Below are 71,595 nucleotides of genomic sequence, written 5' to 3'. Positions count from 1 at the left end.
CTCAAACCTTCTAAAATTCCTATCACTTTCTTCAAGGTTTCTCAGCTGCCCAGAACCTTAAACTACTCAAATTTGAAAACCCAATTCTTCAAATCTCAAATTTCTACTCAGTTTCCACAAATTTCATCCATCCACAGAGGTCAAGTCAATGAACAATATAACACAATATCCTTGAAAGGGTACTCAATCTTAAGCCTATACTTTCATGGGTAGTGTTTGAATCCAACCAAAATTTTAAAGTAAGGAACACAAACCTGAATCTGTCCACTCTTGCATGGATTACCGTGAAGAAGATGAACCCCACTTGCTGAAATTTGGATCTAGAGAAAGAGAGAGAGAGAGCTAGCAGAGTTGATTGGATCTAGAGAGAGAGAGTGAGACGGTTGAGTGAATCTGTCCACTCTTGCATGGATTACTGTGAAGAAGATGAACCCCACTTGCTGAAACTTGGATCTAGAGAGAGAGAGAGAGAGAGCTAGCAGAGTTGATTGGATCTAGAGAGAGAGGAAGTGAGACAGTTGAGTGAATCTGAAGTTGAACTGGTTTCTGGTGGAACACCAAACAGTGAATGTTTTTCTCAAGTTTTTGGCTTTTCGTGATTATTTTTTTATGCAAGAACTTGAAGATATTTCTTTCTCTCTTTCTAGAAATAACGGTCAACTCCTTTAAACAAACGATTGAACTCCAAACGTCCCCTAAATTTTTTAATTTTTTAATTTTTTTGACAAAACGATAGCAATTTTAAATGGAATATTATTTTACATTTGTTACAAAAATTGCTACTGGCATGTTATTATAGTTGTAAAATGATATTGTGCTTTTTTTATGACGGCATGTTAACTGACTAACGTTATCGCTCGACTAAAAAAAATTGTTACAAAAATCTATTATCTCTCTCTTTCCATTTTCACACTACCATTTAAATTTGTTAAAAATGCATCTTCTATAATTCTATTGTTATTTTCTAAATAAACTCATAGTTGCTATTCAAAATTCTAATTAAGATATTAATATTAGTGCACGGACTATAACAAAAATGGTTTATACCAAAAGAGTAAAATGACAGCTTGCTATCAAAAATTATTTATACCAAAATTACAAGTTTAGGAAGATTGTAGAATTAAATCTAAAAAACACTACAAGTGGTGGACTGCCTTTGTCGTTAATCTTAAAAACACTACGTTCTGAGTTCAAACCCGTAGTTTATAGCAAAATTATTATTGTTTTACATTTTTTTAAGTGATGAAAAATGATTAGGAAAAATAAAATAAAAGATTAGCGCGTGTGTGGCTCAAAACAAATTTTGAGTCGCGTGGATTGTTAGTTGAGAAAAAGTGCAAGTAAGATTGCAAGAGAAGCAAAAGTCACCATCCCTGGATTTATTCATCTACCTTGTTATTTTGCTAAATTCTTCTTCTCGTGTTGGAAAAGTTTATTGAGTTGCCTTTCTATTGGGTTAGTTTGTTCTGTTGTTTTAGATTGTATTCAATAAGTAACTAGATTGTATTGTTTAAGATTGTCACCAAACTAATCTATTTTTTCGTTCAACATACTGCTAAATCCAATCCAATCCAATCTTTGACAGCAATTCTAGAGATTTTTAGACAATAACTGAATAATTCCCACAAATCAGGGAATCATTCACTACCAAAAAATTTCAATTACTAATTTAAAATTAAATTCAACAAAATAATGTTTTGAAAGCATACTTGCTCAATAATCTAATTACATGAAAGACATCTTTTATCCCACTTTCATAACTAAGACAAGTGCTTCGCTACTCACTTCTTCATCTCTTGGTACTCTGCCACCGGAGCTTCGTCTCCTTCGTTCTGTGAGCCTCCAGACGATGAGCCACCACCGCCTCCAGAACCCTTCGACATATGCTCACCAATCTTTGACACAGCTTTGTTTGCAATGTCAAGCTTCGACTTAATCTCATCAGCATTGTCCCCTCCAATTGCCGTCCTCAAGTCAGCAACTGCATCCTCGATTTCTTTAGCGATTTCGCTCGGAACTTTGTCATGGTATTCGCTCAAACTCTTCTCAATGCTGTAGATGCTGGTGTCCGCACTGTTTTTTATATCAACGAGAGCTTTCCTCTGCTGATCCTTTTGAGCATGCAGCTCGGCATCCTTGATCATTCTCTGAATTTCCTCCTCCGTAGGCCCTGCGCTTGAGCGGATGGTAACCTGTTGCTCCTTACCAGTGGCCTTGTCCCTTGCAGAAACAGTTACTATACCGTTGGCATCAATGTCAAATGTAACTTCAATCTGAGGCATTCCCCTCGGTGCTGGAGGGATGCCTTGAAGGTCAAACTCTCCAAGAAGCTTGTTGTCAGCAGCCATTTCTCTCTCCCCTTGTAGCACCTTGATACCGACGTGAGTTTGGTTGTCAGCAGCTGTCGAAAATACCTGCACAATTCCATAACAAAAGGTAGGATAAGATGCAAACAGTTCAGCAACACGCACAGTTAAGTAATCAATGTAAGTTTAAACATTTTCTTGAGGACTGACCTGACTCTTCTTTGTTGGAATTGTAGTGTTTCTAGCAATCAGCTTGGCGAATATACCACCCAATGTTTCGATACCAAGTGATAGAGGAGTAACATCGAGAAGAAGCAACTCCTTAACATCACCGCGAAGAATACCACCTTGGATGGCAGCTCCCAAAGCAACTGCCTCATCTGGATTGACTCCTTTGCTTGGGCTCTTTCCAAATATTTCTGCAACTACCTCTTGCACTTTAGGAACACGAGTCATTCCTCCAACAAGAAGGACCTCATCCACATCCTTAATAGACGTGTTGGCATCCCTCAAACAATTCTTGCACGGTACCTTTGTCCTCTCAATCAGGTGATTAACCAGGCTTTCAAACTTTGATCGGGTCAGCGTGATGTTCAGATGCTTAGCGCCCGAAGCATCAGCTGTGATGAACGGAAGGTTTATCTCAGTTTGAGATGAAGATGAAAGTTCAATCTTAGCTTTCTCGGCTGCCTCCCGAAGCCTCTGCAAGGCAAGCCTATCCTCTGTAAGTTCAATACCCTCAGTTCTCTTGAATTCACTCACTAAGAAGTCCAGCAAAGCATTGTCAAAATCCTCTCCCCCCAAGAATGTGTCACCATTTGTTGCTTTCACCTACATAAGAGAGAATTCTTACTAGGTCTTCCAAAATAAAGGACAAGAAGACAGGATCTAACAGTATAGCAAACTGTGCATACCTCAAAAACACCATTGGATATCTCCAGAATGGATACGTCAAATGTCCCACCACCAAGATCAAATACAGCAATTAGGCCTTCCTTGCTGGTCATACCATAGGAAAGAGCAGCAGCAGTTGGCTCATTTATGATTCTCTCTACGGTTAGCCCTGCAATTCTTCCAGCATCCTTTGTGGCCTGTCTCTGGGCATCATTGAAATAAGCTGGGACCGTGATCACAGCTCTAGAAACAGACTTTCCAAGGTAAGCCTCAGCAGTTTCTTTCATCTTTGTCAGAACAAAAGCTCCAATCTGGCCTGGAGCATACTGCTGTCCATTGACTTCAACCCATGCTTCTCCATTTGGAGCTTTAACAATCTTGTATGGAACCATCTTCATTTCCTTTTGTGTTTGGGCATCGTTAAAGTGTCTCCCAATCAGACGCTTGGTTCCAGAAACTGTGTTCGTTGGGTTCGTCACAGCCTGACGTTTTGCTGGAGTACCAACAAGAAGTTCTCCTTTCTGGTTCATGGCAACTACTGATGGTGTGGTCCGAGCTCCTTCAGAGTTCTCGATAACTTTGGGATTCTGTGATAATCCACAATTAATCATCAAATACAAAAACACACAACCAAAAGAATACTTAAACAAAGAATTCAACCATCACAAATATGAGAACATAATGAAGGGTTACCTTGCCCTCCATCACAGCAACACATGAGTTGGTTGTGCCCAAATCGATCCCAATTATATCGTTGCCAGCAGGTCTAGAACTGTTTCAAGCATAACATGTTATTAATAAGCTAAATCGACTAGGAAAAAATCCAAATTAAAAACCGAAAGAAAATCTGCTATAGTAAAACTAAAAATCGTCCAAAATTCCAAATTACCTGAAAGGTCTTGCTAAGCTTGCCCACTTCTGGCTCAAAGGTGATGGCTTGGCAATGCTAGTAAACTTTTGCACCGAAAAAGAAAACAAACAAACAAAAAAACAGATAATTAAGCTTCTTAATGCAATTGTTCAATTCATATTGCATTATCCTATAAAACTTCAAATCAATGAATTCCACAATGTAAAAAACACGAACCCCAAAATACTATCTTTTTTCTTTAGAACCTAACAATAACTAGCAACTTATGAAAACCCATTCATCAAAGTAGCACATATTTGTCAAAATGTAGTGTCAAGATACAATTAAGGTGAAGATCATACTAGTCTCTCGGCATGCGCTGACACACACGTAAAACCAAAACCACATCTTGAGCAACTGATCTTATTAACCAAACATTTTCAAACTATACAATAATTTGTACAAAACAAAAGGAAGAATTCCATCAAATGTTCAATTAAATAATAATTAAAAACCACTATTTTCAAACAGCCCTCTTTCACTGCCAAAATATCAATCATATCAGACAACAGTATGAATTCAGAAAAAGACAGAAAATCAAATATCTACCAAAAATTTAAGAGCTCATAGCTATCAAACAACCCGAAACAAAAACCAATTTACAATTACATAACCACAAGCGACAGAGAGAGATGAAATACATAGATATTCATCGTCCCAGAAAACGAAGGAAAAACCAAAAGATTGAAAATTTAATGAGAATGTGCGACTTACGGAACGGTAGGCGGAGAGGGAGGCCGACGCGACGTCGCGGCGCCGGAAGTTACGGAGCAAAGCAACGGCGGCCATGGCTCTGCTTCGAGCAGCAACAGAGAAACAATGAGAGAGAGGGAGGGAGAGAGAGAGAGAGAGAGAGAGAGAGAGAGAGAGAGAACGAGAAGAACAGAAGGTTTGCAGTGAGTGTTGGGATTGAGTAGGGTTTAGGGTTTTGCGGTATTTATGAGGCGGAGAGCTGGGCAGGGCCGGAAGGACGACGGCCCAAGAAAACTCGCCTTTCTTGCTGCGAAAGTTAATTGACTTGACGGAAAAGAAATTTAATTAATTAAATATTTTCTATTGGTAATCAGTATTCTGATGTAGTGGTAATTCTCTTCACTTGTAAGTTAGAGGTTTTAAGATGTAGTGGTAATTCTCTTCACTTGTAAGTTAGAGGTTTTAAGTTTGATTCTTGTCTAAGGCAAGTCTGAACCACATTATTGCTAGTCCATTGTGAAGCTAAGTCTACCTCCTAACGCTATTTCTTTACTAAAATTCACCAACTTTACATAGTTTTAGAGCTCGTTTGGATATGTTTTTAAAATGATTGAAAGCGTTTTTTGTGGAAATATTTTTAGAAACAATCCTTAGTAAAAATGTTAGTAAATCCTGCAAAAGCACTTAAAATGCTTCCTGGAAAAAGCACATAACTAGTGCTTCTTGTAGAAAGCACTGCTTTTGGAACCCCAAAACTTTTTCTATAAAAACGCTTTCAGTCATTTTAAAAGCACATTCAAACGAGCTCTTAAACTTTTAAGGAAGGCTCATTTTTCATGTATTCAACAAAAACAACTGAAGATTTTTGAAGATTTTCAATTACGAATTATGTAACCTTTAGATTCACTTTGACGACTACTAAATATTATGAGTAGCCAAACACAAATTGGAGCCCTGGCTTTTTCCCCCCCTGCTTATAAAAAAAGTTATGCAGTCCCAAACTAGTACTTAGTAACTTTCCTTTTATGGTTTATTACTCTTATCTCTCCGTCTTCTTCGTTAATTTCGTCGACCAAATCATAAAACTCATCCACAGAATGCCTAAACTAGTATTCGAACTTTTGCATTCTGCCGCAAAATCCAAAGTTTTAATTTGTTCCACTTTTCCCACTATTTGCGTCTAAACCAGGAAACGTTTCTTAAATTCAAATAATTGTATAATATCTTTATAAAATCGAACTTCTCTTCAATACTAAATGTGATATGAGTTTCCAACACTGAAAGGAAGCAACAACTAAAATCTTGGGTCTTTCGCTTTGTTTTGAGTTGGGTTGTGAAAAGCGTGGTGCGCTAGAGAGACAGAGACAGGTAAGGCCTCCTACGTCACTTCAGTTCCCAAACAAAACACTTTCTTTACATTTTTCTTTTGTCCTTCTATGTAATTTTGCAGTAACATAAACTTTTCTTTAAAACTTTCATTAAAAAGTAGGTCGGATGATAAGACAATAGGGTGGACATAATAGCACTCTAAAATGAGGGTGACTGTAGAAGTTATAGAACAACACAAGAATTTGGAAGGAAGGAGAGAGAAGAGAATACAAAACTATGAGGATTTTTATCACATAAAGTTCTTAAAATTAATCAAACTTTTCACTTTTCTGTCATTTATAAACAATTATTCAAAATAAGGGATGATAATTAGTCGAGGTGGTAGTGGGCAGTGGTGGATCCAGGATTCTAACATCGAGTAGTCCTAATCAAGGAACGTTAAGCGCTAGTCCAACAGCGAGCTGGGCTCCTATGCGCCTAGACAAGGTCTAGGCAAAGGCCTAGATGGATTTAATGAAACTTACCATGTGTCATACAAGTAATTGCCTATTTACACTTACAAAAAAACTATATTTGTATTGAGAATTTGGGATTATTATTTTAATTAGGTTTATTATCCAACATATAACATACAAAAATATCACAATTATTGCTTTAGTATTTTAGCAAATTTGATGGTATGAGATTATCCACATTGTACTTCCGGTACGTCAATTCCCAGAAATCCCATATAATAAATAATCTACCTTTTTATTGTCTTCGATGAATTCTGCCTCTTGGATTTTGATCATTTTATTATTTTATAATTTTTAAAATCTTGGATTGTTTTTTTTATCATTTCTTCAAATGAGTTTGCTTTCTTTGCTTTGATTTGTATGTAAAGTCAAAGGGATTGGTGAAAAAAAAATTTGTATGTATTGGGGATTTCAGGTCAATGAGAAAAGAAGAGTTTAAATATCATAACCCCACTTCAACTAATATCGAGGCCCTCTGTGATAAAACTCCACACTTGACGGATTGTGCAGGTGGTAATTACCATGTTGGGGACAATATCGATATTGTTGGAAGTGAGTTGTATGGCATGTTTCTCTCATAATTCTACATGGTACCAGAGCAGGTTTTGACCTGACTCTTCTTGAAAAACCCTAAACACCGTACATGCCCTAGCCTTCAAAACTCTAGTTCTTCAAATCTTGAACCCAGAAATCAAATCTTGTAGCCTTTGGAAGCAACAAAGCTACATTCGGCAAACATGTCAGTGCAATGGCAAAAGAAAAAGCTGGCGCCATAACCCCTATGCAACCCGTGGCTCTTCAGGGTGAGTCTACCAATATCAATGCCATTCCATTCGGGTTTCAATTGAGCAACTCGAACTTCAAGGTTTGGTCCAAGATGATGGAGGTTCACGCTTCAGGTCTCAGGAAGCAAGGCTACCTAACGGGTAAAATCCCGGCTATTGATGCAGATGATCTAGGATATGTAAAGTGGTCAACTGAAGATGCCATCGTCCATGGGTGGTTGCTCAAAACCATGGAACCACAACTACTTGGCCTCTTTATAGACTTGCCCACGGCCAAAGATATGTGGGAAAGTGTCACCCAGATGTTCTATAATAGTTCTGATGAGTCACAATATTATGAACTCTGGTGCAAGGCTACACAGACGAGACAAAACAAACTCCAGTCATTCTATATTTCACCGAACTAAAGGGTGTTTGGCAGGACTTAGACAAGAGACGTCATCTCCGTATGATGTGTAGAGCGAACCTAAAAACTCGGAAAGAAGAAGTTGCAAATGACAGGGTGTACGACTTTCTCGCTAGATTAGATAACGGTTTTGACCAAGTTCGAAGTGAGATTCTAAGGATGAAACATATCCTTGGAATCGAATAATGCTTCAGTTTGGTACGACAAGAATCCCAGAGGAAGGCCACTATGATGGGAACAAAGACTACGATGGTAGTACCCCCTATGGCTATGGCAACCAAGGCGTCTAGTTCACGTCCACAGTCTAATGGAATCACTTGACCATCTCGTACCCAGGACGATATTGATAAAGATAAACTTCATTGCAATAACTGTAATGGAACATGCCATACTGAGGAGACCTATTTTGAAATCCATGGCTACCCAAATTAGTACTGGGAAAGAAAGAAGGAATTAAAGGCTTGGGGAACTAAAAGGACAAGTCAAGCCCGTGTAGCAGCTACTGGACCAGGAGCAGCGTCCAATGTACAAGAGGGCCAAACTGGGCTCAAAGCCCAACTTGAAAATTCTGTAAGATCCGAGGAACTGCTGCTGTTGCAGGGATCAGCACCGGCCCACTTCGTCCAACCCAATCACAACAGCCCAAGCTGCAAGGTCCACTTCGGAAGCATCGTCAACAGGAGATGAAACCAGCCCACTTCTATCTTTAATCAGTCAAATTTCAATGCGTGACAACTCAGAAGATTCAGGTAAAATCGGTATTTTTTAATAACATCCACCAAAAAAGATATTGGTTGGATAATTGACTCTAGAGCTTCGAGTCATATGACTTATGATGCATCATTATTCGATCACATGACTTCACCGTCTAAAGAAGAGGTCATTACTGCCAAAGGTGATGTTGCTCCTGTGACAGAAGCGGGTTCTATTTCCCTTACTCCATCTTTGTCCATTCACAACGCACTACTTGTTCCGTCTTTATCCAACCACCTAATTTCTGTTGGTCAAGTTACTGAGTAATTAGATTGTGTTGTGCTAATGTTTCCTACTTTTTGCCTATTTCAGGATATCCAGACTTGAGCGATAATAAGGCATGGTACTAAGAGGAGAAGGTTATATTATGTGGATAATGTATCGGCAAGTCGAGTAAATCAAGTACGCATCAGTCACTCAAACAAGAATAAGACAATCTGGTTATGGCATCGATGATTAGGGCATGCATCTTTTGGTTATTTGAAAAAATTGCTTCCGTCTTTATTTTATGGTGTTTCAGACTCTGATTTCTAGTGTAATGATTGCATTCTTGCAAAAAGTCATCGTACTTCTTATAACTTGAGTTTCAATAAAAGAACATTTCCTTTTGAGTTAGTTCGTTCTGATGTGTGGGGGCTTTCTCCAGTAGCTACTAATTATGGGATTCGTTGGTTTGTTATTTTTGTGGATAACTGCACCAGAATGACATGGCTTTATACTATGAAACATAAAAGTGATGTTGTTAAAAAATTTCACCAATTTTACAGCATGCTTAAAAATCAATATTATCTTCCCCTCAAGGTTCTCAAGTCTGACAATGGTGGGGAATATCTTAATACAGAACTTTCTTAATATTTTCAGGAGAAAGGCATTCTTCATAAGACTACTTGTCCACAAACCCCACAACAAAATGGGGTTGCAGAACGCAAAAATAGACACATTTTGGAAACCACTCGAGCACTCCTTATTGGTGCCCACGCTCCTCATTCCTATTGGGCAGATGTCGTCAGATACTTTGTTTATCTCATAAACCACATGCCCTCTCGAGTGTATAATTTTTGCACTCCTATGGAAGTTTTTGCCGACCATGTAACGTTACCATCTTCACTTCATTTGCAACCACGTATCTTTGGCAATGTGGCCTATATGCACCTACACAAAAATCAGCACAGTAAGTTGGATCCATGTGCAGTTCGATGTAATTTTCTAGGATTTAATGGTTAGCAAAAGGGGTACCGGTGTTATCACCCATCTACCAAGCATATGTACGTCACCATGAATGTTACATTTTCCAAGCATGAGATGTTTTTTCTTACTGACCACACCTACTATAATTTTCAGGGGGAGATGAGCATAGAAGATTATAGTTGGATTGATCTTCCAACTGAACAGATGGCCACCGTGAGCTTAAAATCTACGGTGGCGGAATCTGCCAGCCACATATGATTAGCCGAAACCCAATAGTGGGTTTGAGTGATTGTCGTGAGCCTAGCAACATGAGTCATCGAGAGCCCAGCAACATCAGTGAGCCTAATCTGGGCTTGCTAAGTTTAAATGATCAGGCAGGTGGGCCTGAAAGTCTAAGAGCCGAGGGCGCTACTAAGCCCAGCATGCTATATAAGCCCAATGCAAGTAATAGATCAAACTGCAGCGAGCTGCACCCTTCGACTTAAATTTTGGACAACCCAAACACTTCAAGAAATAACCCTTCTTTAGTTGTACCCGTTCAGGTCCCCGAGGATATCCGTGAGGTAAGTTTGTCCCAATCTGATGTAGCTCATAATTTGACTAACATTGAAAGTACTTATGTATTGCCTTCTAGACAAAATCGTGGGAAACCTTCTGATAGGTATTCTCCGAATGGAAAAGTGAGATATGCAATTGCAAAGTATGTTTCTACACATCAACTATCTCCCAAGTACCAAGCATTTGTGAATACAATGGATGGAATCAAAATTCCAACTAAAGTGGAAGAAGCTTTACAGGATCCTCGATGGACATAAGCAATGGAGGTTGAAATGAAAGCCTTACAAAAAAAAAAAAAAAGGAACTGGGAGCGTGGAGTCACTACCCCAAGGAAAAAAACCAGTAAGGTGCAAATGAGTGTTCACCATCAAACACAAGGCAGATGGAACCATTGACAGATACAAGGCAAGATTGGTTGTTGAGGGGTACACACAAACTTTCGGAGTAGATTATCAGGAAACATTTGCTCCAGTAGAAAAGATAAACATTATACAGGTTCTTTTGTCTTTAGTTGCTAATTTTGATTGGCTGTTGAAACAATTTGAAATAAAAAATGCTTTTCTACACGGAGACCTGGAAGAAAAAGTATACATGGAGCTTCCACCTGGGTATAAAGTGCAGAATAGAACAGGTAAGGTGTGTAGACTACGAAAGGCTCTTTATGGACTCAAACAATCGCCGAGGGCCTAGTTTAGAAGATTCACTAATGCGATGAAGGAATATGGTTATCAACAAAGAAATGCATATCACACTTTGTTAATCAAACACATGGGTGAAAAGATTACCTTGTTAATAATATATGTGGATGATATGGTAGTCACAGGTGATGATACATAAGAGATGGAGTGACTACAAGTGTATCTCTCTACGGAGTTTGAGGTGAAAGATTTAGGAGGTTTGAAGTGCTTCTTGGGAATTGAAGTTGTTCTTTCCCGTGATTGTATTTACTTATCTCAGTGGAAGTATGTTCTGGATCTTTTGTCTGAGACAGCGATGTTGGCATGTAAATCGACAAAAACACTTATAGTTCAAAATCATCATTTGGCGATATACCCGAACCAGATCCTAGCAAACAGGGAAGATACCAAAGGTTAGTAGGAAGGTTGATTTACTTGTCTCTTACGAGACCAGATATTGCATTTGCTGTTATTGTAGTAAGCCAATTTATGCATTCTCCTAGTGAGGATCACATGGCTGCAGTAATGCGAATATTGAGTTATTTGAAAAGTGCTCCTGGAAAGGGATTGATTTTCAAGAAACATGGGCATTTGGAAGTCAAAGGGTACACTGATGCTGATTGGGCTGGGAATATTACTGATAGATGCTCTACATCAGGGTACTTTACATTTGTTGGAGGAAATCTTGTGACTTGGAGGAGTGATAGGAGCATCATTATTGCATCTTAGTTTAGCTTGTCTTGTGCATTTAAAGTGTTTTTCCTTAGTAAAGTAGTCTTTTAAGCTAGTTTTATGTATTTTCAGGATTTAAGGGCAAAATATGCAAAAGGATGCATTTTGGAGCATTTTGGAGCAAAATTGGGCTTAGAATGGATAGCATATGCTTGGAACAAAAGGAATGGACGAAATTGAAAGCATTCACTCTTCATAATTCACTCACATGCTCTCCCATCATCATTCCACACCTCCATTGCAGCCACCAACCAACCTAGCTGTCACCCACATGCTTGAAGGAAGGAACTCAAACAAACGCTACAACCTTGTGAGACTTGAGCCTAAACGTTATTTGGAGAGTTAAAATCTGTACATTATTGTTTTCTAAAAGTCGTTGCATGATCTCATTATTCTTTGCTTGGTTACTACTTAGAAGGCGTTTCATCATATAGTTCCAAAGCTAGAACTCATGCCCATTTCATTCAAAGCATATTATTGATTTGCATAACACATATTCAAGAAGAAGTTGTGTAGTGACCACCACCAAAGTCAAATTGTCGTGTATCCTACTTCATTTTATGTTTAAGTTAACCCCATTGAGCCTTGTTAAGCTTACATTCTTTGTTAACTCACACTATCCTCATCTAGCCTAGATTAGGACTTTCCATGCCCTTATTCTTGAAGCATAGCAAAGCATGATTTGAATTGAACTCCCTTTGATTAATGTTTGGCAGAACCCAAGTGTGGGGGAAATATTTCTCATGTGAATTAGTGTGCCATAGGCACGGGTGGAAAAGAAAAAGAAAAAAAAAAAAATTTCGTGGAAAAAGAAAAAAGAAAAGAAAAGGTTGTGAAAAGAAAGAAAAAAGAGTATGAAATAAATGAAAATAAGTTCACATGTTTGTGGTAGTTGAAGAAAGGGTCCAAAATGTTGAATAGGCCCTGAGTGTTGCTTAGATCTTCCCTTTGTGTTAAAAGTTGATTTCTGTTTTTAAAGTGAGTTCTAAGTCTCAATTTCATTACTTCGCTTGCTATTGCTTTAAGAACCTTTGTTTTCCTTTATCCTTCCATTGTTAACCAATACCCCAAGCCCCATTACAACCCTTGACTTCTATTTTGAGTGTTGTGCATTTCAATTTGTGGAGTTTGAAGTTGGTATGAGCATATAGTGTCACTGGTTCTCGCATCTAAGTCGTAGCATTCCATTCATGAGATCATATCTAAACATGCTTATTAACTCCAGAAATTGCTTTCTTTGTGATATATATATGTGAGTGCTCGTTTTCATTAATCTTTTCACATATAACTAGATTAAGGTGTGTAGTTAGAAAATCTGAGTGAAAATTGAGTGCATATCTTGTAAGGAATTGAGCAAATTCTCTAAGGCATGTTACTACATTCAAAACATCGTTTTAAGTGGTTATTTGTGAACTAGTAAGTAGTGACTATGATTAAGCATGTGCTCAAGTGTAAAGATGGCTAAAATCTGTGGGAATAATGATTTTTAACATGTCATGTGCATTGGAAATCCCTAAGACGATTGTTGGAAGGTTTAGGTTGTGTTTCACTTGTTTAGTGTCGTTTTGTTTGTTTGTTATCGTTTTGTTTTGCTCGAGGACTAGGAAAAGCTAAGTGTGGGGGAATTTGATAGGAGCATATTTATGCACCTTAGTTTAGCTTGTCTTGTGCATTTAAAGTGTTTTTCCTTAGTAAAGTAGTCTTTTAAGCTAGTTTTATGTATTTTCAGGATTTAAGGGCAAAATATGCAAAAGGATGCATTTTGGAGCATTTTGGAGCAAAATTGGGCTTGGAATGGATAGCATATGCTTGGAACAAAAGGAATGGACGAAATTGAAAGCATTCACTCTTCATAATTCACTCACATGCTCTCCCATCATCATTCCACACCTCCATTGCAGCCACCAACCAACCTAGCTGTCACCCACATGCTCTCCCATCATCATTCCCTCTTTAACCCATTCAGCCACATGCTTTCCCATTTGATTATTCAGCCACATCCATGCACTCTTCATGATGGCAGCCACCAACCAACCTAGCTGTCATATTCCCTCTTTAATCATTCATCCACCTATAAATAAACATCCATTGCAGCCACAAAACATTCATTCATTCACCATTCACGCCAGAAATTCATCCCCTCTCTATAACACATCCATACTTCACCATTCTTCATATTTTCTGCCCAAAAATAAGCCTTGAAGTCCCCTACATCCATCCCTATCCATTCATACACATTCACACCATCAAACTATCCTTAGACCTTGTGCAGCAACAAAGAGGAAGAGAAGAGGGCCTAAACGTTCATACAATTCAAGTTTGAGTTGTTGGAATGTTTAGGTGTTTCTTTTCCTTTGATTTCAATGTTTAATTTCAATTCTCTTTGTTTTGTACGTATGAGGAACTAAACCCCCCTTGGCTAGGGGGGGATTCGAAATATATGTTTATGCTTGCAATATGATTTGATTACTTCTAATTACGTTTCATAAGTTGTGAATTCAATTTGTTTAACTGTTTGATTGATAACTTATTTATGTATGTTTATTGAGATTGCACGCTTAATTTTCATGCATGAATATGACGCTAGAATATAAGTGAGTTTCACCTAATAGTTATGAACTTATATTCACAAGTAGTGGAGGTTGCTTATAAACAATCGCATTAAATGAATTCTTGGCATAAGTTTCATGCAATCATAGTAACAAGTGCTTCGTCAATGCTTATGGTTTTCAAAGAACTTAATGATTCTTGCTTGTATCTCTATTATGCAATCATGTAGGGGACTTGTGGGAAATGTTTTGGGTTGTCGTATGCAATCATCCAATTCAATAACATTAGGAAAATCTGAGGGTTAATTAGTGCAATCACGGTTAACCTGGGGCGTTGAGAATTCATGGTTTATTGAAAAGCAATTAGAAATCGTTTTATATGCAAGTGTAACATGTGTGGAGATGAACCCCTTAGCTAGCCATCCCATCCATTCAATTCCATCACATTCATCTTTACAATCTGTTTTTAATTACAATCTGTGCATTTTAGTTAATTTCGTCAAAAACTCAATCCCCCTTTACTTTAGTGTCCAATATAGTTAGAAAGTGTCTTAGTTTGTGTTTCTAAGTGTTTTGATTCAAGTTATTACCCAAATTCGTCCAAAGTACTCAAAGTGCTCAAAACTGCCCAGAAAGTGTTTTTAAGGCAGTTTTGAGTGTTTTGGTGCTGTTTTGAGTCTTTTGGTTTGTTTTGGTGTTTTAAAGTTTAGTTTTGCATTCTTTGAGTCTAGTATAGTGTTTTATATTGTGTTTTTACGTTTTTGAGTCAAATCCAAGTGATTAACAATCCCTCCTAATCCCCGGTCCAGAACGATCCCTACTTACATACTTACTACAATTGTCAAAAAGAGGGTTTAATTTGTGTGCGTATAATTCTCGCATCAAATTTTGGCGCCGTTGCCGGGGATTAGCAACTTTGCTAATCTCTTGGATTGTTTTATTTTCGTTTGTGTGTATATATTTTTAGTTTTATTTTGTTGATTTTAGAAGCAAGACATGGCACTTGATAATGCTTCTCTATTGTCACAGCTCATGGAAAGGTCCCAAATGCAAAGCGTTGATATATTTGATCTTCAATCAAGGAATAACGTGTTTTCTAATACTTACAATTCAGATTGGAGTGATCATTCAAACTCTATATGGTGGGAACCTCAAAATGTTCAACAAGAAGAATATTGGCAGCTACCTCATATTCAATATGCCCTACCAAACTCAAGTTCGTCAATAGATTATAATCAAAAGCTTAATGAATTAATTTTTTTGGTGCAGGGCTCACAAAACCAAGTCGAGGAGGCTCAACAAGGAGAATATTGGCAACCATATGAGGAGTTCTATACAACACCTATGCAGCCACCACAACCTGCCCAAACAAATTCAAGTAAGTCTTTGTATAATGATATGGTTAGTGAGTTACTCACCAATTTGTCTCAGGGGCAAGAAGATCAAAACAAAGCAAGGCAAAATCAAGACAAAAGGTTGGACAACTTGGAAAAGCAAATTGGGCAGATAGCGGAGTTCGTAGGACAATTTCAAGACCAAGGCAAACTCCCTATTTCAACCATTGCAAATCCGAAGGAAGGATTTGAAATTGCCAATGCTATCACGTTAAGAAGTGGCAAGGAGGTTGGAACGGACCCTAAACCATCCAACTCAAATTACAAGGAAGATGAAAGGTTGCAATTTGAGGAAGAGGAACACACGCAACCTATGGCAAGGGTGGAAACACCTTTGCCGCAGGCACCTATTGCTCATACGCCATCCAATTCAGGTAAGGTTGTTCCAAAGTTAATTATTTCTAACCCCGTTCCACTGAATGTCCCTATTCCTTGCAGGATCATGCAATCCAAGGAAGAAGAGGGTGAGAAAGGCATCTTCGAATCCTTTCCAAAGAATCAAGAGCAAGATGTGACTGGGGAATGTCTAGAATTCATCAAAGAGGATATACTTGAGAAAAACAACCCTAAGGAAGTTGAAATTCATGAAACAGGACAAGGACCAATCATCACACCACATCTGGCCAAGTCCAATATCCCTGAAACTTTCCAGGGAGTGGTGTTTATTCTTGAGTTTATATCGGAGCACACAGGTAAGCCACCTCCCCGAATTTCAATTTTGTTTTATACTGATATGTTGTTAATGATCCAGGCACCCACTCTAGAATTTAAACCATTACCGGATCATCTCAAGTATCACCCCCCATTCAAAGATAAATTCCATGTCGTGGGTCCTAAGTGAGAAAAGAAGTTCCTCGTCCGGCTGCAAGACGTAAAAGAAAGCGCTACTTGGGAGGCAACCCAATACAGTGAATAAAACAAAGCTTGCTCATTAATTTTCGAGAAATTACAAATGTATCTAACAAAGAAAGAGAAATATGGAGCTTCACAAAGGTTGTTTTTGTTTTTGTTTACGTGAAGCCCCACTACGTGGCAAAACTCTGGGAGCGGAAGGCGTCGGAGCAGGAGGCATCGGAGCAAGAGGCATCGGAGCGAGAGGCATAGGAGCGAGAGGCATAGGAGCGGAAGGCATCGGAGATAGAGCATTCCAGGCCCCAATACTTGGCGGAACGCTGGATGACCCAGGAAAAAGGTGCCCCTGGAAGAAAGACGCAAGCCTTTGACGGTCACTTTGCATTCGACCTTGAGATTCTTGCATCTCATCAAGCTTCCTCTTCATGCCCGACGAATAGTTATTTGCAAGCACATGCAAACTTCTATTCTCGTACTTAAGCTGTTTGATCTCCTGCTTAAGACTCTCCACCTCCGCCATCAATGATTCAACCTGACGGGAGCGAGCAAGAAGGCGTTGGCCCATGTTGGACACAGAACCAGAGCATTGAACGCTGAGAGCCAGGGACTCTTGAACGGCCAACTCATCGGACCGTCCTGAAAGCAGCTGACTATCTCTGGGAGTGAGGAGGTTCCGAGCTACTATCGTAGATGTTGTGGCGTCCTGCATCACGGAGTCTTCACCTGTAAGAGGACCGTTAAAAGATAAGAAAGAAGGGCGCCATACGTTACCTTGACGCGGCACGCCCGTATCACTGCGGAGACTCAATTCTAAGCTAAGGTTCGATGGGTTTGCCATTTTTCAAATGTGTTCAAAGAGAAGGGGTGGATGGAGTAAATTTTCAAAGGGCCGGAGACAATGTTTGGGAAATCTTCAACGTGTGCATTGATAGAGGTGATCGATCACCTCTATTAAAAGAGAGGCGACACAATCACCAATTCAGAGTTGAAGAGACACCACTCTTCAAAGCCGGATTTCCCGGCGTAAAGATCGCCGACTCTTCAGACGCAATCCCGACTTTTTCAGATAAAGCGCGCCACTTTGTCAAAAGCTCCCAGCTTTTCAGAAGACGCGTGGAGGCCGAGAAAGCAGCTGCACACTTTTGTCGACAAGCGTGTACAACTTTGTCAAAAGCTCCCGGCTTTTCAGAAAGCGTATGCAACGTGTCGTTCAGAAAGCGAAGAGGCGTCGTTCAGAAATCGAAGGGGCGCCTGCTCAGAAATCGAAGAGGCGCATTCAAAGATCGAAAGAGTCGTCACTATTTCAAAAAGCCGGATTTGCGGGATCAAAACGTTTGTCGACAATGGTAAAAGAACAGTACCACCACTTGCTATTGGGAAATCCCTATATATGTCGACCTTCATCTTTTATGGCAAGGCAGACCTGAAGATAATGCCCAACTCTTCCTCACCTCTGAGGGCGCACTCCCAGCAAAGCCTTTCGAAATACTCCATTCTTTCTTCTTCCCCAAAGATGATACCAGATGCCTGGAGTACAGATGACCCAGGAGGAAACAGCACCACAAATACATGTGCCGATTCATTCACCGCTTCTTCAAAAGCAAAGGTATCTCATATCATCAAGGTCAAAAGCAAAAGTATCTCATATCATGCTCTTTCCCTGTCTTTTCCTTTGTCTTTGTTATTACTTGCATGGCAAAGTAAAAGAAGCAATCAGCCGGCACTTGGAGTCTACCTGGACTCTATTCCCTGGTTGCTTACCTAGCGTTGCTCTCGAGTAGTCATCTTCAACGGTTGATACACTTCCAGAGAAGGGACCACTTCTGCAAAGGGGAGCAAGTAAGGCAAAGGAAAATGATACATTGAAGCATGAGGAGACAAGCATATGCTGAGCTATCCTCTAACCCTCTTCAATACGAATTGGAGAGATTGAACAAAGAAACAGATAAAAGGAGTAAGCTCAGACCTTCGGGGGAGACCAAAAGAATCCTGCTGCCCAGTTCAAGAGTAGCACAAAGGAAAATCAACGAGTGGAGGAGACCAAAAGAATCCTGCACCCAGTTCAAGAGTAGCATGTGGAATCACCAAGATCAAAGCCTCAATGCAATTACCAAGAAGAAGATGGAATTACACTCCATAACCAGATTTGCGTCCCTAAACTCTTCTCTTTGTTAGTTACATTCTGCCATGTTTAGTATGTTTAGTTGCTTTTTGTGTGTTTACTTATGTTTTGTGTGAATCTATGCTTAAAACATTGAGGACAATGTTTGATTTAAGTGTGTGTGTGTGTGGGGGGGGGGGGGGGGGGGGGGTAAACTAAGTATATTTAATGCAAATTCATGGGATTTTATCACCCATAACTTCAAATGTTGTTCCTTGCTGTTTTAAGGTGTTTTTAAGTTGTTTTAGAGTGTTTTAGTATGTTTTGTTTTTATAACTCCGAAAATCACATAAAAATTTGAAAAACATGTTTTGAAAAGCCTAAAAAGAGTGTTTTGAGTCGTTTTTGTGTGTTTGTGTCTTAGGGTACCTTCCAACGCAATGATGAGGATTTGGTTTTTAAATTGCATGACTATTAAAAAGAGTTATAAACATGGAGAAAAGTTTGATTTACTCTTGGTATATGCTTGGTTATGGTTATAATGTATGACTTCACATGCAATCATAAAAGAAAAATTAGTTTTTGTAACATGCTTGAAGGAAGGAACTCAAACAAACGCTACAACCTTGTGAGACTTGAGCCTAAACGTTATTTGGAGAGTTAAAATCTGTACATTATTGTTTTCTAAAAGTCGTTGCATGATCTCATTATTCTTTGCTTGGTTACTACTTAGAAGGCGTTTCATCATATAGTTCCAAAGCTAGAACTCATGCCCATTTCATTCAAAGCATATTATTGATTTGCATAACACATATTCAAGAAGAAGTTGTGTAGTGACCACCACCAAAGTCAAATTGTCGTGTATCCTACTTCATTTTATGTTTAAGTTAACCCCATTGAGCCTTGTTAAGCTTACATTCTTTGTTAACTCACACTATCCTCATCTAGCCTAGATTAGGACTTTCCATGCCCTTATTCTTGAAGCATAGCAAAGCATGATTTGAATTGAACTCCCTTTGATTAATGTTTGGCAGAACCCAAGTGTGGGGGAAATATTTCTCATGTGAATTAGTGTGCCATAGGCACGGGTGGAAAAGAAAAAGAAAAAAAAAAAAATTTCGTGGAAAAAGAAAAAAGAAAAGAAAAGGTTGTGAAAAGAAAGAAAAAAGAGTATGAAATAAATGAAAATAAGTTCACATGTTTGTGGTAGTTGAAGAAAGGGTCCAAAATGTTGAATAGGCCCTGAGTGTTGCTTAGATCTTCCCTTTGTGTTAAAAGTTGATTTCTGTTTTTAAAGTGAGTTCTAAGTCTCAATTTCATTACTTCGCTTGCTATTGCTTTAAGAACCTTTGTTTTCCTTTATCCTTCCATTGTTAACCAATACCCCAAGCCCCATTACAACCCTTGACTTCTATTTTGAGTGTTGTGCATTTCAATTTGTGGAGTTTGAAGTTGGTATGAGCATATAGTGTCACTGGTTCTCGCATCTAAGTCGTAGCATTCCATTCATGAGATCATATCTAAACATGCTTATTAACTCCAGAAATTGCTTTCTTTGTGATATATATATGTGAGTGCTCGTTTTCATTAATCTTTTCACATATAACTAGATTAAGGTGTGTAGTTAGAAAATCTGAGTGAAAATTGAGTGCATATCTTGTAAGGAATTGAGCAAATTCTCTAAGGCATGTTACTACATTCAAAACATCGTTTTAAGTGGTTATTTGTGAACTAGTAAGTAGTGACTATGATTAAGCATGTGCTCAAGTGTAAAGATGGCTAAAATCTGTGGGAATAATGATTTTTAACATGTCATGTGCATTGGAAATCCCTAAGACGATTGTTGGAAGGTTTAGGTTGTGTTTCACTTGTTTAGTGTCGTTTTGTTTGTTTGTTATCGTTTTGTTTTGCTCGAGGACTAGGAAAAGCTAAGTGTGGGGGAATTTGATAGGAGCATATTTATGCACCTTAGTTTAGCTTGTCTTGTGCATTTAAAGTGTTTTTCCTTAGTAAAGTAGTCTTTTAAGCTAGTTTTATGTATTTTCAGGATTTAAGGGCAAAATATGCAAAAGGATGCATTTTGGAGCATTTTGGAGCAAAATTGGGCTTGGAATGGATAGCATATGCTTGGAACAAAAGGAATGGACGAAATTGAAAGCATTCACTCTTCATAATTCACTCACATGCTCTCCCATCATCATTCCACACCTCCATTGCAGCCACCAACCAACCTAGCTGTCACCCACATGCTCTCCCATCATCATTCCCTCTTTAACCCATTCAGCCACATGCTTTCCCATTTGATTATTCAGCCACATCCATGCACTCTTCATGATGGCAGCCACCAACCAACCTAGCTGTCATATTCCCTCTTTAATCATTCATCCACCTATAAATAAACATCCATTGCAGCCACAAAACATTCATTCATTCACCATTCACGCCAGAAATTCATCCCCTCTCTATAACACATCCATACTTCACCATTCTTCATATTTTCTGCCCAAAAATAAGCCTTGAAGTCCCCTACATCCATCCCTATCCATTCATACACATTCACACCATCAAACTATCCTTAGACCTTGTGCAGCAACAAAGAGGAAGAGAAGAGGGCCTAAACGTTCATACAATTCAAGTTTGAGTTGTTGGAATGTTTAGGTGTTTCTTTTCCTTTGATTTCAATGTTTAATTTCAATTCTCTTTGTTTTGTACGTATGAGGAACTAAACCCCCCTTGGCTAGGGGGGGATTCGAAATATATGTTTATGCTTGCAATATGATTTGATTACTTCTAATTACGTTTCATAAGTTGTGAATTCAATTTGTTTAACTGTTTGATTGATAACTTATTTATGTATGTTTATTGAGATTGCACGCTTAATTTTCATGCATGAATATGACGCTAGAATATAAGTGAGTTTCACCTAATAGTTATGAACTTATATTCACAAGTAGTGGAGGTTGCTTATAAACAATCACATTAAATGAATTCTTGGCATAAGTTTCATGCAATCATAGTAACAAGTGCTTCGTCAATGCTTATGGTTTTCAAAGAACTTAATGATTCTTGCTTGTATCTCTATTATGCAATCATGTAGGGGACTTGTGGGAAATGTTTTGGGTTGTCGTATGCAATCATCCAATTCAATAACATTAGGAAAATCTGAGGGTTAATTAGTGCAATCACGGTTAACCTGGGGCGTTGAGAATTCATGGTTTATTGAAAAGCAATTAGAAATCGTTTTATATGCAAGTGTAACATGTGTGGAGATGAACCCCTTAGCTAGCCATCTCATCCATTCAATTCCATCACATTCATCTTTACAATCTGTTTTTAATTACAATCTGTGCATTTTAGTTAATTTCGTCAAAAACTCAATCCCCCTTTACTTTAGTGTCCAATATAGTTAGAAAGTGTCTTAGTTTGTGTTTCTAAGTGTTTTGATTCAAGTTATTACCCAAATTCGTCCAAAGTACTCAAAGTGCTCAAAACTGCCCAGAAAGTGTTTTTAAGGCAGTTTTGAGTGTTTTGGTGCTGTTTTGAGTCTTTTGGTTTGTTTTGGTGTTTTAAAGTTTAGTTTTGCATTCTTTGAGTCTAGTATAGTGTTTTATATTGTGTTTTTACGTTTTTGAGTCAAATCCAAGTGATTAACAATCCCTCCTAATCCCCGGTCCAGAACGATCCCTACTTACATACTTACTACAATTGTCAAAAAGAGGGTTTAATTTGTGTGCGTATAATTCTCGCATCAAGGAGCAAGAAACATAACGTAGTTGCTAGGTCAATACCAGAGGTCGAATACCAAGGTATGGCACATGGGATTTGTGAGTTATCATGGCTGAGGATTCTTACAGGGATCAGGTTCAAGCCACATGGAGCTATGCTATTGTATTGTGATAATCAGGATGCGTGGGAAATACTTAATAATCTAGTTCAGCATGATCATACCAAACATGTTGAAGTGGAAAGACATTTTATCAAAGAAAAGTTGGATGTTAAGTTGGTGGAAATTTCGTATGTAAGATCTAAAGACCAATTGGCAAATGTGTTAACTCATACAGTGTCAGCAAGAGTGTTTTAGGACTCATTTGACAAGTTAGGTCTAGTAGACATTCACGCACCGACTTGAGGGGGAGTGTTGCGTGGGTCAACCTTGGAGAATAAGGAATGTACAGATATTTTGGGTATATTATTATTTAATTGGTATTCTTGTGTATTTAGATACTTGTTGTATGCAAAACGTACAATATTTGCCCAATGAAGAAATAATTCACTTAATAAAAGTCATATTCCATACCCATTGGCATTGGATAAGAAATAACAATTTAAAGGAACAGCTGTATTTAAAGTTTTAATGAATTTTAGCCAAAATTCACCAAACGCCACACGGCACCGAAAAGCTTAATTGAAAAGAAAACAATTACCAGAGGAATCTCAATTCAAGAAAACAGTGAAATTAATTTCCGCTGCACTACTCATAATTACTTTTATCATATGGAAAAGAAAAAAAAAGGTATTATGAATCCACATGATCATCAAAGACTAACCATATTACGCAACATTCAAAATGAATGGGAGTTATATCTACAAACAGGAGATATCACTCAACTATATTCAGCTGTAAAAACTCTCGAATTTAAACAAATATATCTGCCTTAATCTTTCGTGATCATGCAAAATTTCTAACAGGCTAGTTTGATAATTATTCTGCTTAAATATGGTTTTTGAAGATTCTGTGGCTTCTGGACAATCTTCTGGCCTAATGAATGTCTTACAAAAATTTGATGCTCTTCTGTTTTCAAGATGTTTGGCTGATTCTGTTGCTAATTGTGGCGGATTAATGCTTCCTGTAGGTATTAAGGCTAATTCATTCATATTTCTTATTTATCCTATTCTGCAGAGTCTTTCTATTTCTTTCAGTATAGCTTGCATCTGAATCATTTGATTTTCAAATTGAGCTGAATGTTGTTCTATTTAAGGGTAAATTAGAATCCCATGCACTTTTCTAACAGTCTTTAGATCAAACATTGGTTCTATTGTGAAATTTGATTAGGACGCGTAAACAATAGCTATGTTAGAATTTTTATATTTATTTAGATTACATGTCATTATTCTGTATTTTTAATTTAAAATGTTCATTATTAAATTCCATATATATCCTTTTAGGTTGATATATTTGTGTACGTGGCCTATTTTTGTAGGAAGTCGTATGGTTTCTTCTCCACGTTTGAGCTGTATGGTTATTCTCCCACGTTTGAATTATGTGTTCCTCAATATCGAATTTTGAATGGGCTTATCCACTTCCATTAGTGGTTGTTTTCACTATTTTATATTGATATCATGTGAGATAATTAGACGTATTTCCTATTTTCGAAGGCTTGAGGCTGATACGTTCAGAAGGTTTTATCGAGATTCTCTATAACGTCTACCTTGCTATCTGTGGTACGTTATGGTAAATACTTATACCTCATTTACAGTGATTGTGATATATTGTTGTTTAGACATAAATGTGCTTAATGGGGTTTCAGATAGTTGTCATAAAGTTAATGCTTTGTGTAGTCGTGTCGTCTGGGTTCGGAAAGGGATTATAATTGGTTATTTTGTTGTGGGTTTCAGATAACTATTCAGATGCATTCTTTTTAGGTGCCAGGTGCAATTGTTATGTTGAGTTTTAATGGAGCGGTGCTTGTGTACATGATTTGGTTTAAGACTTGCCGTCCTACCACTAATTCATTTTCCTCATTTTTATTCCTTCTCTTATTAATGCTTATTTATATTGATAAGATATAACACTGGAAGATGCACGCTGAAGAAGTTGAGTTGAGTTTTTTGAAGATTTGAAAGTTGCCTTACACATATTCGATGAAATGCCCTAATAAGCATTGGTGCTGCGTGCATTTTGCTTGGGTGTGTAAGACTTATGAAAGTCATGTTTTACACCAAGTTTTTAAAAAATAAATGAGAGAAAAATTAAGCAACTAATAAACTAATATATCTTCTTTGGTATAAATAAGTTGTTGTAGAATATGTTGTTTTTTGCTTTCTTCTCTGCTACTTTGCTAAATAGGAATTCCTTGATCCATTTAGTTTTTCAGTATTGATCGATATAATTTTACCTTTTGTATTGGTAGTCTCGTGTATAGCTCAGTTTTCCAATTTATGTTTTTATGTAGGACTTCATGGAAGGAGCTATTGTTGGGAGATGTACCCATAATGATATTACTGCTTCTATTCCCATTTTTTAGCACACTTCATTTTCTGAATTGTGCAACCAGGTTAGCTCAAGGTTCAATGGTTTGGTAGTTGATTCATTTAACCTTACATATGCTATGAATGGATGCGCATGTTGTCTTTTGGAATGTGACATGGATGTGCGTGTATTGCACATGTCTGTAACGAAGGAGAACACATATTTTGTTGATATATTGGTGAGCTTAAAAGAATCAAATGAAATTGGCAATGCTAGTCAAGATATTTGTAATTACAGAACCATTTTTGGCTGAAGGTATAATGCACACCGATGGGAATGAGTTTTTGGGGAAATTTAAAACACCCTAATGCTAAGATGTATTTATTGCATCCTTGGAAAAGCTATATTAGTCATGTTGGTCAGGATTATGAGGGTGGAGCGGATGAGTTCAGGCTTAAACTATATGCAAGTATGCTGTTGAGATGGGTTTTGAATTTGAGTATGTCGCAAATGAGCATAAAAGGATAACAGCTTCTTGCATTAAGAAAGTTATCGAAGGTTGTCCGTGGCGTGTTCAGGCATCTATATGCAGTGCTAATGGTCATTTTGTTAACCGAACATTAAATAATTAGCACACATGCACCGGTCGCATTTGAGAACGTAAAAGTGGGATGATGACCACAAAGATTGTGTGTTCCATAATGGTTGAGCAAATTCAGTCCAATCCACACATTAAACCAATTCAGATAGTTGATGATTTCAAAAAGAATTATGGTTTGAATATTTCCTATTACAATGCATGGTACGGGAAAGAGATGGCAGACCAAGGGTTAAGAGGATTAAGTTTAATGGGGAAAGACAAATCAAATAATTGATACATTTGGATTACCACACCAGCACTTCGCCAAACCCTTGTGTTTCAAAAATTTTAAAAATTTACGTACCTTGAATGGTCTAATTTAATATTATATCATGAATCAAACGATTATTATGAGTCAGTGTAACATTGAGTAACGTACCAAACTCCTGGTACATTACAAACACACTGTATAATGTTTTTCCAGACAAATACATTTCAAAAATAAAAAAACTTTACGTACCAAACGCCTGGAATGATCTAATTTAATATTATATCATGAACCAAACGATCATTATGAGTCAGTGTAACATTAAGTAACGTACCAAACTCCTGTTACATTACAAACACACTGTATAACGTTTTTCCTGACAAATACGTTTCAGAAATAAAAAAACTTTACGAACCAAACGCCCTGAATGATCTAATTTAATATTATTTCATGAACCAAACAATCAATATAAGTCAGTGTAACATTAAGTAACATACCATGCTGAGACAAAGTTGATTTGTGGAAATTGTTTTTGGACTGTAGACTGTGGTCGAAGTGAAATAGGGCTACTTTGAGCTGGTACTAAATTTCTGGAATTCATTGAACTGCTAGGCGACATTCGCCTTGCTCCTGCATTTCTTGGTGTAAAACCCTGCATCTGTTAGCAATTTTAAATAATGTGGCTGCATGGTCTTTCTAATTCCTATGACAAAATCAGCATCAATATTGAGCTTCTTAAAATCCCTTAACTGTCTCATAACTGTCTCATATCTGTCTCATAGCATTTTCTTATATCTTGGTTTGTCCTATATTTGGGTCTGCACTTGTTAACATTTCTGAAACTGCATTTACAAAATTGAGTGGGTCTGCACCCATTCCCATTAAATTTTGATATTTCTGCCTAGTATCTGGATGTACTTTATATGTTTCCCATAAACTTTTGACTGAGGGACCTAAATATCCTTCCATTATTCCAAAGCAATCTTCTCCTGTACCTTGTCCAAATTGTCGCTTCATTAAGTATGCTTGACATGCTTGATTTTTCCAACGATCTATGGTGTCTGTCCATAATTGTCGATCGTGCCTTGGTAAAAATAATATGGGTCTTAATTGAGTCTCTCCAATTCCTTGTTCTAATGGTATAACTCTATTAGAACCTTGAGGCTGATTATAGGCTACTCTAGTTCTAGGCATTTGGGTATGGTCCTATGGTTCCATGTGTTCCTATGGTTCCTGAGCTTTCTAATTCTGGCATTTTATCCATTTTCTAATTCTGAATGGCTTGCCTTTCTCTGAAAGTCTGCATTATCTTCTCATGCTCTACATCGTCCATGGGATCAAGATTCGTTGGTGAGTTTGGCTGATGAGGACGTTTGAGCGGGAAAAATGTGGCAAGAAGCTGACTGGCTGTGGCTTGAGAATGAACTGCTTAAGGTAGGCGTCCATGCGAGCTTGGACTCGGTCTTCGACTTCCTTGAGCATATTTTCTGTGAATGAGGCTTCTGCTCGTAATGGCTCTGCATCTTCTTCTTGCATTCTTTTGGCTTTTAAGTCTTCAACTTTCTTGGAGACTTCTGTTGTCTTGTGCTGAATGGCTTGATAATCCACAATTAATCATCAAATACAAAAACACACAACCAAAAGAATACTTAAACAAAGAATGCAACCATCACAAATACGAGAACATAATGAAGGGTTACCTTGCCCTCCATCACAGCAACACATGAGTTGGTTGACTTCAACCCATGCTTCTCCATTTGGAGCTTTAACAATCTTATACGGAACCATCTTCATTTCCTTTTGTGTTTGGGCATCGTTAAAGTGTCTCCCAATCAGACGCTTGGTTCCAGAAACTGTGTTCGTTGGGTTCGTCACAGCCTGACGTTTTGCTGGAGTACCAACAAGAAGTTCTCCTTTCTGGTTCATGGCAACTACTGATGGTGTGGTCCGAGCTCCTTCAGAGTTCTCGATAACCTTGGGATTCTGTGATAATCCACAATTAATCATCAAATACAAAAACACACAACCGAAAGAATACTTAAACAAAGAATGCAACCATCACAAATACGAGAACATAATGAAGGGTTACCTTGCCCTCCATCACAGCAACACATGAGTTAGTAGACTTTCTCCATTTGGAGCTTAGCAACACATGAGTTGACTTCAACCCATGCTTCTCCATTTGGAGCTTTAACAATATTGTATGAGTTAGTAGACTTTCTCCATTTGGAGCTTAGCAACACATGAGTTGACTTCAACCCATGCTTCTCCATTTGGAGCTTTAACAATCTTGTATGGAACCATCTTCATTTCCTTTTGTGTTTGGGCAAAATTCTTCGCTCTTCTTCATCATCTCTTGGTATTCTGCTGCTTTGACATCTTCATAAGTCTTATCTTCAAGATTAACTAATGGTGCGGAATCTGGTTGAACTTGCTTCAAGATTAATTAATTGCACCTTTTCTTTGCGTGGGCACTAAGATAACTAAAAAAAGCTTTTCTTTGCGTGGGCACTAAGATAACTAAAAATATTCGTTTTTGAGATATTTTGGGAATTAATTAATTGCAGCTTTTCTTTGCGCAGGCGCAAAGTAGTGAGTGAAGCTAGACGCTACATGATGTGACCAAGATTTGTTGATGAGTTTGGCTGATGAGGACGTTTGAGCGGGAAAAATGTGGCAAAATCTGGAAAGTCTGTAATGAGGTCTTGGGCTAGAGCGTCATTGGACTTCTTGGATTGAATTTGCTGAAGCTGACTGGCTATTCAAAAACAAATCTCTCAGGCCATAGTGGTCCCAAAGAGAACTAAAAATATTCGTTTTTGAGATATTTTGGGAATTAATTAATTGCAGCTTTTCTTTGTGTGGGCACTAAGATAACTAAAAAAGCTTTTCTTTGCGTTGCGTGGGCACTAAGATAACTAAAAATATTCGTTTTTGAGATATTTTGGGAATTAATTAATTGCAACTTTTCTTTGTGTGGGCGCAAAGTAGTGAGTGAAGCTAGACGCTACATGATGTGACCAAGATTTGTTGATGAGTTTGGCTGATGAGGACGTTTGAGCGGGAAAAATGTGGCAAAATCTGGAAAGTCTGTAATGAGGTCTTGGGCTAGAGCATCATTGGGCTTCTTGGATTGAATTTGCTGAAGCTGACTAGCTGTGGATTGAGAATGAATCAACTGCTTAACCTTGAGCATATTTTCTGTGAATGAGGCTTCTGCTTTTAATGGGCCTTCAACTTTCTTGGAGACTAGAAAGTCTGTAATGAGGTCTTGGGCTAGAGCGTCAATGGGCTTCTTGGATTGAATTTGCTGAAGCTGACTGGTTGTGGATTGAGAATGAAGCTTAACCTTAAGCATATTTTCTATGAATGAGGCTTCTGCTTGTAATGGGGCTTCAACTTTCTTGGAGACTTAAAAATATGTAATTATTGGAGTTCTTTGTTGTTGTAACTTCTCAGATTTTGAGGGTTTTTTTTTTAATTTTATCCAAGCTCAAACGTTTTTCGTCGTGTTTCAAATCCCTCTATCTAAACTCAAGGTAAGCAATGGGCGTTGAATTTAGTATTCTTATATTCTAAAGTTACTGAATTTGAATAACTGTTGACATTATGTCAATTCAATAGAATCTAGATGCAAACTAAAAGACTTATTTTAGCATATGGATTCACTTGCTTTGATTGATTTATGAATTATTTAGAAATGAGTGTGTTAAATTGTGGTTACAGTTTCAAAACCCGCAACGAAGCAGAGCACGGGTATTCTTACTAGTTCGTACAAAAACAAAAAGAACTATTTTATTTGTTACTATTCTTTTCCTTATTTTTTCATAAAATTAAATTTTTTTTTTTTAAATAAATAATGATTTACTTCATAAATCACCTGACGCTATATTATTAGACTTGCGACGGCACTTTTAGGGACTATTTGTAATAAAAAATAAAAACTCAAAACTATAAATACTGCCAGTTCATCATGTCTCCTCATCTTAAAATGTTATTTTACATCAAGTTCTGACTTGACAAAAAATAACGAGGGAAAAAGGAAACAAAACTAAGTGCCACCAAGCCTCTCAACATTTCTCATGAAATCTACCTTAAGCAAAACTGTTAATACCGTAACCGCCTAACCACCGAAGCCGACAGAGTCACCGGAGTTGGGGCCGCCTACGTGCTCGTCCAAGAAGTGCATCGGTTTTTTGCAACATTTACTTTGGCTTCGAATGTGTCCACCTCCCCATTTTCATCGACATTATTTTCCTTTTCTTGTTGGCCCGATGCTTCTCTGCTATCCTCAGTTTCCTCTTAGCATTCCGCATGGGATCAACGACAGCCATGCGCTTTTCTTCGTTTTTCCTCTTATCCCTTTTCGCCTTGAGATTCTTCCTGATGTCACCGTAAACTAGTACAAACTTTTGGGTGCCTAGTTTCTTTCGTATGCTGTCAGTAACTTCTTGTGCTAACTGCTTCGTATTTTCTGGTACACAAAGGAAAGCAACTTGTCAGATAGCAATTGAAAAACAATAGGAACATGGGATTCAGCCAATATGCCGTAAACGAAACTAACTTCGGGTTTCCATGACACTAAACCCCTCGAGGATTCGACCAGAAAACTACTTGAAACAATGGGGTAATTTGGTTTAGGTCACAGAATATTTTCAATGTTAAGATTGGGCCAATCAACATTTTGTGTTTTCCAAAGGTAAATGAAGATAAATTTTAGCAAGTGGTATAGGGGAAATGACCATCGCAGATATGACATGCAAAGAGCATGAGTGCAAGCTATTTACTGAGGCAACGGAGCCAAAAGCTTTTGGGATATGCAGGAGCAACTTTCTACTCATATGCAACAAAACTGGGCATTGGGAAATAGCATGAGACAAAAAAACTCACCATGAATCACTCTCCCAGAAAATCCTTCGCAAACTTTATACAACGGCAGCAAGATTTCATAGGCATAAAGCCGGCAGTCTTCCTCACTTAAATAGGATGAAACTTTTTGAAAACTATCAAAGACAATTTTCATCTGCATAGACCAAATCACAATTACATTATAAAAAAATTGATCGGAACAGAAAATACAGGCGAATGACAATCTTAACCTTAGTAATAGCTGTTGTAGAAAATATAGACAAATAAAAAATGCTTGGTATGCCTATGCTAATAAACATTCCCAAATATCACCAAAAATTTTAGGAAATCAGTCCTTTTGTACAAACCTGAATTGCCTCCATTTGAAGGGCAGTCTTGCCCATTTTTTTGAGCAGGTTAGAGACGAGCAAGTATCGGATATTCTTAGAGGCGCTTTCATCATTTGGGTCGCATATACCAGAGGTAAGGGATAAAAACATGCTCCTTCCTTTTCTAGCATCGAGCAACTCAAAAGCTCGAAGAAAATGGGCTTGCTCATGCTGTTCAAGGTTGGACCAGAATTGATGTGGATCAGCACACTCTGTTTGTCCAATCAATGAATGCACATGACAAACACTGAACGCAAGATTTTCAGTAATCAGATTGCTGGCAGCATCATCATTGAGTTGTGTCTTCATTTGGCAGCAGAGAGACGCAGCTATCATGAAAAGTCTACTTGGTCTAATAAGATAGTAAATTCCTAATGGTTTTCCATCGTCTTTAGAGGCGGCTTTGGTAGCATCAAAGTACAAAGCTACAAGGCGACTGGAAATGCAGCGTAACCACATGTGTGGATGCAGAAGTAATTCACAAATTGCTGCCCATATATCCTAAATTTTTGCAAAAGAATGGACTTGTTAGAGAAAAAGATTACAACAACTTCAATGTCCAGAGAATAAGTTAAGATTTATCTACCATTAGCATCTTTTATGATAATTTACAATGAATGATAGTATGTTTGACAAACTTGAACCCTCCTGTTTCTGATTACCATAATATGAATTTGCACTTTGTTTGAGGGACTTTTGATAAACCATATTAGATACCACCAACATTAATCACATGGAATATGACAGAAAATTAACATTTTCATGGTAAAAAATATCCATAGACATCAAAACCGTACTCTGAGATGGTTATATATGTATGAGAGATTATGTAGGATTTTATTTTTTTCTTTCTTTTGAACTAACTAGATTCTTAGATTTCTAAGTGACACTGACAAGATCCACAGGCAGCATAGACAGTCCAAAATTTCTCCTACATCTAGAAACTAAAAGTAATAGGATTATGATTGCTCCCACTATAGAATCTCTTTCTAGAAATGAAACTTAAGTGAATCTTGCTTTCTTTATGTAAAGTCGAAAACATGGAAATGAAACTTATCAATTCACAGATCACCTTCCCCCGCCCCCCTTTCTAACTAAAAAAGAAAACAAAAAATAACATGCAAGAACCTTGTGCAACAGTGTATCACATACAACTATACCATATGAAATATTTAGGGAAAAAATAAATAAAATGAAATGTTTATGATGTTTGTCTAATAACATACCTCAAGATCCCTATCAAAGCATAAACTACGAAACTGATGCAGCATTTTCTCCAGCATAACTAACGAATAATATGCCTCCTTCCACAAAGGAATGCTAGTTTCATTAGAAAAGTCTAGTTGCTCATCAGTGACTGTATCAATGGCAGACAGTAAGATACTCTTAGTCACTGGCAATATTCTGTTGATATGCTTAAGAAATTCTTTCTCCACGTCTTCAACTGGCAATAATTTATTGACATGCTTCTGAAATTCTTTATCCATGACTTCAACCAGAAGTCCCAAAACCTGCCAAATACACAAGGGCATTAAGCAAGAGCAATGCGGCACACCCCACCAAAAGGAGACTTACTACTATCAGGATTGGGAATACAACTATGACAATCTCCTCAACTATAGGATTATAATGTTCGACACTATAACATGAGATAGCACAGACAGATATAAGGACGATGCAGATCAAATTTTTGAACACAGTAATGAGTCCCTTCCCTCAGCAAAACACATGCAGTCTTCATACAAAACCTCAATCAAATTGACGGTCATTTCTACTTTCTTTTCTTACTCAACAAATTCCAGAAGGTAAAGTTTAAGAGAGCTTTGGGGTATAGGACAGAGAATTGGGCATATTGTATCAGTTAGGCTCCCCACACACACCAACCACTTTCTTATAAAAGTTCTAGTAACATTAACATACTGAAATCTTGCTAGAGAAATATATCTGAAACAATAGTGTTTCAAGGTTTCTATTCTAGATAACACCATTGCATATACCTATTCTGCGGTAATTAATTCAATAAACTAATTGTTCTCTACAATTGGCGGGGAATTAATATGACAAGACAGTTCACAGAAGAAGAGAAAGAAATCATAGCATTCAAATGAGAAGACTAAATAACTTTAAATTTGAGAAGTTAATGTGAAAACTTTACCTGTGCTGCAGCGCTCCATAATTGCTGCTTCCCACCCAAATACCAAGATAGGCTGTACTCAAGAATGGAACGAAATGAATGTGAGCTTATATAGCCAATGAGACATTTTATAGCAACTCCAGCCAAGGAACGAACTTCATTATCTTGATCATTAGCCAAGCAAATCACCAAATGGACAAAAAAGGTCTGTGACTGCTCATCTACAACGTTTTGTGGAAATTTAGCAATAATTGTGTGGAGCATCTCAAGCACAGTTTTCCTTCCACTTGAATGCTCATACCTGCAACAAGAGTCAAGCCATCATCAAAACACAAAAATAAGGAAAGACAGTCTTCCAAGTCACTATTAGGCACTCACCTCAGATTTGACAGCAGAAAATCCAAATGTTGTTGCAAACGTTTTGTAGAGAGACGATATTCAAGTAAGAATTGCAATAAAATCTTGCTACACTTGTGACGAATTGGTTCTACTTGACTTGTTACCATCAAATTTGCAACTCTTGTTACAAGATCATATATCTCAGGAACAACTAGCCTGCGGTTAACAATTGCCTTTAGAAGTGAAAGAGCAACAAAGGAGGGATTGCTTTCAAGATCAACAAACAATGGAAGCTGAATAAGCAGATGTAACTGATCGGAGGAAAGAGTGATTTTGGTGCCGCGCAGAAGTTCTGTTAACAACCTCAGGCATGACTCCATTTGAGAACCTCCAGTATTACCCGTACTTCCAGCAATACCAAACAGCGCGGCTTTAATACTATCTGCCTGAGATCCGATGGCAGGTAAAGGCAACCTGACCAGTCGGGTGAGGCATCTAAGTGATGCAGATACAACATCTTCATACTTGGATTTCAAGCACTTCCCTAACAGTAAGACAAAAGGATCCAACATCGACAACATTTGTTCATCAGCTTTTCCCAATTTCACATTCTTTATGCGTTTCAGAAATATCCCAAGAGCAAAAACTGAAATAAGATGAGAACATACTGATTTACCACCTGAGACACCCCCCGAGGAAATATCTTTTCCACTCATAAAATTTCGCCGACGTCCATTTACCCATGTAATAAACAAATTCTCAGTCTGACCATTTTCTTCTTTTATTCCATCTTCGATCAGGCCATGTACGAATATAAATAGGTCTGTCTGGTCAACAGTTGGATTGCATTCAATACCAGCACCTATGTGAGTTAACATACTTTCCAATTTTGTCTTGGTTTTTGGTGTCAAATGTTTCTCGAATTGAGCTGTAACAGGTGACAGAAGCTTCAACGCGTGGCTTTTGAATGTTATGCTTTGAGAAATCAATTTCAGGGTTTCAAAAGACTTCTGTTTCTTAGTTTCTTTCATCTTGGAAGCAATCTTTTCAACATCTTTTTCCTCAGCAACATCTCCAAGAATATCATTCGTTGCAATACAAAGGAGATCTTCCAAACAGTAGTCCAATTTTCCACTAATTGGAGTAACAAGAAACTTCGACAAAATAAAGTTTAGTGTGTATCCCAGCACATGTAACTCATATCCCCGTTTCAAGGTAGCTCGCAAAACCTTGACTATAAAATGCAAGTATTCCAGCCCCAACTCCTTCAAACAAGCAGCCAAAGCGGACCTAGCTTCATCACGGATGCTTTCCAATCGATTCTTCAAAAAATTTGAAACTCGATGAACAATGCTAGGCAGCTGTGAGTCCATTACATCTCCAGGAAGCAACCTTAATACTCTTAGTGTAGCAAGACTGATGTTAGCATTGACCTTTTCAGAATCACTCAGTAACTTTTGTATCTTAGGCAGCACGACTTTTTGAAGGCAAGTCTGTATTTCATTTATCGAAACAGAATTGCTACACTTACGCAAGATTGTAGACCCAGTATCAGTGGTCCCTGTGTTGGAATCATTGTCCAAGGAGTCTTTGGCATCTGAAAAGTGAAACTTGTCCAAGATGGAACAAATTAGCCGCAGAAGGAGCTTTTGTTTATTAGGATTCTTGTTCATCTCATTAAAGCATCTCATCAACAACGAGTAGTATGAATTCCATTCCATGTGACTCGAAATCGAAGCAAGGGCCTCTATGCACATATTTTTGACATGTTCTCCTTTTCCTTCATGCTCCTCCAACAACATATTGAAAAAAAGGGGTACAAACACTTTCTTTGTGATACCCTGGGAGAGAGATCAGGAGAGTAGACTTTAGGGACTGAGTTGAAAAAAATTATGAGAAGTGAAACAAATCGAGAAATTCTATTTTGAGAAGAAAAAAAGAGGGAGAGGAAGAGAGAGACCTCTGGCATATAGCTGGTACTGATAACATTCCTAAAGCGTGTCAATGCCCTTGCTCTCCTATGTTTCTGCAGAAGCAAAAGTAAATATGTGAGAACAATTTTGTCACTCCTTTTCCGAACAATTGCTCTCTCTGAAATGATCAACGATTGGTTTACAAAAAGAATATTGCAAGTAAAGATCACTTTTAACAGTAATTTTTGTTTAAAAAGATGACCCAGAAAGAGCCATGGTAGATATAATAAAAAACTCAACCTGTAGGTGAACGATATTGTTGAAAAAATCTATTTCAGCATCATCATCACAAAGATCCTTCAATGAACCCAGATTTGCCACTTCTGGTAGATTTTTCACCATTTGTCTTAGTAAATCAACCCATTCCTGAAACACACCAAATAACCATAAATAGTGCGAAATTTATTAAGCCATGTAGCTTGGAGTTGCAATAAATCATTATTCCTTTCTTTTGCTTTTTTCACCCCATTTTTGCCAGTAATTGGGCATTTCTATGAAATTTCAACACATTTTGTAAGATTTCTTAAAGATTCCATTGGCAGCGACTCTCTGCTTAGCTGTAGTTAGAGATGCATGTGCATAAGCAGGTATATGCAGATTCTGTTAGTGTATTTACAAGATTGTGTGATAGTGCAGATTTGACGTTGTGTTTCGTTGCCATTTATATACCGTCAGACCTGAAGGAACACAAAAACAACTTAATACCTTTCTGACAGAAGTTCCTCTCTTCAAAGCATTGCCCATATGCTTCAAAAGAAACTTGTTTGTTATTCTCTGAATGCATGCTCTGGTCCAACAATGATCATCAGATGCTGACATCTTGTCAGGCATTTCACAGTGGTCTACTTGGCCAAGAATTAGGGCAGCAAATTCAACAAATGAGCGCAATGAATTGTAAGCACTGTGCCTCAAGATTAATTCTTCAGACGACATGTCATAGACACAATGAGACAAAATGACTAATGCATGATCCTCTGGGACTGTATAGAAGATATCAACACTGATCTTTTCATAAGCATTGACAACTTTGTCATAATCAAGGCTACCCAGTTCAGTAACAGAGGTTGCATTCAAGTCCTGTAACAGTTTTGCCTGCATTTGTTTGAAGAGTTACGAGAAAATAAGGACAACATAAAAAAATAACAAAGCCAATGCAATACTACTAATAGAGAAAAAGGGCCACACGATACCACAAATTGAACAGAAGGGTCTGCTCTAGCAACAGCCTCAAGAAGATCACAAATAAAAACACGTTTATCTAGATCAGTAGAAGTAAGTAGTGGAGATACTGCATTAAGAATTTTATTTGTAATCGCATTCCCCAGTATTGGAACCATATCACGAATTACTTGCACTGCTTCAAAACAGAAATCTGCAAGATAAATAGAGGATTTTAAGCATTGCAGGTGGAAAATTTTCACGAAGTACAAAAGCTGAGATTTCCAAGATAGTACTACCTGAATTCTGAGCTCCATTCGCTAAAATCGGAAGCAAGATATCCAAAAATTTCCTGGCTGGCAAAGCATGTTCTATATACTTAGGTAAGAACTGAAAAATTCTTTTCTCTGTCTCTCCTGGGTGTTTATATAATTTCCTGGCACAATAGTAAGTGATGGAGACAACATATCAGATGACACCCTTTCCTTTCCACAAAATTCAACTGGAAAATGACCAGTGCAGAATATAAATGAAAGATGCGGTACAAGGGTAATGCAGAAATCCAAATAGGGGCAAGGCTATTAATTCCTAAATACTATATGGGATCTTTAAAAAGGGAGACGATTTGAATCAACTTGAAGCACTGACTAGGCCACAAATGTATTCTAAATTATAAGATCAAGGACGCAATCACACTTAACAGCAAGAGATAATCAACTGAGTTTATCTCGTGAAAGTTAAACAAATATTCCAAATGAAGACTGGGAAATGCTACTATCGTTTATCTAACTTCATTTTAGTACTAATAGATAATACATGGTGGTAGCCAACTCAGCATCAACTAGGCAGCAAGACAATAAATATGCCTGCTTCAGACAAGGATCCCAAGTCCAGTCAACAAAAGTGCAACAAACCATTTGAAAAGATAGAACCTTTTGATTATGACAAGAGAGCATCCCAAAGGTATTATGCATATTTGATATGTAAAAAGTTTTGGGCACACCTTACAATGGGTCTCACTGTCTGTACTCAACCCACAATATATTTCTTAGGCATTTAACAACCGAACAATGTCATTCAAGTTTCCATGTTGATTTTAATCATCTTAACTGAATTCTGATTTCTGAAGCAAAAATACCTATAGAGTCAATGTGATATGGGTCATAACTCTTAAGATGATATAAGCATCAATAAAAAAATAGCAAATCAGCTGCCTATGAACTAGCATCCGTCCTAGTTCCAAACTAAGGTGACTTTAGAAAATGGATTCGCACAAGCAACAGACAAAAATGCGTCATTGCAAGCACATCAAGAAGGCGGCAAGTCTGTTTTATACTTTCGTATGTATGTGTGTGTGTGTGTGTTTTTCCATGTACACATAAAATGAACCATATTACCTCTTGGCAGCATTATTACTTTGAAAAAGACAATGCAGGTTATCGATGAGTGCTTCAAGGTTTGGGAGTATAACTCCTTTCACAGCACTATCTTCATCACCCCACTCGTGATCAAGAGTCAACAGGTTATCAACAAACTTGAGAACACAAGATACAATAGCTTCAGATGTTGATGTGACCGTTAGAATTGAGAGTATATCAGGAACAAGTTTTTGTTCCCTGCAAAGTAGTGGTACAAGTTTTTGGCTTCTAGACAGCGCAAGAAAACAAGAGAAGAGCGAACTAGGTTTCTGGCCGCTAGATCCTTCCTGCTTGAAACGATCAATTAAAGGCTTGACTGACACAAAGAATAGGTCCCAGAACTCACTACTAAAATCACGATCTTCATACTTGTTGAGAACGAAGGAGATAATTTTCAGGCATAAAGACCTGAGATCCCTAAGCTGCCCCAAAGCTGGGGAGATCTGCAGATAGACCATAAATTTCTCAGTAAATTGCAATAAATTTGTTGACTCAATTTGCAGAAAGAAAACAAAAGTAAGTTTCATGTGCCAAGTAACATAAAATTAACTTCCTGGAAAATGGAACAAAACCAAGAAGGCAACCAGCAAAAACATTTTACATATATCTTGCCATAAGAAAAACTAGTACATTGTGGTAACAAAAGATGTTTCTTTCGTGTTTTGATCAAATCTAAGCACATGCATGTACGTACAAACACTACAGAAAAAGCAAGGACTACAAAAGGACAAATATGAACCAACCAAAATGCTCTTAGAAGTGTTATAAGTGTTCACAAGGCAGTACTTTTTCACTCTACAATTTGTTGATAAAATCGAATATAGATAGACTTCTATATATGATATGAAATTTAACAAAACCGCAAACAGCATCTCAGCATAACTGGAATTTTGGAAGTCAAAACGCTTGAGCCTCATTATGACAAATATCAGATCACTTTAGTTACAGCCCTGAAGAACATACTAATAAAAAATATTATCTTGTCACAAACATGGTATGAGTATTAGGCATATATACAATTTTAATAACATTGAGTAATTTTCTGTGGTTTCAGACTAAAATAATGGAAGCATATATCTATTAACTATACAACACAGTAAACATTCCACTCAAGACTTGGCATCCAGTAAAGTAATACCAGTTTGTGCATCATTGGACAATATTGTGTCACAAAATAAAATAAAATAAAATTGTAGTAGTATCAAGATAGTGGACATCATCTGCACGACCTGACACAAATCATAATTCACAAACTATAGCTTTGTTTTATCTGAAAATAGATGGACACATGAAGTATTACCGAAACATTAGTCTCCACTGCACTATCTTTTCCAAGCAAAGTACGGTTCACATCCAGATTATTTTCCAATGAAGATCCCTTGGCCTTCCCCGCCTCTTTGGCCTTTGCCACCTCAATACTTAAACTGCAGCTTTCTAATAACCGGGCGACACATCCCAGAAGAAAATCAAGAAAGGGATCAACACGCAATATATCAAAAACTCCAATGATATCTTCGATCACATGCAGAAAACCAGATCTTTTCTTCCAAGACAGGGCTGATATACTGCTAACAGTGAAATATTTTAAGAAATGCGATGCCTGAAATTCGGCCAGAGAAACATTTGGCAAAGTCCAAAACCAGTTTGCAGCACCATCACTTCCCATTGGAACAATTTGCAAAGGCTTTACCAACAATGCAAAGAAAAGAGGAAGTTCTTCAACATCAACTTGAGATATGAAACCAAGAACTGACTTCCGATGATTTACTCCTGAATGCTGACACAAACAATAAAGAAAGAAAGCAAGTCATACATGGTAATATAAACTGCAACAATGATGCAAATGAAAAAAGAAATACAATGATGCAGCACATACAAACTCGCACACGTGCATTGATCTGCTGGAAATATTCACACTCCAACTACATAGAATTGACAAAAGAAATATGGAGCTTTCGGAATTGTTATATCATACATAATACCAGTCCACACAAAGCCCCTTCTATCCATATCCTCTATTTTATAGAGGAATCCTACATTTAAAAACTATAACTATATGAAAATATACATGCAAGCAATCTACAGACAATGTTGAGAACTACAGGTCCAGAATGATTAAGAATAAATCATATTGAAAGTTCAAACATACCTTCTGATTAGCATGTTTCTTCAACTTGCGGACTTTGGGCATCAGAAGACGGATAACTATAGGCACCAGGTAAGCTCTGTGATGTTCCTCAATTAGATTGGACTCTCTGGATAAACTCCATGTTGTTAATTCCTCTCTCAAATTATGAAAGCTGGCTAGGTTTTTCAATTGTTGACAGTATGGAAGCAGGAAATCATCTTTCCATATGAACAGACAATCAAGAACCTTTGTTTGTATTTCATCATCATTTTCATCTAAAAGTCTGACAAACAGGAAAATATATAAATAAATAACCAATAGGCGAACCAAAGGACGACAAATGGAGAGTCTACATATCTGGAATTTGTACCAACCTAATTTGTAAAACGTCTTTAAGGAACTGATTTTGATAGAAGGACTTAAGGTTGTGCATCAGTTTCAGCAGGTTTAACCATTCTTTAAGGACACCTTTCCACTCTTTGCCTCTACAAACACTTGCATTGAAAGACCCGATGCTGCAGCTACAAGATAAAGACAAATGAGCACACAAAATATTTTGACTAAAGCCTGTTCAAGTTCACAATATCCAAGAGCAAGTATTCACTAACAAACACAAATCCAAGTAAGAATTACCTTCTAAAGTCTTCGTAACTGTAGCCCACAAACTTCAAAAACAAAGGTAAAATCTGGCGAGACTTGGATTCAATTAGGATCGGAATTCTTTGTAAAGACTGGAGCAATGAAGATAACACGGCCGCAGAAGGTGTACTAGTAGATGTGGAATTAACACACAAATCAAAGTGTCCGAGCAGGCCTGCAAAACAAAAAGAGGATAAACCTGAGCATACAAGAGAACAACTCGATTGCCATTCAGAGTTGAATATACATGATAAACTGATGGGTATAAGTCATCCTTGAAAACCGGGTTACTAAAGAGTGTCCATGTGTTTATACTCTACACAATAAACAGCTTAAAGATACCTAGGGGATGTATATTCCAACACACCCCCTAAGCGGCAAGGCTAGTCAGCTCTCCCCATCCGAACAGGGCGAGTGTCACCAAACACAATTCATCCTTCCTGTCTACCTATGATAATACAATGTCAAACCCATGGGTAGAACTGCTCCATGAAATCCAGCTTATAAAGAAAGGGTTCTCGTGTGTTTGCACACCATACATCCCAAATGTACCCTTGCAATATTACAAAGGAATCATGTCCAACCAATACAATGAAAACTTAAAGGTTGGATATTGGTCACAAAAGAAAAACAGAGAAAAACTGAAGCAACTTATTACCAATATTGCACAACCTGCTTATGAGTACCATAAACCTTCCAGACATATTTTTTTTAATTACCTGGACAATGAGAATTTCTTAAATTTATAGAGGTTGTCTGGAACACACAAAAATTAAGAAACATAACTAAATGACCATAGGATAATTAGAGTCTGGATATTCATTCTGGATATAAAATATAATAGGAAATATCAAGTTGTTACATACCAATTGACTTGTTGGTCGTCCCAGAATTTACTTTGTCAATTTGATCGAAGGATGCTTGAAATCTCGATTGGCATTGTTCAAAATAATTAACAAAATTTTCCCACACAAGTCCAATGTTTTGGCTAATCAGAACTGCAAGGCACTCTGATGCAGGATTCCAAAGGTAACTAAACCGGTTATGGAAGATACCAATCATCCCATTCAAAACAAGGGGCAGATAAGCTTCAGCTATTCTACCAGCAGAGAGGGCCATCTGTATTCTAGAAATCAAGAGAGTAACTTTCCTGCTGGTAGAAATTGAAAGAGGAGTTGACTCAATGGAGAGAAGGAGAGCAAGAACCTGACATTTGAAGCGAAATCAATATGGAAGTTCATAAACAGAATATTGATTCCAACACGAATAGCATGAAGAAAGAGAAGCATACATTTAAGCTGTGTTTATCCACATGACAAGTTGGAGAAACTTCAGTTCTCATTTTCTTTGCAACTGGGTAATCCTCTGTGAAAGTATTGCAATTTAGAGTTTCAAAGTGGCACAATATTCGAAGAGTTGAAGCGCGAATCTCTCTGTCTGACTGGCATAAATTATCAGCAAATATGTCTAAAGCCTCTACAGCCATGTCTGCTTTTAATTCTGGATGATATGTTCTAGACTCGGTGTCTCCTTCCATCATAGACCTACTATTTGTAATAGCAAGAGGTCATGTAATGCATGATTTTATACAGAACTGATTTATAACTCAATACCATACTTAACTTTTAAAAAGGGGAAAAATCTACATTACGGAAATAGTCATACCCGTACACCGAATCCAAAAAATCAGCAACAGCAACCAACACTTGTGCACATGATTTGTGTCTCTTTCCAAGATGCAAAAATCTGCTTGTTTCGTCAAGCTCAGATTTTTTACCACGTATCATTTTGTAATAGGAATTCAGGGTAGCACCAATTAGGCTCTCCCAAGTGTGCTTAGGAAAACCTGCAACATTGTCTGCAAGAGTAGCACATGAACAAAATGTCAAGGGCTAGAAATGGTCCAGGCATATCTGTAAACATTCCCTAAATACATCACAAACATACTTAACTCAACCAAACCAACAGATCAAACCATCATAGTCATTCAGACAAAGAATATGCGGTGAAAATAATAAAATAGTAAAATACTGATAAAAATAACAGTGCATTCTAATACACCATCTAAACACAGATTCTCCTTCTACTCAAGTTTAAAAAAACGATATATAAATAAATATATATATATGTATATATATTACACTTGAAACAGAAAGGGACAGGGCATCAAAGAATTATCAAGCAACAAACTAATAATAAAAGATGAGGTAGTGTACCAGCTTCAATCATCAGAATTTGATCATATGCATTTATTAAATCCTTTAACAAGGATAAATCATTTTCAGATTCTACTACTTGGGGAAAGCAGTTGATGGTTCCCCACAGCAGAGCCAAGTCAACTTCAAGAATTATTGTGGATGATGAGTCCCCATTTCCAATACCCTTTAAAACCCCAACCCAGTTGTTGATAGTCCCACGCAGAAAATCTTGAATCCTTGAAACTCTTTCAGGTGTTTCATCTAAGAAGGTCAAGCTTTGGATTTCCGTTTGCTGTTTTTCACAGAAGGTGAGTAACAAATAAATAACATCTTCCTGGGAAGTTTCTATTAAATCATTCATCGCCCTGAAAATTCAATTAAAAATGTTAAAAGCCAGATAATAGATATAATACAGAAACACTCTAGAGAAAGTTAAAATATCGATCTTACCTTAAAATGTTAGCTCTGAAGATATTTACAATGCAAACATCCTCTTTTAATAATTCTCGAACAAAACCCAACAAGCTGTAGCACCAAGCTTCATATGTCAAACAAACTAATCCAATAAAAAGAGAAAAACAGAAAAGCAACTCCAGAAACCCAAAGACTTTGTTCGAGGCAGTACCTTGGGTTCTTTAGATCAAATACAGGAGCCCACTGCAATGAACAGCTAGAGATGGTTGACATATCACTTAAATTGTGCAGTCCCCTAAGAATACAGAGCATTAACTCTAAAAGCTTATCAACAACATCAGATGAAGACTCCTCTGTCATTGGAATGCCCTTAGGCATGACCAACCCCACAATTTCAATCATTTGTTGGTAATCTGTCAAATGTGGCAGTACAAAGAACAGACAAACACATCATTACTTTCTTCTCTTTTTTTTTTTTTTTTGGCTAAAGGGAATTATATTAGGAGAGGGAAAAAGCAAACAGAGAGGCTGGTCCAGCATACCAGACCAAACACCCCAGCCACAACAAGGAAAAGAAAACCAACTAACGAAAACAATCGACAGCCTAAAACACAAACACATCATTACTAAAGAGCAAGGAATGCTTGACAGTAAAATAAAGGACTCAGGCAAACAAAAACATTCTTATCACTCACCAGAAACCCTTTGGCCATTCTTAACTTGCACAGTAGAAACAAGCAACGACAACAGGCGGCTTAAACGTTCAACACCTCCATTAATCACAGAGTCAGTTATTTCCCGATATAAGCAATTGAACATTAAGTTCAATTCCTTGGAGTCCAAATCCACACATAAACTTTCTAACGCAGACTTTAAGACTTCAAGAACAGTCTCTGAACCTGCAGGAGAAAGAGAGAGGGTCAAAGACAAGCAAAACCAATATAACTCCCAAATATATAGTTTATGGTCCAATAATATTTTATAAACATACTGCTGCATTACACATAACATACAAATTGAAGAGAGAACAACAAAGTCAATGTACAAATGAACAATTAAACCCAAAAAAACATATAATTTAGATTTTACTACCAACATCATTTTTCCCCTAAACCACACAATCATTCTCACATAACACTTTAGCAAGCCATAATTGCTAACATACTCGGGTAGTCTTGGATTAGTATCAGATGAACCTTGACCGACAACAAAGTATTCATGCATCAACTGTGAATATAGAAACAAAAAATACACTTTTACCATAAACAATAATTAATAGCAATATGATATAAAAATAGGTAAAAGCATAGTGAACAAGCTTTCCACTGACTCTACATGAGTGAGCTTTAAAATCCAGCTACCCTAGACATTCAATAACATCCAAAAATACATCTAATCAATTTTTCAAGACATCTAAAATAAACGTACATAAAGCCTTTGTTTAGAGAAAAACTTGCCTTCGTTGAATTGTTCACCAATGCAAAGTATCAAGTCGTCCATCAGGAAATGCAACACTCTCTCAGCTCTAGAATGGAACCTTGATGAGGTTCCTCTCATGACAAAATACAGTAATTTACTGACTCCCTCTTTTCTAGTATCAGTTGATTTCTTCACAACTTCAAACATGATCTTTCTGACACCTGTGCCAATTCAATGAGGACAAAAATTTATCAATTCCCATTAAAGGAACTTACTTCAAGTCTTCAACAGAACACTAGAATATACGGCAATATGGCCAACAATTTACTGTTATCTAAACTAAAATTACATATCCAGCTACAAGTGCTTAGAATCATAAAATATTAATTAAGACATAAAGGAAGTCAGTTTTCCATCAGATGTATGTAGTGCATATCAAGTTAGAAACTACAGATTATTATTCATTAATCACAGTATATCACAAATTTGATTGTATCATGGGAAAAACACAAACATCTAGATGATAATTGTCACCACATTAAACATGAGATGAAGAGTCAGTTAAAACACATAGAATTGCATTGTTTTGAAGTAAAAAAAAAGGTCCCTCAATCATTCAAAATAAATAAGCTATAAAGCATGCTTCAAGGGGACCTGTATAGAGATAATCCTACATTTCCCATCAAAAAAAAATCCAACAGGCTAAAAGTGAAAACATAAAATATGCAAGGTTGTACCTTCTTTAAGTTGTTCAAAAGGTGCATTTCTCAGCAAGAATGAGACCGCTTCTGCCATAAATTTTTGGATGTGATATTTTGGATAGTACCTCAATTTTACGGTAACCCTGCAAAATGCATGTATATATATTATATACATATATTTATATATATCATAAGAACTGAGATTATGAGAGGAAAGAGAGTAAAAATGCATCCTCACATGAAATTGCAATGTAACAATCACTTATTCGTACAAATTGGACCAAAGGGAACTCAATACCAAAATTTTCAAAACTCAAAGAAAACACTAACTAAGCCTGATTAACATATTTTTCAAATAATCTGATATTTCTCAAAGAAATATTTTCACCATCAAATTCTGAAAGTTAAAATAGACATATTTTTGTCTACAATAAATGCACATGGTTTGCTTCAACGTAATAATCAAAATAACTAAGTGATACAGGAACTTACTTTAGTATATGCTTAATCTTTTGTACAAGATATTTTTGTAAGTACATCATAATAGATGACCAAGATGTAAAGATCTGCACAAAACCACCGTACACTATGAGTTCATGTCGAAATTAAAATGCCAACCTGTAAACCTAATAAAAATTAAAATTAAATAACAATCCTTAAAATAAATTGGACCTGCTCAATGATCTCTGGCTCCCTATCTGTACCACTTTCTAGAAGAGACACTAGAGAATCAGCAATCCTCGGCAAGAAACTGGAAGAAGAAGAAGAAAAACCACGTAGAGTGACCATAAATACATGCATCAAAAGCAAAAGGGCATGATGGGATTCTACAGTACACTGGAGCAAGTCGCCTTGAATATTCAATACCAATTAAGGAAGTAAAAGCAACAAACAACAAGCAGCTCCAAGTTAAATTCATTCTAAAGGATGACGAAACTCACGGGATAAAGTCCTCCAGGAGATCTCTCGACAGAGCGGCGATTAACCTGCCCAAGAACACAGCTTATTGAGAAAGAAAACAAAAATCTCCAATCTCGGAAAACATTAAATTCCAACTAAACAATCAAATATCTCAAAAGGGTTGGCGTCCAATAAGCTAACATACGTGAGAATGGGCTCAAGCGACAGCCTTGCATCCATCTGTAATCTCGAAACGAGTTCTGAGATTATGGTTTCCTTGTGCAACAGAATCAAAGGCAACGTTTGGACCAACGGCATCATTTGCTCATAGAAAGAGATGAAATCCTCAGCCGTGTTCAGTTCCTACACCCGAATCAGCAAAACAATCATGAAACCAAAAACCCAGAAGAAAAAAAATACATATACATATACACACATATATACATATGGAGAAAAATCTTAAGCAAACTTGAAGAATTACCCTCCATTCGATGAGGCAGTCCCGGAAAAAAGTAGAGCCCTCATGCGGCTCCGACTTAACTTTATCGAGGCTTCGGAAAACATCGATTTCGACATCATCAAGTCTCTCAGAGAAATTCTTGAACTGCAAATACAAAAGCCAGCAAATAAAATTACCAAAAAAATAATTTGAAGCATGAAATAAGACGAACAAAGAGCTGGAAGCTTCAAACGGCGGCGTGAGAAAGAGGGCTTACAACGAAACGGCGGCGTCCGGGGGATTTGTTGAGGGACTTGACGGCCTGAGCTTGGGAAAGAGTGGCCATGGTGGACTGAGAAAGCGGGTGGAGAAGAAGGGGGAGGGTTTTGGTTCGGGGAGGCTGCTCGCCTCTCTTCTTCTTGGAGTTCAGCAGCGCTACTGGTGAAACCGACCTTCGACTTTTGGAATGGGGTTTAACAACCCGAGAAGGAGGCTATTGGGTTTTGGGTCGGGGCAGGTCGGTTTTTGAATTTTTGTTTTTAATTTTTTGGAGTTAAGGCCTGTACAATCATACTCACCAGGGTTAGGAATAATTAATATTTGCCCATCTTATAGAGCAAAATGATAACCATACCCAAATTTTCTTCTCATGTACACTCATGATTAATTTTAATCATAATTTTCGTTTAATCAATTCAGTTTCGGTGACTTAAATAAAAAGAGGTGTGTAGGAGAGAAAAATTAATGATGTGTGGTTATCATTGTGCAAATATGTTCTAGGCCTGCATTTGCTTTTACCAATTGTGCAAAGATCTATATCATGAAATAATAAAAAATTAAAAAAAAAAAAAAAAGGTGCACGAATACCTTTCTCGGCTAGTGTTGAAGTGTTCTTTTTCTTCTGGTTGGAAAAGTTGAATTGTTGTTAAGTCTGCTGCTCAACAAGATTTCCTTCAGAACGGGGTTGTTTATATCCTGCAACCACACGGTGTAAAATAAGTTACTTGAAAGAGAACAGCATCTTCCAAAACATTGTTAAACCACCGATCTATTCATTTAGAGAAACATGAATGAGATGTAATAAGAATTTGACAATGGAAACGTATTCGACTTGTCTGATGCAGATTTGAAATCATTTTAACTTAGTACCAAATCCTATTTCTAATCATAGAAGCCCTATATGACCCAAACTAGTTAAAACCAAACCAAAGCCAATTAAAGGAGTAATCTCAGCCACTGTTTAAAAGCAATATGGACCACTGGATCATTCAGTTAGTAAAGATACTTCGATGGCTGTAGAGCGAAAGCTAGGCTAAGATATTTGTCAGGATCTTTCAAAGTTATCTTTGGCTTATTTTGTTTATTATCATGAGCATTGAATCAATTAAATCCATTACAATATTTTTATGAGTTTAATATTGACTCAAGCAATTTGCCATCGTCCAGAAAAAGCTCACAGATGCTGATAATAAAGAGTGCGGCCAACTATATTTAGGGACTTTTATCTGACTTACAATATTTAATTAAACCTGATGCATCAGTAAGATTATGTTTATGTCTATCAACTGACTTCCAAAAATGTATTACCTTGGGGCATGGATTCCAAGAACTATAAAAGGAAGTGAAGTGAGCACATTCACGAATGTTTCTGTAACACTCTGATCACCTGATAAAACGGGAAAATATGTAAGCAAATATTTGTTTGTCATGCAAGAAATTGGATTGCAAACCAGATGAAGATTAAAAAATGCTTTTATATCTAAAATACCTTGAATGCAGCAGCCCTGGATGGGCTTCAAGCATGGCGGTCTTTGCTGCCACACTCGCCTGAAAACAAGTAGACAAAGTTAAATAAGTATTTGAATGTAGCATGACATCAAGACTGCAGAAATTCATCACAATTATCTTAAATAAATACTATTCATTGCTTAGTCTTGTCCTGTTGATGGGAACTATGCATAATCCAAAATATTAATAGCGTATGTTGATAAACAAGTCTCATTAAAGCAATGATATTGCCTGCACTACCAAAAAATAAAAAATAAAAGATCAATCGACAGTGTGCAAACTGCATACTTACTAATGCAAAATCAAGCTTCTTAAATTGAGAATTGCAAACAGTTCCATGTGCTTTCATAGCCATGCTCCCTTGAAACAAAATGAAGCATAGTTTGATGCAAACAGCGGAAAGGATAAGCTAATTGATTATGCAGCGGTTCATCTTCATCATCCTCTATTCACAGCATATGCCAATCCATATCAAAGCAGAAAGTTGAACAACTTTTACATCCAACCCCTAACAGACTACACCTACACTAAAATGCTAAATCATGAAAAGGGAAAGAAGATTGACTGGCTTTTTGCGCACTCTTACCTGTATATCACAATCTAACACATATAGGCGAGTGATTCATTAAAGATACTTCGATGTAGCAAAATATATGCATCCAGGTTTCTGATTGCGGTCTTGTTTTTGGGAAGCTTACCTTTGGTTCACTAAATATGATAACAAAAACCAGAAAACGAAGGAAGATAAGTAACAAGTTTATTCTGCCAACCTTGGGGCCAACGACTCTATCAGCAAGGAAGTTAGGAAAACCAACATGAACAGAAACCCAAATCCTACGACAGATGCCAACAACAATCAACCCAACATACAAATTCAATCCTAACCCATCAACAATCGAGTGCGCGTGCAGCAAAATCACAAACCCTAATCGTAGTGAAACCCTACAATGAACTGCAATTTCACCCTAATCCCTAAATAACAAAAACCCATCGCAAATCACAAACCCTTACCTTGATTTTGGGACTTGATTCCCGTCGGCTTCGAGATTCGTGTGGCTACCCGTCGTTTAGAACGAGAAGGAAGAGAGAAGTCTATGGGAAAGAGAGAGGGAAGACAAGTCTGGGTTAAAGATTTGGGGATCAAGGTTGCGAAGAGGAGAGATGAGCAAGAGGGAAGAGATAGAGGAGACGCAGGACTTTACTCCTGCAATTTGATTTGCAATTTGAGCAAGAGGAAAGTCTGCAATTTAAGCAAGAGGAAGAGGAAAAGAGCTCTGCAATTTGAGGAAAAGAGGTCTACGGAAAGAAAAACCGAGAGGAAAAGAGGATAGGATACATGGTTGCAAAACTTGGAAAAATTGAAAAAAAACGCCTATTTTTCGCTGCGGAGCGCCAAAATTATCAATTCGCGTGACTTAGGTATACAATTCGACGCCACGCAAGGTGAGGGTTTTTTTTTTTTTTTTTTAAAGTATTAAAATAATTACCAAAAATGTGACTTTACTCCTTTCAAGTTCAATTTTTATTTCACATAAACCCCACAATAATATATTATTAAAAAAAAACCCATAATAATTTTTTTTACATATATATCATTCAATTTCTTAACTGTTATAAGTACAAAATAAATAAATTAAAATCTACTTACTAAATACATATACCATTGCACTTGATGGGAAACACATTGTACGAAACTAGTTTCAACGATCCAACCTTCAAACTTGTTTGTATATGCTTCGAGATCGCATACGCCAAAAATAGGAAGAAAAAAAATTTAGAGATCAAGTAACGCGACAAAACTTTTCGACGGTTATAAATGAAAAATAACGATTTAACGGTAGTTTTAACTCCGATTTTGATGATTTTTTACAGCTACACTCCTTGACCCTATATGAATACAATGAACTAATTCGATCGTCAATTTAAAGTATTTACACAAGTGGATACCACAAAATCTTATGTTATACTTAATGAAAGTATTAATAAACTCGTAAGTGTTAGTAAATCTAACATTTTGATGGGAAACACATTGTACGAAACTAGTTTCAACGATCCAACCGTCAAACTTGTTTGTATATGCTTCGAGATCGCATACGCCAAAAATAGGAAGAAAAAAAAACATTTAGAGACCAAGTAACGCGACAAAACTTTTCGACGGTTATAAATAAAAAATAACAATTTAACGGTAGTTTTAACTCCGATTTTGATGATTTTTTACAGCTACACTCCTTGACCCTATATGAATACAATGAACTAATTCGATCGTCAATTTAAAGTATTTACACAAGTGGATACCAGAAAATCTTATGTTATACTTAATGAAAGTATTAATAAACTCTTAAGTGTTAGTAAATCTAACATTTTGATGGGAAACACATTGTACGAAACTAGTTTCAACGATCCAACCGTCAAACTTGTTTGTATATGCTTCGAGATCGCATACGCCAAAAATAGGAAAAAAAAAACATTTAGAGATCAAGTAACGCGACAAAACTTTTCGACGGTTATAAATAAAAAATAACAATTTAACGGTAGTTTTAACTCCGATTTTGATGATTTTTTACAGCTACACTCCTTGACCCTATATGAATACAATGAACTAATTCGATCGTCAATTTAAAGTATTTACACAAGTGGATACCACAAAATCTTATGTTATACTTAATGAAAGTATTAATAAACTCTTTAAGTGTTAGTAAATCTAACATTTTGATGGGAAACACATTGTACGAAACTAGTTTCAACGATCCAACCGTCAAACTTGTTTGTATATGCTTCGAGATCGCATACGCCAAAAATAGGAAAAAAAAAACATTTAGAGATCAAGTAACGCGACAAAACTTTTCGACGGTTATAAATGAAAAATAACGATTTAACGGTAGTTTTAACTCCGATTTTGATGATTTTTTACAGCTACACTCCTTGACCCTATATGAATACAATGAACTAATTCGATCGTCAATTTAAAGTATTTACACAAGTGGATACCACAAAATCTTATGTTATACTTAATGAAAGTATTAATAAACTCTAAGTGTTAGTAAATCTACCATTTTGATGGGAAACACATTGTACGAAACTAGTTTCAACGATCCAACCGTCAAACTTGTTTGTATATGCTTCGAGATCGCATACGCCAAAATGTGTATAATAATAAATTTAAAATGTGTATAATAATAAATTTAAAATTTAGTGCAATGACATTAAATAAGATATCTATAAAACAAAAATATAATATGAGTTTGAATTCAGTACACATTAAGAGACTAAAATCAATATACAATCTGACACCAGATTTTTATTAAATTTTAATCGTCTTAAAAGATTAAAGTTCAAAAATACAATTCTCGACTTGCCAATCTATTTGTTTACTAACACATGGAATTGAAAAAATTTAGCTTGTTAGTTACTAACACGTGGATCAGGAATTTAGCTTGTTAGCTTGTTAGTTGTTGCGGGTGTGCTGCATGCTGCTTCCTTGGCCGTAATCTGCTCCTTCACTCCCACCACAGGTTGCTGTGAACAAACATAAGTAAATACATAGAACTCTGAATAATTTAGCCTATGTGGACATATACACCTGATCCAAATGAAGTCGTTGACCCAAACTGACTAAGTAAAGTCGTTGACTTTGCGTGACGTATGTGGCGTCGCGCAAAACAGCTTTGCGCTTTTGCGTGACGCCACATACGTCACGCAAAGATCTTTTGCGCGACGTAAGTGCACGTGCGTCGCGCAAAGCTGTTTTGCGCGACTCACGTAGCCCTGCGTCACGCAAAGTCAACAGAAAAAGCGGTAAAGCTTACTTGCTTTAGCGCCAAAATCTTGCGGGACGCACAAAACGTCGCGCAAATGGCCTTTGCGCGACGAAGATTGGCGTCACGCAATACCGTTTTGCGTGACGCAAGGGCACTTACGTCGCGCAAAACAGTATTGAGCGACGCCAATCTTCGTCGCGCAAAGTGCAGTCGCGCAAAGGCCATTTGCGCGACGTTTTGTGTTTAACGTCACGCAAACATACTTTGCGCGACGTATTTAGCTGCGTCGCGCAAACATGTTTTTGTACTAGTGAAAACAATCATGAAACCAAAAACCCAGAAGAAAAAAAATACATATACATATACACACATATATACATATGGAGAAAAATCTTAAGCAAACTTGAAGAATTACCCTTCATTCGATGAGGCAGTCCCGGAAAAAAGTAGAGCCCTCATGCGGCTCCGACTTAACTTTATTGAGGCTTCGGAAAACATCGATTTCGACATCATCAAGTCTCTCAGAGAAATTCTTGAACTGCAAATACAAAAGCCAGCAAATAAAATTACCAAAAAAATAATTTGAAGCATGAAATAAGACGAACAAAGAGCTGGAAGCTTCAAACGGCGGCGTGAGAAAGAGGGCTTACAACGAAACGGCGGCGTCCGGGGGATTTGTTGAGGGACTTGACGGCCTGAGCTTGGGAGAGAGTGGCCAATGGCCATGGTGGACTGAGAAAGCGGGTGGAGAAGAAGGGGGAGGGTTTTGGTTCGGGGAGGCTGCTCGCCTCTCTTCTTCTTGGAGTTCAGCAGCGCTGCTGGTGAAACTGACCTTCGACTTTTGGAATGGGGTTTAACAACCCGAGAAGGAGGCTATTGGGTTTTGGGTCGGGGCAGGTCGGTTTTTGAATTTTTGTTTTTAATTTTTTACTGGATCGGCTTCAAAATGTAGGTCGGGCAATTGGGCTCAAGAATTGCAAAACTCACTTTCAGCCCACACCTAAAAGTGGGGCGATTGCTGAGCCCCAGTTTGCGAGACTGCCCGATCAGACAATTTCTCGCCCGATCCTGAGCCCGAGTTTGATCTAACATCATGTTGACGTTAGCATGACGTCAGTCGCGATCAAAACCCAAATCTTCCGCAACCTGCCATTATTCCTCTCTTGTGGAATCCTCGTCGCCGCAGCCTATCATTGATTCCCACCCATCATTATTAGTCAAACAGAAAATGTAGCAGAAACAGAATTTAGAGAGAGAAAAAGAGGGGGGAGAGAGAGACTTACGCGAACACAGAACTATGGAGATAGGTCTCATTGAAGCCTGACTATGAGGGTGAGGTGGTGGTGGTGGTGGTGGTGGGGTGAGGAGGAGGGTGCCATGGTGGTGAGGGGATTCGAAGCATAATTATACAATAGTTACGTAGAAAACATTAAAAGTACACATGCATGCAGTAAGAATGAATGAATGTTATAAAAACCATATTCCTTTTAACATTGTGAAATATCAAGCTTTCTAGATGGGGTATATGTTAGAACCAATCAAATGTTAAGTATATATTATACAACAATTTGCACAGTTTTATTTCGAATGGTAAAACTCAACAACAAATACAATATATTAAAACATAAACACTTAGTGTAATTATATATAAAATCACAAATCACTGACTTGTTCTTTGACGATAGAGGCTTGCAGAAGCAATCTCCTAAGACAGAAATTCGTCCCTACACCAGTGCAGCAGTTCGATGGACGTCTATCTTGCAGGATACAACTATCTAATCCAAGTTCTTGCACTCGAACTTGGATTCTTGGCGAATTGGTTGTGTGGTTCTAAGCGAAATATGGAGGAATGAATTTGGAAAAACTTAATTGTAGTTTCTGATTTTATTGCCATATATATAATGGCATAATGTGAACTTATCTAACCATTCATGCTTATCAGTTTTTTAAAAAGAAAACCGAATGCAACTGTTAAAAACTGAACGTAACTGTTCAGTCAGTTTTATCCTTTCGGAAAAAACTGAATCCAAAAAATCAAAAACGTAACTTGTGTTTTTCGTCCATCCGAGCCCAAGAGCCCCAAGGCCCAAGGCCCATCTTTGACATTTAATACATACATCCAAACTCTCCAAGTCTAAGGCCCAAGGTCCATGGCTTTGGCCCAATTCATTTCAAACTATAAGTGAGTGAAATCACTTATAAAGACTTAGTATGAAAAGGGTTTGGGCGATGTGGGACTGGCAGTCCCACATAACACAAGTTTCCAACAGTATATATACGAATGCTTTTGGTGGCCTTCATTTAGTTTATTACTAATATGACCTCAACCATTTGAATTTTTTTTACAGCCCTCTCACTCGAACATATAAAGCTAGTTTGGTATTGTTGTGTTTGTTAACAAAAACTGCTACTAGTGTGTTAAGAATAAACATATGTAAAATAAAGCAATTGAGTGTTTGGTAAATATTTTTTGTAAAACTGCTTTTAACGAAAAAAACAATATTGAAGTGTTTGTTAAATTTTATATAAACTATTATGACTATAGTAAATGAATAAAAATGGTATGATGTTGGAGGTGATATAGTAATTTAATTTTTTGTATCTATAAACTTTATCTTCTCTCTTTACAGAAACCCTCTTTATCTTGTCTCCCTCAATAAGATTATCATGAATTTGAAAGATATGGATAATAAAATTGATGATGAGGATCAATCTTAGATTTTGTTGTTCTTTAGCTCCTTGGTATGCGAATTTTGTGGAAATCTTGTGGCCAAACTAAACTCAAGTCCAAACGAGTTATTCTGTCAGTTGCAGTTAATATATCTTGACCACTGCATCAGCTCGATGTTAAAAGTATTCTCTTTGTGTGGAGAATAGAGTTAAAGAAAAAAGTATTTGGAAATTCGAATGATGCTCATTCTGAGACTTTGGTAGCACGAGGCAAAGATAAAGAATATGGTTTAAATAGTAATAGAGGAAATTCGAGATCTAAATCTAAGACCAGAAACAATACATGCAATTATTGTCGCAAGGAAAGGCATTGGAAAGTTGATTGCCTTAAACTCGAAGATAAATATTATAGTTCCTCCAATTTTGGTACTAGCGCGAACGTCGTTGACAACGCCATCAAATTTGTTCTATGATGAACGTTCGACTGCACCAAAATTGAAACAAGGAATCTTGTGTTTTAGGTACTCTTGAATCTCTCTGCTACACTTGGAGATTTAAGAATTTGTAACAATTGTTTCTTATGATTTGAAAAATAATTATTGGTAGCCTCTATGTAGAGTGGAGTAGCAAAATTATTAGGGTTGTTAGTTGCCTCTTCATCAATTTTTATTTTTGGATATTGGTATAGTTCTGTCTTTTGGTAAAGTTGTATTCAATGAAGGCCAATTTTTCAAGTTCTATGAAGTTGTGATAGTGAGACACCACATTATTTTGGAGACGCAATATGTAATTGCGGAATAATTGTGTAGAACCCTCTTATAAAAGGCAAGTTGTATGTACCATTAGCATTAGTAGATTTTAAATGATGAAAAAATAGCTTTAGTAGACGAACGGCAATTCTTCGGGAAATAATTGTATATCAATCATCGATTAGATAAAATTACATATCAATTAAGCATACAACAAACCATGCGGAGGCAAGCACTGCACAATAGTCCATTAAGACATTCTGTCAAACATTTGAAGAGCAGTGTTCAAGGGATGCATAGAAACTCAAAGTGGTAACTCTTAAGGCCTTCAATGGTGAATTCACTCAATAATTCAAAATTTTCATGTCAAATTACAGTATGTTTGTCAATTGTATTTGATATTTCTTTGTGAAAGACAATCATTTTGTTATAGAAGTGAAAGATAAACAAAGCTCTAAAGAATTGGAAAGGCAAAAATGTCGTTGAAGTAGTTGGAGTCGTCATTCGATTTGCAAACACATTTAAAAAAATTGATTAGCTTATTCACTTTCCTTTTGTTTATGGGTGATTTTTTTATCAATAAATGTTTAGTGTTAACAATAATTTCAACAATATTTATAATCATGTATTGAGATATATTAAGACCAACTCAACCCTGGCCAAGGCTAGTACTTTTAGGCCTTTGCCATTTGACCTTGGCAAAAAAATTGGCCCGAGCAAAAGAAAAAAAAAATGAAAAATGAAAAAACAAGATCTAGGCCACGACCAAAACGAATAGGAGCCACCTTTGCAAGTAAGTTCCATGTTTTGCCCAGCACAACGACGCACCAAAGGGCCCACCACTGACAGGCCCGTCGCTCACCATTAGCTGCTTTGCATAGCTAAAATCAATGATCGTCAGTTGATCAACAGTCGTATTTCAAAAAATAAAAAACGTTTATTTACTTTTACTTGTAATCCAATAGCTGTGATCAAATGAGTTAAAATATAATGGTAAAAAATGATCCAACGACCCAAATTAAAATCTAAAGGTTGTGATAATTTAAAAAAAAATATTATTTAACTCAAATTTCACCCCCAAAACACTATAAATACCCATCCATTTGTTCATACATCCACTTGTTCCACACAAAATATGTGAAAGTGTGGTTCGTATGTGTCTATTGTGTGATTTTTCATACTTTATTTGTCAAATTCTAGTCTCGGCTCCGCCGTAGCATGATAAAAATTAAAATTAAATAACAATCCTTAAAATAAATTGGACCTGCTCAATGATCTCTGGCTCCCTATCTGCACCACTTTCTAGAAGAGACACTAGAGAATCAGCAATCCTCGGCAAGAAACTGGAAGAAGAAGAAGAAGAAGAAGAAGAAGAAGAAGAAAAACCACGTAGAGTGACCATAAATACATGCATCAAAAGTAAAAGGGCATGATGGGATTCTACAGTACACTGGAGCAAGTCGCCTTGAATATTCAATACCAATTAAGGAAGTAAAAACAACAAACAACAAGCAGCTACAAGTTAAATTCATTCTAAAGGATGACGAAACTCACGGGATAAAGTCCTCCAGGAGATCTCTCGACAGAGCGGCGATTAACCTGCCCAAGAACACAGCTTATTGAGAAACAAAACAAAAATCTCCAATCTCGGAAAACATTAAATTCCAACTAAACAATCAAATATCTCAAAAGGGTTGGCGTCAAATAAGCTAACATACGTGAGAATGGGCTCAAGCGACAGCCTTGCATCCATCTGTAATCTCGAAACGAGTTCTGAGATTATGGTTTCCTTGTGCAACAGAATCAAAGGCAACGTTTGGACCAACGGCGTCATTTGCTCATAGAAAGAGATGAAATCCTCAGCCGTGTTCAGTTCCTACACCCGAATCAGCAAAACAATCATGAAACCAAAAACCCAGAAGAAAAAAAATACATATACATATACACGCATATATACATATGGAGAAAAATCTTAAGCAAACTTGAAGAATTACCCTCCATTCGATGAGGCAGTCCCGGAAAAAAGTAGAGCCCTCATGCGGCTCCGACTTAACTTTATCGAGGCTTCGGAAAACATCGATTTCGACATCATCAAGTCTCTCAGAGAAATTCTTGAACTGCAAATACAAAAGCTAGCAAATAAAATTACCAAAAAAATAATTTGAAGCATGAAATAAGACGAACAAAGAGCTGGAAGCTTCAAACGGCGGCGTGAGAAAGAGGGCTTACAACGAAACGGCAGCGTCCAGGGGATTTGTTGAGGGACTTGACGGCCTGAGCTTGGGAGAGAGTAGCCATGGTGGACTGAGAAAGCGGGTGGAGAAGAAGGGGGAGGGTTTTGGTTCGGGGAGGCTGCTCGCCTCTCTTCTTCTTGGAGTTCAGCAGCGCTGCTGGTGAAACCGACCCTCGACTTTTGGAATAACAACCCGAGAAGGAGGCTATTGGGTTTTGGGTCGGGGCAGGTCGCTTTTTGAATGTTTGTTTTTAATTTTTTACTGGATCGGCTTCAAAATGTAAGTCGGGCAATTGGGCTCAAGAATTGCAAAACTCATTTTCAGCCCACACCTAAAAGTGGGGCGATTGCTGAGCCCCAGTTTGCGGGACTGCCCGATCAGACAATTTCTCGCCCGACCGTGCGCCCGGGTTTGATCTAACATCATGTTGACGTTAGCATGACATCAGTCGCGATCAAAACCCAAATCTGCCGCAACCTGCCATTGTTCCTCTCTTGTGGAATCCTCGTCGCCGCAGCCTATCACTGATTCCCACCCATTATTATTAGTCAAACAGAAAATGTAGCAGAAACAGAATTTAGAGAGAGAAAAAGAGGGGGGAGAGAGAGATTTATGCGAACACAGAACTATGGAGATAGGTCTCATTGAAGCCTGACTATAAGGGTGAGGTGGTGGTGGTTTCGCCGGAGGTGGGTGTTTTGTCGGAATTTCTGGGTAAATTTCAAAGTGTCATAACTTCTTCATTTCTTAACCATTTTCGACGTTCTTTATATCAAAATGAAGGTATTGACGAGACGAACACATCCATACCTTCCTCGACCTCTAACTCGCCGTGGATTCGCTGGAAAAAGCCTCGAAAGCTCCGGCCAAACTTTGAACTTGTCATTCTCCTTGTTCTTACGTCCATTTTTCATGTAATCTATACCAAAATGAAGCCCTAATCATAATCTACCACGTTGGACTAGTTTTAGGGCCTAAAAACAACGGAATCAAACTTTTCCAAAAATACGAAAATTCGGCCAAACTTACAGTTTGTGATCCCGACGTCCAAATCCTTCAAACGAAGCACTCCGAGCTTCCCTAGGACCTCACCAAGCTTCCTACAAGCTTCAAAATCCCAAAAACATCAAGTCTTTACGTGTGCATGAACAGTGCACACGCACAGTGAAATTGAAATCCATGTTTTCCGAAGTGAAACTCACCTGAAATTGGTACCATCGTGTTCGTGTGGTCTTCAGGAGTACGATGGTGGACTTAGATCCTTCGTTGGTATAGTTTTAGGGTGGTTTGTGGGTGGTCTGTGTGAGTTCGAAGGAGAGAGAGGGAGAGAACTCTGAGAAAATGAGAGATTTGTGAGGGAGGAGAGAGAGAGACAAGATGCAGAAATGGGGGAGAGATTTGAGGGATGTGGGATCCTACCCAATCCCCAAATCATCAAGTTATAACATATTTTACGCCCCTTAGTCCCGTTTAAGGGCATTTTCATAACTTCACGTCCTCGGAATTAAAATTCCGGGACGGGTTGTGACATTACAAACACACTGTATAACGTTTTTCCAGACAAATACATTTCAAAAATTAAAAAAAACTTTACGTACCAAATGCATGGAATGATCTAATTTAATATTATATCATGAACCAAATGATCATTATGAGTCAGTGTAACATTAAGTAATGTATCAAACTTTTGTTACATTACAAACACACTGTATAACATTCTTCTAAATAAATACGTTTCAAAAATAAAAAAACTTTACGTACCAAACGCCTTGAATGATCTAATTTAATATTATTTCATGAACCAAACAATCAATATAAGTCAGTGTAACATTAAGTAATGTACCAAACTCCTGGTACATTACAAACACACACTGTATAACATTTTTCCAGACGGATACATTTCAAAAATAAAAACTTTACGTACCAAACAATCAATATGTGTCAGCATAACATTAAATGACATACCAAATTCTTGGTACATTACAAAGTTGCAGTCCAATAATGTACCAAATTAAAAATGTTAACCGGTACATTTGAGCCAACACACAAACATAAATAATATGGCACAAAGTCAACTTATATTCTCAACAGAGCAATGAAAATTACTTGCAAGTACGTTTCTACTAAACCAAAATAAATACAAAATATTATCCTAATGAAGGTCCAGCAAAGTGCATTCTCGGAGCAATTGAAAAGATGGCAATCACCACAATGATGCCTTATTCAACTAGTACTAATATAGTAGCATTTTGCCCACTGTTGGCTCCAATTAAATTCATCATTTAAAAGACTGCTTACTATTGTAGCTCTCAATTCCTTAATGTCTTCGTCTTCAAAATGTTCAAAAACAGGTATACCCGAAGCCATGCTCTCCATGATGTTTACTATTCTTAGCCATTGGTAGCGTCATAATGTACCTGAAACATTTTTAGTCAAATAATTTGTACCAATATATATATAAATTCTAGGCTGCAAGATGTCCACACCAATTATATATATAGCATACTACACGAATCATAAATTATAGGCTACAAACGTACCAAAAGGTAGGTGTCAAACTACGAACATGTTTACCAATTAAAAATTGCTATCAAAATCTTAGAATTCAAAAGACTATCAAAACCAAATAGCATATAATATTCATGTTCAAGCACACTACAAGAAGAGATGTAGCAGTACGCTAACAAATGTACCACTCATAGCCTTGCTCAGGACCCTCAACTTCTTATACTAGCTACGTACATTGCGATGTAACTTCTAGCAAGTTGGATGGATCTGAGATCCAACCGAAGCTCCATATGGGATTCTTAATTCGATTAATACTAAAGCCCTAGTTAACAATTTGGCTAATACACAACATGCATTGACCCTAACACGTGAATCATTTTTTTAACTCGATAACAGCTTCAGCTATACCTAAATTAATCAATTCTTCATCTTTTTTCTTTTTTTTTTTCGTTTAATCAAAACCTTCGACTTCAAATGACAATCAAAATCAACGCACCCAACTGATAATTGAATAAAAATCATTAATTGGAACCTGAATACAAACGTTGACCTCGATACGAAAAGAAGGCTTCTAAAACTTATGGCACGTTCATAGGAAGGAAGTGCCGCTGGAAAATAAAATTCACTAGAAAAATAACATTATTAATATCCTTAAATTCAAATCCTTCTGATATTCAACAAGTATTCTTCTTGGATTAAAACTCTGAGACATTAGTTAGCAAGAATCTAGGAAACTTGCGTGCATTTTGGGGTGAAGAAACTGGATACGGCAAAGAGATATGTTAAAGGCTATGGCAAAATATGTAATTTAAGTGCATTACAACGGGTTAATTAAAGTACACATGGCACCAAAATTGTAGAAGAATGTTTAATCAAATTGTTAAATTGAACAGATGTTTAATCTAAGAATCCTAAAAATGAGGGGTCTATATCAAAATGCCCCTTTTTTCTAATAGCACTTGTGTTTCTATTTCTATCTGCTTGGGTTTTTCTGAAACTATTTTTACAAAGGCATCTATTCCTTCTTTGGCAGGAATTTTTTCTAATTGTAATGACTGCCTAAGCTGTTGTATGTTATTGGAGTTTTGATCTATACTGGAGTTAATTTTATTAGTATCTTCTATGGTAGGTTTTGGACGAGTCAATTTTGTTTTCGCTTTCTTAATGAAATCTAGTTTTTCTGAAATTCTTTTAATTTCTTCTTGAAAATTTAAAGGTTTATCCATGGAGCCTTGTATATAATCAATTTTCTTTTCAATATTATTGAGCTGCGTGCCAATTGTAATCTTGTCCTAGGACATGCAACTCCGAATGAATATGCATCATGCAAACAAGTTATGAAAATAAAATTCTTTTTGTGGGAAGTTATGACATACCTCCAACTTGAAAGCGGTTTCCCGAAAGTTTCTTTTACAAACTATTTTACAATAGAGTTGCTACAAACAAGGCTTACTAACTTCAACTTCTTCTGAGAGCGTGAAGGATTGTTAGCTCGGGGCGGGGCGCTTGTTTTTCGCAATGAAATACAACACATATTTATACGAATCTCTCAGGCCATAGTGGTCCCAAAGAGGAAACTAAAAATATTCGTTTTTGAGATATTTTGGGAATAAATTCCCTTATCTCTTTATTTTACATACAGCTTTTCTTTGCGTGGGCGCGAACTAGTGAGTGAACGATTACTCTACATCGTCCATGGGATCAAGATTCATTTGGCTGATGAGGACGACGTTTGAGCAGGAAAAATGTGGCAAAATCCGGTAATGAGGTCTTGGGTTAGAGCGTCATTGGGCTCCTTGGATTGAATTTTCTGAAGCTGACTGGCTGTGAATTGAGAATGAACCAACTGCTTAAGGTAGGCGTCCATGCGAGCTTGGACTCGGTCTTCGACTTCCTTGAGCATATTTTCTGTGAATGAGGCTTCTGCTTGTAATGGCTCTACATCTTCTTCTTGAATTCTTTTGGTTTACAAGTCTTCAACTTTCTTGGAGACTTCTGTTGTCTTGTGCTGAATGGCTTGCCTTTCTCTGAAAGTCTGCATTATCTTCTCATGCTATTTCCTCTCTTTCTCTAATCTTGCTGCTTCTTCTTCAATCTCCTTCATTTTCTTTTTGTCGCTCTTCTCCGGCTTTTCTAGCTTTCTCTAAAAATTCTTCGCTCGTCTTCATCATCTCTTTGGTATTCTGCTGCTTTGACATCTTCATAAGTCTTATCTTCAGGATTAACTAATGGTGCTGAATCTGGTTGAACTTGCTTCATTGCTAAAGCAAGGCTGGATCCTAGTGCTGCTTTGGCATATTCTGATGGCTTGATCAAACTGCTGCTGCTTGGCTTAGCAAAATTGGTAGAAACCAATGGTGCTGTGACATCTGGGGCCTTTTGTGATTTCTTGTGACTGACAGGGACGAATCCCAACTTGGTAAAACAAATACGATCCTTGGTAATAAATGCAGCTCCGTCATGTTGACAAATAAATCTAATTCCTATGACAAAATCAGCATCAATATTGAGCTTCTTAACATCCTGTATCCAAGTATGTTGTGGAAGACCATATGGTTGACTCCATGCATCACAATTAGTTTTAAATTGAATTGTGGCTGGCATAAGTAAATGAGTATAAGTATGTGACAATCCACTCATGCTGTCCATTGACTTCAACCCATGCTTCTCCATTTGGAGCTTTAACAATCTTGTATGGAACCATCTTCATTTCCTTTTGTGTTTGGGCATCGTTAAAGTGTCTCCCAATCAGACGCTTGGTTCCAGAAACTGTGTTCGTTGGGTTCGTCACAGCCTGACGTTTTGCTGGAGTAGCAACAAGAAGTTCTCCTTTCTGGTTCATGGCAACTACTGATGGTGTGGTCCGAGCTCCTTCAGAGTTCTCGATAACCTTGGGATTCTGTGATAATCCACAATTAATCATCAAATACAAAAACACACAACCAAAAGAATACTTAAACAAAGAATGCAACCATCACAAATACGAGAACATAATGAAGGGTTACCTTGCCCTCCATCACAGCAACACATGAGTTGGTTGTGCCCAAATCGATCCCAATTATATCTTTCCCAGCACGTCTAGAACTGTTTCAAGCAGAACATGTTATTAATAAGCTAAATCGACTAGGAAAAAATCCAAATTAAAAACCGAAAGAAAATCTGCTATAGTAAAACTAAAAATCGACTATCCAAAATTCCAAATTACCTGAAAGGTCTTGCTAAGCTTGCCCACTTCGTTGATGAGTTTGGCTGATGAGGACGTTTGAGCGGGAAAAATGTGGCAAGAAGCTGACTGGATGTGGCTTGAGAATGGACCAACTGCTTAAGGTAGGCGTCCATACGAGCTTGGACTCGGTCTTCGACTTCCTTGAGCATATTTTCTGTGAATGAGGCTTCTGCTTGTAATGGCTCTGCATCTTCTTCTTGAATTCTTTTGGCTTTTAAGTCTTCAACTTTCTTGGAGACTTCTGTTGTCTTGTGCTGAATGGCTTGCCTTTCTCTGAAAGTCTGCATTATCTTCTCATGCTCTTTCCTCTCTTTCTCTAATCTTGGTGCTTCTTCTTCAATCCAAAAATTTCCTGGCTGGCAAAGCATGTTCTATATACTTAGGTAAGAACTGAAAAATTCTTTTCTCTGTCTCTCCTGGGTGTTTATATAATTTCCTGGCACAACAGTAAGTGATGGAGACAACATATCAGATGACATCCTTTCCTTTCCACAAAATTCAACTGGAAAATGACCAGTGCAGAATATAAATGAAAGATGAGGTACAAGGGTAATGCAGAAATCCAAATAGGGGCAAGGCTATCAATTCCTAAATACTATATGGGATCTTTAAAAAGGGAGACGATTTGAATCAACTTGAAGCACTGACTAGGCCACAAACGTATTCTAAATTATAAGATCAAGGACACAATCACACTTAACAGCAAGAGATAATCAACTGAGTTTATCTCGTGAAAGTTAAACAAATATTCCAAATGAAGACTGGGAAATGCTACTATCGTTTATCTAACTTCATTTTAGTACTAATAGATAATACATGGTGGTAGCCAACTCAGCATCAACTAGGCAGCAAGACAGTAAATATGCCTGCTTCAGACAAGGATCCCAAGTCCAGTCAACAAAAGTGCAACAAACCATTTGAAAAGATAGAACCTTTTGATTATGACAAGAGAGCATCCCAAAGGTATTATGCATATTTGATATGTAAAAAGTTTTGGGCACACCTTACAATGGGTCTCACTGTCTGTACTCAACCCACAATATATTTCTTAGGCATTTAACAACCGAACAATGTCATTCAAGTTTCCATGTTGATTTTAATCATCTTAACTGAATTCCGATTTCTGAAGCAAAAATACCTATAGAGTCAATGTGATAAGGGTCATAACTCTTAAGATGATATAAGCATCAATAAAAAAATAGCAAATCAGCTGCCTATGAACTAGCATCCGTCCTAGTTCCAAACTAAGGTGACTTTAGAAAATGGATTCGCACAAGCAACAGAGAAAATGCGTCATTGCAAGCACATCAAGAAGGCGGCAAGTCTGTTTTATACTTTCGTATGTATGTGTGTGTGTGTGTGTGTTTTTCCATGTACACATAAAATGAACCATATTACCTCTTGGCAGCATTATTACTTTGAAAAAGACAATGCAGGTTATCGATGAGTGCTTCAAGGTTTGGGAGTATAACTCCTTTCACAGCACTATCTTCATCACCCCACTCGTGATCAAGAGTCAACAGGTTATCAACAAACTTGAGAACACAAGATACAATAGCTTCAGATGTTGATGTGACCGTTAGAATTGAGAGTATATCAGGAACAAGTTTTTGTTCCCTGCAAAGTAGCGGTACAAGTTTTTGGCTTCTAGACAGCGCAAGAAAACAAGAGAAGAGCGAACTAGGTTTCTGGCCGCTAGATCCTTCCTGCTTGAAACGATCAATTAAAGGCTTGACTGACACAAAGAATAGGTCCCAGAACTCACTACTAAAATCATGATCTTCATACTTGTTGAGAACGAAGGAGATAATTTTCAGGCATAAAGACCTGAGATCCCTAAGCTGCCCCAAAGCTGGGGAGATCTGCAGATAGACCATAAATTTCTCAGTAAATTGCAATAAATTTGTTGACTCAATTTGCAGAAAGAAAACAAAAGTAAGTTTCATGTGCCAAGTAACATAAAATTAACTTCCTGGAAAATGGAACAAAACCAAGAAGGCAACCAGCAAAAAAATGGAACATAAAATAAAATTGTAGTAGTATCAAGATAGTGGACATCATCTGCACGACCTGACACAAATCATAATTCATAAACTATAGCTTTGTTTTATCTGAAAATAGATGGACACATGAAGTATTACCGAAACATTAGTCTCCACTGCACTATCTTTTCCAAGCAAAGTACGGTTCACATCCAGATTATTTTCCAATGAAGATCCCTTGGCCTTCCCCGCCTCTTTGGCCTTTGCCACCTCAATACTTAAACTGCAGCTTTCTAATAACCGGGCAACACATCCCATAAGAAAATCAAGAAAGGGACCAACACGCAATATATCAAAAACTCCAATGATATCTTCGATCACATGCAGAAAACCAGATCTTTTCTTCCAAGACAGGGCTGATATACTGCTAACAGTGAAATATTTTAAGAAATGCGATGCCTGAAATTCGGCCAGAGAAACATTTGGCAAAGTCCAAAACCAGTTTGCAGCACCATCACTTCCCATTGGAACAATTTGCAAAGGCTTTACCAACAACGCAAAGAAAAGAGGAAGTTCTTCAACATCAACTTGAGATATGAAACCAAGAACTGACTTTACTCCTTTCAAGTTCAATTTTTATTTCACATAAACCCCACAATAATATATTATTAAAAAAAAAACCCATAATAATTTTTTTTACATATATATCATTCAATTTCTTAACTGTTATAAGTACAAAATAAATAAATTAAAATCTACTTACTAAATACATATACCATTGCACTTGATGGGAAACACATTGTACGAAACTAGTTTCAACGATCCAACCTTCAAACTTGTTTGTATATGCTTCGAGATCGCATACGCCAAAAATAGGAAAAAAAAAATTTAGAGATCAAGTAACGCGACAAAACTTTTCGACGGTTATAAATGAAAAATAATGATTTAACGGTAGTTTTAACTCCGATTTTGATGATTTTTTACAGCTACACTCCTTGACCCTATATGAATACAATGAACTAATTCGATCGTCAATTTAAAGTATTTACACAAGTGGATACCACAAAATCTTATGTTATACTTAATGAAAGTATTAATAAACTCTAAGTGTTAGTAAATCTACCATTTTGATGGGAAACACATTGTACGAAACTAGTTTCAACGATCCAACCGTCAAACTTGTTTGTATATGCTTCGAGATCGCATACGCCAAAAATAGGGAAAAAAAAACATTTAGAGATCAAGTAACGCGACAAAACTTTTCGACGGTTATAAATGAAAAATAACAATTTAACGGTAGTTTTAACTCCGATTTTGATGATTTTTTACAGCTACACTCCTTGACCCTATATGAATACAATGAACTAATTCGATCGTCAATTTAAAGTATTTACACAAGTGGATACCACAAAATCTTATGTTATACTTAATGAAAGTATTAATAAACTCGTAAGTGTTAGTAAATCTAACATTTTGATGGGAAACACATTGTACGAAACTAGTTTCAACGATCCAACCGTCAAACTTGTTTGTATATGCTTCGAGATCGCATACGCCAAAAATAGGAAAAAAAAAAAAACATTTAGAGATCAAGTAACGCGACAAAACTTTTTGACCGTTATAAATAAAAAATAACAATTTAATGGTAGTTTTAACTCCGATTTTGATGATTTTTTACACCTACACTCCTTGACCCTATATGAATACAATGAACTAATTCGATCGTCAATTTAAAGTATTTACACAAGTGGATACCACAAAATCTTATGTTATACTTAATGAAAGTATTAATAAACTCTTAAGTGTTAGTAAATCTAACATTTTGATGGGAAACACATTGTACGAAACTAGTTTCAACGATCCAACCGTCAAACTTGTTTGTATATGCTTCGAGATCGCATACGCCAAAAATAGGAAAAAAAAAACATTTAGAGATCAAGTAACGCGACAAAACTTTTCGACGGTTATAAATAAAAAATAACAATTTAACGGTAGTTTTAACTCCGATTTTGATGATTTTTTACAGCTACACTCCTTGACCCTATATGAATACAATGAACTAATTCGATCGTCAATTTAAAGTATTTACACATGTGGATACCACAAAATCTTATGTTATACTTAATGAAAGTATTAATAAACTCTTTAAGTGTTAGTAAATCTAACATTTTGATGGGAAACACATTGTACGAAACTAGTTTCAAAGATCCAACCGTCAAACTTGTTTGTATATGCTTCGAGATCGCATACGCCAAAAATAGGAAAAAAAAAACATTTAGAGATCAAGTAACGCGACAAAACTTTTCGACGGTTATAAATGAAAAATAACGATTTAAAGGTAGTTTTAACTCCGATTTTGATGATTTTTTACAGCTACACTCCTTGACCCTATATGAATACAATGAACTAATTCGATCGTCAATTTAAAGTATTTACACAAGTGGATACCACAAAATCTTATGTTATACTTAATGAAAGTATTAATAAACTCTAAGTGTTAGTAAATCTACCATTTTGATGGGAAACACATTGTACGAAACTAGTTTCAACGATCCAACCGTCAAACTTGTTTGTATATGCTTCGAGATCGCATACGCCAAAAATAGGGAAAAAAAAACATTTAGAGATCAAGTAACGCGACAAAACTTTTCGACGGTTATAAATGAAAAATAACAATTTAACGGTAGTTTTAACTCCGATTTTGATGATTTTTTACAGCTACACTCCTTGACCCTATATGAATACAATGAACTAATTCGATCGTCAATTTAAAGTATTTACACAAGTGGATACCACAAAATCTTATGTTATACTTAATGAAAGTATTAATAAACTCGTAAGTGTTAGTAAATCTAACATTTTGATGGGAAACACATTGTACGAAACTAGTTTCAACGATCCAACCGTCAAACTTGTTTGTATATGCTTCGAGATCGCATACGCCAAAAATAGGAAAAAAAAAAAACATTTAGAGATCAAGTAACGCGACAAAACTTTTCGACGGTTATAAATGAAAAATAACAATTTAACGGTAGTTTTAACTCCGATTTTGATGATTTTTTACAGCTACACTCCTTGACCCTATATGAATACAATGAACTAATTCGATCGTCAATTTAAAGTATTTACACAAGTGGATACCACAAAATCTTATGTTATACTTAATGAAAGTATTAATAAACTCGTAAGTGTTAGTAAATCTAACATTTTGATGGGAAACACATTGTACGAAACTAGTTTCAACGATCCAACCGTCAAACTTGTTTGTATATGCTTCGAGATCGTATACGCCAAAAATAGGAAAAAAAAAAAAACATTTAGAGATCAAGTAACGAGACAAAACTTTTCGACGGTTATAAATAAAAAATAACAATTTAATGGTAGTTTTAACTCCGATTTTGATGATTTTTTACAGCTACACTCCTTGACCCTATATGAATACAATGAACTAATTCGATCGTCAATTTAAAGTATTTACACAAGTGGATACCACAAAATCTTATGTTATACTTAATGAAAGTATTAATAAACTCTTAAGTGTTAGTAAATCTAACATTTTGATGGGAAACACATTGTACGAAACTAGTTTCAACGATCCAACCGTCAAACTTGTTTGTATATGCTTCGAGATCGCATACGCCAAAAATAGGAAAAAAAAAACATTTAGAGATCAAGTAACGCGACAAAACTTTTCGACGGTTATAAATAAAAAATAACAATTTAACGGTAGTTTTAACTCCGATTTTGATGATTTTTTACAGCTACACTCCTTGACCCTATATGAATACAATGAACTAATTCGATCGTCAATTTAAAGTATTTACACATGTGGATACCACAAAATCTTATGTTATACTTAATGAAAGTATTAATAAACTCTTTAAGTGTTAGTAAATCTAACATTTTGATGGGAAACACATTGTACGAAACTAGTTTCAACGATCCAACCGTCAAACTTGTTTGTATATACTTCGAGATCGCATACGCCAAAAATAGGAAAAAAAAAAATTTAGAGATCAAGTAACGCGACAAAACTTTTCGACGGTTATAAATGAAAAATAACGATTTAAAGGTAGTTTTAACTCCGATTTTGATGATTTTTTACAGCTACACTCCTTGACCCTATATGAATACAATGAACTAATTCGATCGTCAATTTAAAGTATTTACACAAGTGGATACCACAAAATCTTATGTTATACTTAATGAAAGTATTAATAAACTCTAAGTGTTAGTAAATCTACCATTTTGATGGGAAACACATTGTACGAAACTAGTTTCAACGATCCAACCGTCAAACTTGTTTGTATATGCTTCGAGATCGCATACGCCAAAATGTGTATAATAATAAATTTAAAATGTGTATAATAATAAATTTAAAATTTAATGCAATGACATTAAATAAGATATCTATAAAACAAAAATATAATATGAGTTTGAATTCAGTACACATTAAGAGACTAAAATCAATATACAATCTGACACCAGATTTTTATTAAATTTTAATCGTCTTAAAAGATTAAAGTTCAAAAATACAATTCTCGACTTGCCAATCTATTTGTTTACTAACACATGGAATTGAAAAAATTTAGCTTGTTAGTTACTAACACGTGGATCAGGAATTTAGCTTGTTAGCTTGTTAGTTGCTGCGGGTGTGCTGCATGCTGCTTCCTTGGCCGTAATCTGCTCCTTCATTCCCACCACAGGTTGCTGTGAACAAACATAAGTAAATACATAGAACTCTGAATAATTTAGCCTATGTGGACATATACACCTGATCCAAATGAAGTCGTTGACCCAAACTGACTAAGTAAAGTCGTTGACTTTGCGTGACGTATGTGGCGTCGCGCAAAACAGCTTTGCGCTTTTGCGTGACGCCACATACGTCACGCAAAGATCTTTTGCGCGACGTAAGTGCACGTGCGTCGCGCAAAGCTGTTTTGCGCGACTCACGTAGCCCTGCGTCACGCAAAGTCAACAGAAAAAGCGGTAAAGCTTACTTGCTTTAGCGCCAAAATCTTGCGGGACGCACAAAACGTCGCGCAAATGGCCTTTGCCCGACTGAACTTTGCGCGACGAAGATTGGCGTCACGCAATACCGTTTTGCGTGACGCAAGGGCACTTACGTCGCGCAAAACAGTATTGAGCGACGCCAATCTTCGTCGCGCAAAGTGCAGTCGCGCAAAGGCCATTTGCGCGACGTTTTGTGTTTCACGTCACGCAAACATACTTTGCGCGACGTATTTAGCTGCGTCGCGCAAGTTTTCGTCCCGCAAACATGTTTTTGTACTAGTGAAAACAATCATGAAACCAAAAACCCAGAAGAAAAAAAATACATATACATATACACACATATATACATATGGAGAAAAATCTTAAGCAAACTTGAAGAATTACCCTCCATTCGATGAGGCAGTCCCGAAAAAAAGTAGAGCCCTCATGCGGCTCCGACTTAACTTTATCGAGGCTTCGGAAAACATCGATTTCGACATCATCAAGTCTCTCAGAGAAATTCTTGAACTGCAAATACAAAAGCCAACAAATAAAATTACCAAAAAAATAATTTGAAGCATGAAATAAGAAGAACAAAGAGCTGGAAGCTTCAAACGGCGGCGTGAGAAAGAGGGCTTACAACGAAACGGCGGCGTCCGGGGGATTTGTTGAGGGACTTGACGGCCTGAGCTTGGGAGAGGGTGGCCATGGTGGACTGAGAAAGCGGGTGGAGAAGAAGGGGGAGGGTTTTGGTTCGGGGAGGCTGCTCGCCTCTCTTCTTCTTGGAGTTCAGCAAGCAAACAAAAGAAAAACTTCAACGAAATTTTAATTTTACAATCGAAATGCTTCAACCAGTAAAAACCCACTTGAATAGTTCGCACAACACAAAGCACACCATACCAATCAAATCA

The 71,595-nt window shown here is 37.1% G+C and overlaps 5 protein-coding genes and 1 long non-coding RNA gene across 9 annotated transcripts in view; all 6 read right to left on the bottom strand.

Moving 5' to 3' along the window:
• Window positions 1-641, bottom strand: part of LOC137707601 (uncharacterized) — a 3,967-nt gene extending 3,326 nt beyond the window's left edge. The window contains exon 1 of the mRNA XM_068446507.1: window positions 1-641. This exon is cut by the window's left edge and continues 3,326 nt beyond it. The gene's annotated coding sequence lies outside the window, so the exon portion shown is untranslated.
• Window positions 642-1,752: 1,111 nt separating this feature from the next.
• Window positions 1,753-4,961, bottom strand: LOC137709417 (heat shock 70 kDa protein, mitochondrial-like). The gene is made up of 6 exons (XM_068448508.1): window positions 4,825-4,961; window positions 4,090-4,154; window positions 3,894-3,972; window positions 3,221-3,787; window positions 2,517-3,137; window positions 1,753-2,414 (listed from the first exon to the last, which is right to left on the bottom strand). Exons 1-6 carry the CDS (start codon window positions 4,897-4,899, stop codon window positions 1,782-1,784), a joined length of 2,040 nt encoding a protein of 679 aa, XP_068304609.1. The 5' UTR covers window positions 4,900-4,961; the 3' UTR covers window positions 1,753-1,781.
• A 24,671-nt stretch (window positions 4,962-29,632) lies between these two features.
• On the bottom strand, window positions 29,633-49,898 carry LOC137707724 (uncharacterized). 4 transcript variants are annotated; one of them, XM_068446628.1, is made up of 35 exons: window positions 49,577-49,898; window positions 48,546-48,604; window positions 48,365-48,443; window positions 47,645-47,752; window positions 47,055-47,337; window positions 46,820-46,942; window positions 46,544-46,701; window positions 46,380-46,424; window positions 46,111-46,189; window positions 45,931-46,004; window positions 45,475-45,581; window positions 44,776-44,958; window positions 44,014-44,217; window positions 43,530-43,731; window positions 43,355-43,429; window positions 42,923-43,269; window positions 42,372-42,564; window positions 41,998-42,253; window positions 41,573-41,912; window positions 40,701-40,881; window positions 40,442-40,588; window positions 40,089-40,350; window positions 39,240-39,716; window positions 37,919-38,382; window positions 36,821-36,957; window positions 36,554-36,735; window positions 36,069-36,455; window positions 35,604-35,729; window positions 35,351-35,416; window positions 33,430-35,231; window positions 33,073-33,352; window positions 32,144-32,428; window positions 30,897-31,418; window positions 30,571-30,703; window positions 29,633-30,154 (listed from the first exon to the last, which is right to left on the bottom strand). In XM_068446628.1, exons 5-35 carry the CDS (start codon window positions 47,121-47,123, stop codon window positions 29,886-29,888), a joined length of 8,175 nt encoding a protein of 2,724 aa, XP_068302729.1. In that variant the 5' UTR covers window positions 47,124-47,337; window positions 47,645-47,752; window positions 48,365-48,443; window positions 48,546-48,604; window positions 49,577-49,898; the 3' UTR covers window positions 29,633-29,885. The 4 variants fall into 4 exon arrangements, with proteins under 4 accessions (XP_068302729.1, XP_068302731.1, XP_068302730.1 ...); XM_068446630.1 differs by having other exon boundaries at window positions 40,442-40,582; XM_068446629.1 differs by having other exon boundaries at window positions 41,998-42,250.
• Window positions 49,899-52,741: 2,843 nt separating this feature from the next.
• Window positions 52,742-58,040, bottom strand: LOC137708960 (uncharacterized). The gene is made up of 6 exons (XM_068448116.1): window positions 57,972-58,040; window positions 57,737-57,859; window positions 57,461-57,618; window positions 57,297-57,341; window positions 57,007-57,085; window positions 52,742-52,861 (listed from the first exon to the last, which is right to left on the bottom strand). Exons 1-6 carry the CDS (start codon window positions 58,038-58,040, stop codon window positions 52,742-52,744), a joined length of 594 nt encoding a protein of 197 aa, XP_068304217.1.
• A 3,826-nt stretch (window positions 58,041-61,866) lies between these two features.
• Window positions 61,867-66,301, bottom strand: LOC137707723 (heat shock 70 kDa protein, mitochondrial-like). Its single transcript, XM_068446627.1, has 5 exons — window positions 65,852-66,301; window positions 65,109-65,572; window positions 63,690-64,146; window positions 63,490-63,568; window positions 61,867-63,383 (listed from the first exon to the last, which is right to left on the bottom strand). Exons 3-5 carry the CDS (start codon window positions 64,076-64,078, stop codon window positions 63,066-63,068), a joined length of 786 nt encoding a protein of 261 aa, XP_068302728.1. The 5' UTR covers window positions 64,079-64,146; window positions 65,109-65,572; window positions 65,852-66,301; the 3' UTR covers window positions 61,867-63,065.
• Window positions 66,302-71,088: 4,787 nt separating this feature from the next.
• The window catches only part of LOC137749401 (uncharacterized), a 1,058-nt gene continuing 551 nt past the window's right edge, over window positions 71,089-71,595 (bottom strand). The window contains exons 3-4 of the long non-coding RNA XR_011070205.1: window positions 71,325-71,465; window positions 71,089-71,212 (exon numbers count right to left, since the gene is read on the bottom strand). This is a non-coding gene — a long non-coding RNA (uncharacterized lncRNA). The remainder of the gene's footprint in view (window positions 71,213-71,324; window positions 71,466-71,595) is intronic.

The sequence above is a fragment of the Pyrus communis genome, chromosome 11 (genome assembly GCF_963583255.1).
Source record: "Pyrus communis chromosome 11, drPyrComm1.1, whole genome shotgun sequence".
Classification (NCBI taxonomy): domain Eukaryota; kingdom Viridiplantae; phylum Streptophyta; class Magnoliopsida; order Rosales; family Rosaceae; genus Pyrus; species Pyrus communis.
This window is presented reverse-complemented; position numbering and strand designations above follow the sequence as displayed.

Bases quoted from the DNA above. Each gene is read 5' to 3' on its own strand.
- LOC137708960 (XM_068448116.1), bottom strand. From the start codon at position 58,040: ATGGCTACTCTCTCCCAAGCTCAGGCCGTCAAGTCCCTCAACAAATCC. The intron at 57,086-57,296 runs GTGAGTTTCGTC...TTCTTCTTCCAG, and splicing joins CTCCTGGAGGACTTTATCCC to TTTCTTGCCGAGGATTGCTG. The intron at 52,862-57,006 runs GTCCAATTTATT...TTGTATTTGCAG, and splicing joins AGCCAGAGATCATTGAGCAG to TTCAAGAATTTCTCTGAGAG.
- LOC137707724 (XM_068446628.1), bottom strand. From the start codon at position 47,123: ATGGCCACTCTTTCCCAAGCTCAGGCCGTCAAGTCCCTCAACAAATCC. The intron at 46,005-46,110 runs GTCCAATTTATT...GGTTTTGTGCAG, and splicing joins AGCCAGAGATCATTGAGCAG to ATCTTTACATCTTGGTCATC. The intron at 42,565-42,922 runs GTACACTACCTC...CTACTCTTGCAG, and splicing joins AATTCTGATGATTGAAGCTG to ACAATGTTGCAGGTTTTCCT.
- LOC137709417 (XM_068448508.1), bottom strand. From the start codon at position 4,899: ATGGCCGCCGTTGCTTTGCTCCGTAACTTCCGGCGCCGCGACGTCGCG. The intron at 4,155-4,824 runs GTAAGTCGCACA...TCGGTGCAAAAG, and splicing joins CCCTCTCCGCCTACCGTTCC to TTTACTAGCATTGCCAAGCC. The intron at 3,788-3,893 runs GTAACCCTTCAT...GGATTATCACAG, and splicing joins TTGCTGTGATGGAGGGCAAG to AATCCCAAAGTTATCGAGAA.
- LOC137707723 (XM_068446627.1), bottom strand. From the start codon at position 64,078: ATGCTTTGCCAGCCAGGAAATTTTTGGATTGAAGAAGAAGCACCAAGA. The intron at 63,569-63,689 runs GTAATTTGGAAT...TGCTTGAAACAG, and splicing joins AGCTTAGCAAGACCTTTCAG to TTCTAGACGTGCTGGGAAAG. The intron at 63,384-63,489 runs GTAACCCTTCAT...GGATTATCACAG, and splicing joins TTGCTGTGATGGAGGGCAAG to AATCCCAAGGTTATCGAGAA.